The sequence below is a fragment of the Lactuca virosa genome, chromosome 1, assembly GCF_052849685.1.
Source record: "Lactuca virosa cultivar CGN04683 chromosome 1, Lactuca_virosa_CGN04683_v6, whole genome shotgun sequence".
In the NCBI taxonomy this organism is placed as follows: Eukaryota; Viridiplantae; Streptophyta; class Magnoliopsida; order Asterales; family Asteraceae; genus Lactuca; species Lactuca virosa.
The window spans coordinates 29,239,256-29,311,344 of record NC_136426.1 but is presented as its reverse complement, the minus strand read 5'-3'; the positions used below and the strand labels follow the sequence as shown (position 1 = coordinate 29,311,344).

Below are 72,089 nucleotides of genomic sequence, written 5' to 3'. Positions count from 1 at the left end.
CAAGAATTTCTCCAGAATTGCCAAACCCTTAACCACTCTGACTCAGAAAGGCGTACCCTTTTGTTGGAGTGAGAAGCAAGACATTGCGTTCCAAACGTTGAAGCGGGCCCTATGCAGTGCACCTATCTTGTCGCTGCCTGAAGGGACGGAGGACTTCGTTGTCTACTGTGATGCATCTAATCAGGGCCTAGGCTGTGTGCTCATGCAGCGAGGAAAGGTCATCGCCTACGCCTCGAGACAGCTGAAAACGCACGAGGTCAATTACACAACTCACGATTTAGAGTTGGGAGCAGTGGTCTTTGCGTTAAAGTTCTGGAGACATTATCTCTATGGAACCAAGTGCACTATCTTCACTTACCATAAAAGTTTGCAGCATATCTTCGACCAGAAGGAGCTAAACATGAGGCAATGGCGATGGGTTGAGCTACTCAGTGATTACGAGTGCGAAATCCGCTACCATCCCGACAAGGCCAATGTGGTGGCAGATGCCCTCAGCCGAAAAGAGTACTCAGGTCGTAAAGTGAAGGCACTGACCATGACTATCCATTCCCATTTATCCGCGCAAACCAAGGAGGCTCAGCTGGAAGCCTTAAAACCAGAGAACATGCCGGGTGAAGCCTTGAGAGGAATGGAAAAGAACCTAGAGATCAAGGGAGACGGAGTCTATTATTTCATGGACCGGATCTGGACCCCAAAGTTCAGTGGTTACAGAGAGGTTGTAATGAACGAAGCTCACAAGACTAGATACTCCATTCACCCAGGTTCGGACAAGATGTACCTCGATCTCAAGAAACTGTATTGGTGGCCGAACATGAAAGCAAAGATCGCTACCTTCGTGGGAAAGTGCCTGACTTGCGCCAAGGTGAAGGTCGAATATCAAAAGCCCTCAGGTCTACTCCATCAGCCAGAGATACCTGACTGGAAGTGGGAAAGGATAACGATGGATTTTATCACCAAGTTACCCAGATCTCCGAGTGGGAACGATGCCATCTGGGTAATTGTCGATCGGTTGACGAAGTCCGCCCACTTCCTGCCAATCAAAGAAAACTTCAAGATGGAGAGACTCACACGGATCTACATTCAAGAGATAGTTCGCCTTCATGGGGTACCTGTATCCATTATCTCCGACCGAGATATCAAGTTTACCTCGAGATTCTGGCAATCACTACAAAAGGCTCTTGGAACTAAATTGGATATGAGCACAGCTTATCATCCACATACTGATGGACAGAGTGAGAGAACAATTCAGACCTTGGAAGATATGTTGAGAGCCTGCGTCATCGACTTCGGCGCGTCATGGGACACTCATCTTCCTTTGGTCGAATTTTCCTACAACAATAGCTACCATACCAGCATCAAGGCTGCGTCGTTTGAAGCCCTCTATGGCCGCAAGTGCAGATCCCCTTTGTGCTGGGCTGAAGTGGGTGACACGCAGCTAGTCAAGGGTCAAGTCCCCAACAGCACTCTCACTTGTCCTGAGATTATCCGAGAGACGACTGAAAAGATCGTGCAAATCCGAGAATGACTGAAAGCCTCACGAGATAGACAAAAGAGCTACGCCGATAAACGACGAAAACCATTGGAATTCCAGGTCGGTGATCGCGTCCTTTTGAAGGTCTCACCATGGAAAGGCATGATACGTTTCGGAAAACGTGGAAAGATAAACCCAAGGTACATTGGGCCATTCGAGATCCTTGCTAGGATCGGTCCCGTAGCATACAAACTCCAGTTACCCCGAGAACTCAGCAACGTCCATCCTGTTTTCCACGTATCGAACCTAAAGAAGTGTCTGTCCGACGAGACACTTGTGATCCCTCTCGACGAGATCGATCTGGACGAAAGGCTACGTTTTGTGGAAGAACCTGTTGAAATCATGGACCGTGAAGTCAAACGTACCAAGCAAAGTCGCATACCGATAGTGAAGGTCCGCTGCAATGCCAAGCGGGGTCCTGAATTCACTTGGGAGCGCGAGGATTCAATGAAGCAGAAGTATCCTCATCTCTTTCCAAGTTCATGATTGTACTCTATTCTTGAATTTCGGGACGAAATTCCCTCTAACGGGGGGATGATGTGACAACCCGAAACTTCTATCTTGTACCTTAGTCAAATTCTATCAATGTTAAACTCGTTTCAGCTATCTTTAGCATTGTTTTGAGCCTGTTTGGATGATCTAAAGTCTTGTACAACCAAAGTTTGAATTAGGGATGGGTTGGATTTAGGGTTGCAAATAGGCCAAACACTCCATCAAAAGGAGTGTGTGGCCACACACATGAGTGTGTGGCCGCACACCCGAGTGTATGGCCACACACATGAGTGTGTGGCCGCACACCCGAGTGTATGGCCGCACACATCAATGTGTGGCCGCACACCTGAGTGTATGGCCGCACACACGAGTGTGTGGCCACACACCCATCCTCCAGCCGCACACTCATCCCTATTTATATAGGGTGACCCCTTCACTCATTCCTTTCATTTGGCTGCACTCTACTTTCTCTCTCTACTTTCTCTCTCTAAAAACTTCATCCAAGAACGCTCTCGAGGCCTCAAAAACGTGAGTTTTCCATCACCTAGCTTATCATACATGAAGGACCCATTGATCTAAGCCCTTAACCATCAAAGTTCATCATGTTCTTCATCACATGAAGGTGTACGGCCGCACACCTTCATAAGATGGCCGTACACACCTTAAAGCTCTCCAAAGTGAAGAGTTTGGCCTTCATTCACTAGTAGGACTTGGTATTAGCACTAGAACATCTAAAAATCGACATTTCGGGCACAAATAAGGAGTGTACGGCCGTACACTCCTGTGTACGGCCGCACACACCCTCTGTACGGCTGCACACTCCTGTGTGCAACCGCACACACAGCCTGACCGCACACCCTGGCCGCACACACACCCTAATGACCAAACACCTCCTTTGTTTGATCACATAAGGTCCTGACAAGCATTCCAAGTCTTTAGGGTGGTTTCCCCTCATGTTTTGTCATGGAATACCTAAATCTAATACATATATGTGCTATTATATGTTACTAGGATCCACTTGAGTGCGAAACCTCAATTGACACTCAACACTCGTAACCGATCATCCGCTCGAATCATCCGTCAAACAGTGAGTTCATACCCCTACATTTTCTGTGTTTTTTTAATGTTTTCAGGGGGGGAATACAAGCCAAACGCTAAGTATTTTGTTAAGTTTTAAACTTATTAATGCAGTCCAACGATTTCCACGTTTAATAACATATTCAGATATTTTATCTCTTTTTGTAATATGTTGAACATAAGGGAAACTTCTATTTTGGAAATCCAACTTCATAGCTTTCAGAAAGGTTTTTACAAAGAATTTTCCATATCAACTCTAATAAACTATAATGGGTATGGTTTGGGATAACCCTCTAGGTAGTCTCCACTTAATCAGATTTCATAAATGAATATATATAAACTATGGCAGATTTAGTTTATGTTATATGTTTTTCTCAGAAGTATAAAGTACATTTATTCAAGGATAATTACTGTTTTACACTGATTTCTCGCTAGTAAACTAGATTATACATAATTGTGAGGCGCTACTTCAATACTGTACCCTTAGGTGTATAGTGATAAATCCTTTTAGTATAACCAGAGTCTCCTGGAGGGAGAGCGTGAGATTTGTGAATAGATCTATTCGGGACTGACAATCCCACACCTGAACTTCTAGCTACAGTTAGGCGGGCACGCCTGGGGTGAACAAATGTCATTTAGCTTAACGCCTGAATAACGTTATAAAGGTCTCTCGGTCATATCAAGTATGGTTATACAACTCGCAAATAAGTATAAACTAACTTTGTTTACGGACTCTACCCTTCATGAGTTTTATTTTGAGTAATAAAACTACTTATATATACAGATAGTATTCAGGGATTTCTAAACTGGCATCTCTACCTCTAGGACGGATAACATGATTTCTAAAACCGATGGTTTATCTTTTACTAATAGATACTCTTTCAACACTACCTTTCATAAGAATATATAGGATTTTCTTGAGGAACACTTTTCAAAAGAATCAAAGAACATTTTTCTCTAAAAACTAAATGCTTATGAACTCACCAGCTTTATGCTGATATTTTTCAAACTGCTTGTATTCTCAGGGAATTAGTAGACAGGTACTTCCAGGAATTCGGTGAAGCCAGAGCAATAAGAGTCATGTTTTCTATCTTATACATACTTTTGATGTATTTAAAACAAGTTTCAAACTGATGTAAACACTTTTCATATTTGTATTCAATGTTTGGTTGTGTTTACTATGCTTGCTATATAAATGTTGTGATACTACGCATGACGTCCTCCACCTCAGAACGTTTCCGCCATCACGGTTTTGGGGTGTGACAATCAGAAAACACGATACAAAAGTACTTTCCCTTCTTCTTAGATTGGAGAAACTTTTATCTTTCTGCCTTCATTGATTCTACTTATTCGTTCTGCCATTTATTGAAACTTTTCAATGATTCAGAATTATACTTAATCTTGTAAGTATAACCACATTTACTAGACTTTTAGTAAATCGTGACGAATAATGTTATTATTATTTATGGTGGACTTGACTAGTGCACAACATTGTATACTAGTTCCTTTAGTCCTTCACTTGACTCACATACTTATGTGAACAAAGAATTACTCTTAATTACCTAAGTACCAAGATTTCCATACATCACACAATACAAGTCGTATGATTCCAAGTTTCTATCCAATTGAAACTTGGGCGATGGGAATCTTTCCTTACTTAGAAAATTATGACATTAGCATTAATAACATAACTAAGAATCACATCTATTTCAACAATGCTAATACACAAACATCAATTTTTCATAGATTTCATTGCAAAGATAAATAAATAAGACAAAATCAAAATTTATTTTATTGCGGAAAAATTTATCCTTCCAACGCAACTCAATTGAAAAACTATGCTATTACATTTCATAGCAATCTATCCTAACTCTAAAGTAGTAGCTCAAAAAATCCAATCTTCGAATCCATGCGATCGAAATCCATTTCTTCACGATCAGATTCAGCACGCTTCTTCCTTTAAGCTTCCTTTCTTTTCTTCGATTCTACAAAACATCAATAATGTAATCTTCTCAATAATGTATCAAGAATCAAAAATAGTAACTTATAGAGTTAGTTAATGGATTTTACCTGAAGTAGAGCCATACGTCTTGACTCTCCCATCTCTTAGATCTTTCAGGTAAACAGGGCAGCTTCGTCTCCAATGCCCCTTCTCTTGGCAATAAAAGCAAATTGACTCTTTTGGAACAGCACACAGAACTACCTCAGACTTTGCCTTTCTCTTATGATCGAACTTTTCGACCATGGCATGCCTTTCGTTGCCATTGCCTATGTCCATGGAGGTTTGGAAGGCAGATCCACCAATCAACTTTGCTTCTCCAGTGCGCCAAATCATTGCTGATTCAGCAACAACAAGCAAATAGGTGAGATCTATGAGGGTCACGTCGTGGTCTATCATATAGTACTCTCTTACGCACTCACTATATGAGTCAGGAAGCGATTGAAGAACCCAGTCAACAGCTAGCTTCTCACAGACAACGACTCCCAACATTCTTAACCTATCAATGTGTGACTTCATGTCTAAGACGTGTGCACACACTGACTTTCCTTCTTCATGTTTACTTGCCAAAAGGGCTTGAGTGAGCTTGAACTTTTCAAGACTTTGAACTTGTGGGTTAGAGAGAATAATAAGAGGAGGTGGAGGAAGTGAAGCATGATCTCTTGTTCCTCGATCGAATCGTGGAATATCATCTTCATGTGGAAAGCTTGTTCCAAGGGATTTGAGAAGACCATAGTTAGAATCAGACGTCTACAAAACGGGAGAAAATTCAAGTTAGTTGATTGATTGAGTCCTTAATAAATCACCCAAATGAGATATTAAGGCTAGGACCCAACACAATACTCTACAACTTGGGAGAGGGATACCGTAACCCAAATTGCAGAACATTTGAAGGTAAGTGAATGACGATTCACTAATTTTCCACCATGAAAAACGAAAAAAGAGATTAAGTTTTAAATGTATTGAAAACTCCTAGATCCTTTGAGATTCTTTGAACTTTTCAATGGCATGTTTAAATCTCAATATGCCCCTCGATTTGTGACTGGGATGCCGAGGATCACAAAACAGGGTGTGAATAACCATGCAAACTTACATGGTTCCCCCAATGTTACAGTCACCTATTCGATGTGCCGGTTAACCACACACACTCCACCGAACTATGAGAAACATCGAGTCACCCTTCGCTACCTTTGCTTAGAACCCATTTAGTGTGCCGGTTAACCACACACGCTCCACTAACGTCTTAGCAAGGGTACAAAGTGTAATTTAATGGAATTGTATCAAATTCACTTTTGCCTAAAGTAACTAAGATTGAGAATTTTGTAAAAACATTTAGTTACTTTATAATTCATTATACTTTTAATGGAAAGGGTTTGCCCTATCCTACCCGTTCGGCTAACGACCCTCCACTAGTCAAGAGTGTGGTGGGTAAGAGTGGATACCCAATGACGGTCATTTTACATGCCACTTCCTTAAACACCCCTTATAGACCAGCTTCGTGAATGAGGCCTACTAACGGTAAGACTGACATTTAAGTCATACATATATAATATTAGACTTTTAATTTTATATATAGTATAAGGGTGTATTTTACACTTTTAAAATACTATGTGGTCTAATTTAACAAATTACACTTTTAATTTAATTAAATGTAAAACATATCACTATGGATTTATTAACTCTCTTTTAATTATACACTTAATTAATTTAATAAAACCATAAGGGTGCAATTTGAACCTTTTCAAAAATTAGGGTTTTAGAATTTAACATTTTTAAATTAAACTTTTAATTAAAATTTAAATTCCAAGACTTGAGGGCAAGTTTTGAAACCTTTCAAAACTATCTAGATCAAAATACAAATAAGGCAATTAAATAATTAATTGGTGATTATCTAGTTTTGACCTAATCCAATTTCATGCAAGATAATTGACCAAATAATTCAAATAATTTAACATTTATCAAACAAGGTAACAATTATCTAATTAGATGACCAAAATCTTTTATTTTGACAAAGATAATCATAAGGAATCAACAAAATTCGTATTTTATTAATTTGAAACAATTATGGCAATTATCCTAACTCAAAATAGGCAAAAAATTCGAAAATCCGTCTGTCTGACAGCCAGACTCGCCGAGTCACCATATGGACTCGTCGAGTTCATCCTACTCGACGAGTCTACATTGGGACTCGACGAGTTTGTCAGGCAGATGGCCAAATACTCGACTTTGCAATCAAGAATGAAACACTAAGCATCAATACAATAGAAACCAAATAAGGCTCTGATACCACTGATGGGTTTTATACACAAGAACATCCTATGTGCTCATACAAACCCTAATGCTTGGATCTAGGTTTCTCTATTGTACATGCAATTCATCCAAGACTCAAGAACCCTAATCTAGCATATAAATTTCAAAATTAACATATAAGAATAGATCTAGATGATTACCTCTTGCAGAATGGCTTGAATCTCTTCAATCTTCTTTCCTTGGAGCTTAGAGTCACAAATGTCACTCCTCTAATTGTTTACAAACACCAAGAGCAAGAGGATGACTTATGAGAAGGATGAGGAGCACCAAAAACGTCCTAGGGTTCTTCCAAAAGAGTTATTTACGTTTTGGGGGCCAAAGGGGTCTTTATATAGTGAGGCTATTAGGGTTTTCAACTAGGAAACCCTAATTTGACTGCTTAGGCCCTAAGCAGCCCATGGACTCCCTTTAGAACACCCCTTGGACGAATTCCTTATGGGCTTCCCATAAAATTCGTCCAACCTATGTTCCAAGGTGATCCATAGCCCAATTGAAATTATCTTATAATTACAATTCCAGTCCCCTAAGTTTAATTAATGTCTTTTAACTACAAAACTAATTCTTAATTAATTCTTGAGTAATATTAATTAAACAATATGATTTCTACTTTAATATATTAGTCATATAATATATTAATAAATCATAATTAATCCTCTTTCTCCATAAATCATCCTATCAAGTTGCTTTGGTGAAGGCAACCCAAAAGGACCATGCACAACCGGGTCAAGTACATACCAAATATAGTTACGGGCTTAGACACTAATCCAACAAAGACTACTTTCCATTTTAGTAGAAAATATTGGATTTTCTAGGAGGTATACAAACATTTACATCAAAGCACTTAAAAACATTTCTTCAAACTAATGCAAACATTTGACACTAAAATACTTATGAACTCACCAGCTTAAATGTTGATCTACTCTTTCAAAATAACTTGTATTCTCAGGTCACCAGTAGACAGGTACAGATGACCAAGTTTTGAGAAGACGGAGCATGTTCAAGACTCGTCTTTTATTTTGATTCATATTTTGGGGTCTTTCAAACTTTACACAGAACACACTTGTATTAAAATTATATTATTAATGAAATGGATGATGTTGTTGCTTGTTTTACTATTGTGCATTGTTATGATACTGTACATGACGTCCTCCGCCCCCGAACATTTCCGCCGTTCTGGTTTGGGGGTGTGACAGATTGGTATCAGAGCTTTGTTTATAGTGAATTAAGTATATCAACCCATAAAATATATACAACTATAAACACAACGAGATTAAAACACTCTGACCAAGATTTTATATTTTTAAAATAATAAAATATTTTACTAAAGTATACATGCATGCATTCATACTAGGATCAGTGTCATACTAGAACAGAACAAAAGTATTGCGGTTGTTGAACAACACAAGTAGGCTTGGGGACATATAATCAGATCTGGGAGTGATATATCCTGATCAACTATATCTTTCCGAGAAGTGATTAGCATGTGCCTAGGAATGGTTGTGGTGTTGCAGCAAGTCTAAAAACTTACCAACGCTACTACAATGAAAACTTTAGAACATAACATAAACTTAAAATACTATAGGAGTATTTTGCTATACTATAATTACTTGTGTGAAAACTAAAAGTTCTTTACTAGTATGTCAATAGTTGTTGAGTGGATACGTTAAGGCTATATGTGAGTAAGGTGTCATAGACTGAGAATCTGTGATCTTTGCTTTACTTCTTGTTCCTTGTTTGGTTGTGGACTTAGAGTTAGGGTCACTTATTCGAAGGTCTATTCTATCTTGGTTATATATGATTGGTATGCACTACGCAAAGATTGGAGTAACTGTAAGGATCATCCTATAATTATCTTAAGTAGTACGTCTATAATATGTTTCTTACACCCCTTTTCTCGCTTAGATAACATGGCTGGATTTCATCTCTCTGGCAATCCGTACTTTCCCGATCAAGGGCATGGTGGATGGCTTGATGTAGAGCCTGAAGAAGAGAACCCGGTGGTCCCAGCAGAAGAAGACCCCGAGGAGAATTCGGATGAAGAGAACGAGGATGATCATGAAGACTCCGACTCGGACCCCGAGATCTATAATCCACCCCAAGTTGCTCAGAATCCTAACCCTCGTCCGGCTTATCAAGGCCCGACGCCTCTGTGGGCGGTGAACTTAGGCAGGTGGAGCCACGAGCAGGGATAAACACCTCCCTATAACGGATACCAGAGTTACTATAACTTGAATGAGGGAGGCTCAGCAGACAGAGTCATTCCTATCTTGGTGTGACGTGTTGCTCGCAATACTGGGCAGGGAAGAGCAAACTTCGACCAAGTCATGGAGGTCCGCGCAAACTCCGGAGTCAACACAGTTCGTCTACGTCATCTGACCAATGACCAGAACTTGGAAAGGACTTGTACTGATGCCCTGCTGGTAGAGCTTAATGCCTACCAATCTGAAGTTAGGGATCTTCGTCAGAACCAAGTGGTTCTGCAAAGGCGTGTTTGGGAAACGGAACAGCAACTGGCTGAATCCAGGGCAGAGTCAAGTACCAACCATAACAACCCTCCTCGCGAGTAGAGCCTACTTTACTCTCTCTTTTGGATATAGCTTAGGTCTATGTATAGACTCTAGTATTAATTTCCTGCTTATGTTAAGACCTTGAACTTTCAGTCTGATAGGTCAATGTTAGTCAAAATTTTCTCAATTCTGGTGTGATGTAAGACCTACTCCCAGGTCATTTTTCCCGAACTTATTACATCTTTAAATACCAGTGATATTGACAGACATCTAATCTCATGGGAAATCATTATCCAAATGCTTACTAGAAAATAGTGTATTGTAACTGTGATTGTATGAAAATCCTTGTATAAGTGTCTGGATACCACTAGTTGTAGTGTAAAGTAGTGTATCATCGTAGTGTTTGTATGAAAATCTTGTATGAATGCATGAGCACCCCCAGTTGTAGTGTAAAGTAATGTATCATAGAGTGATGTGATTATATTAATTAAAATAAAATCACTGAAGTAGTGTTAATCCCGTAAACATATGTGTTAGTTATATTGTTGTGAGTTTCATATAACCATGCTTGATGTGACCTAGTGACCTCTACGACGTTCTTCAGGCTTCTGAAAGTTATGACATTTGTCACCCCAGGTTTGCTGGCCTAATTGTAGCTAGCAGTTCAGGTGTGGGATTGTCAGTCCTGTATAGATCTATACATAAATTTCACGCTATCCCTCCAGGAGACTCTGGTTATACTGTATAGGATTTAGTTCTGTATCCTGGTGGATACTATTGAAGTAGTGCCACACAACCCTGTATTAACTAGTTTACGTGTAGTGTTGTAGTGTTGTTGTGTTCTCTTGTATTAAAAACTGTATGCATTGTCCTGTATTAATGTACCTTGTAGTGTAAAATAATTATACTGAAATAATTATTTTAATAGTGTATACTTGTATCAATGTATTAGAGTAGTGTTCCCAAACTATACCTATTATAGTTTTGATTGTATGTTCTTGTTCTGTGTATTATACTTAGCAAAATAGTGTAGTGAATCTCAAACTATACTGATTATAGTTTAACTGAAATGTTCTATAGTGTAATGTAAACATTTGCAATTTATTTGTATAAAAGCAATTTACCCTTATGCTCGACATATTACAAAAGGGTTAAAAATATAGGAAATACTTTTAAGAAATGTAGCGAATACTCGGTTTGAAACAGTTGCAAAGGTTTTAGAACTATTTAAAGTGTTTGAATAAACTCAAAAGTCCTTGTGTTTTACTTGTATTCCCCACTAAAATATTAAAAACATTGAAAATGTAGGGGTATGAACTCACCTCGAATGTGCGTTTGTGTTTGAATTAGCGAGTTTGCAGAAACGATCCTCGGGTAAGCGCACGCGCTAATAACGTTATCCTAAAAATAATTATAGCTGACCTCGTATTTAAATTAATAACATATTAATTTAAATAATGTGTGAAATAATAAATTAATTATGTAAGAAAGACTTACAAATTAATTGGAATTATTTGAAGTGTTGCAAGGTGATTTCGGTGGGAAAATAGGGTTTTCGGTGTGATGGTGTTAGTGGTGTGTGTTCTTGGTGTTCTTGGGGAAATTATGAAGATATGAAGACATATGAAGATTTGAAGATGGGTTTGATGAATTTGGTTGAAGGTTTGAAGATTGGTTGAAGATTTGGGTGGAAACACTTGAAGATTGAGAGGGTTTTCGGATGACTTTTGAGAGAAAATGGGTGTCTGTTCGGTAAGAAATGTGGGAAATGAATTGAGAAATCGGTTATAAACATATACATATATATATATATATATATATATATATATATATATATATATATATATATATATATAGGTGGGGTGTTCGGTCCTTATTGGGCCCTTAAACCCATGAATTTGGCCCTACATGACCGAATTCTCCTTGAATTCGGTCCTAAAGTGGGACACCAATGTTGATTTTGGTTTCTAGTCAAAATGGATAAGGAACTCGATCATGGTATTGTTTCAAAGATGGGAATTCGGTTTTGGCACTTCATTCCTTAAGGAATTCGGTTTTGGCTTTAGAATTAGATTCCAAAAACCGAATTCTCTCTCTCTCTCTCTCTCTCTCTATATATATATATATATATATATATATATATATATATATATATATATATATATATATATATATTGTGACTTCTTTTAAGTTTTAGGCTTATATATGTTTTCCAAATACATGATTTTTCTCCATATTTTACACTAAGCATTAAGTTCTAGAGTGAAGAATTGCAACACTTATTTAAACCAGTGTAAGATTTGATTGAACTGGTGTGAATTTCATTGACTTCTATTGACTCGGAACAACGGGTTGTAACATTGTGTTTGAGGAAGCCAAGGGTATAATCGTAATCTGATGATTTGGTCTTTTATGGGTTTCAGGTTTTATTCGGAAGGTTTTAAGGGTTGGGTGTATTGTTAGGAGCGTAGGTCTTCTCGCCACCTTTTCGTGGAAATAAAGTTCGTTGAAAACGGACTCAAAATGAAGAAGTTATGGCCAAACTAAGCTTAGGGTTGTAGGGCTTACATGAGTACGCGGGGCGTACTCATAGAGAACGTGGGGTGTAGAAGGCTGCATGATCGCGGGTGGTAAGTAAGTACGCCGTGCGTACAAAGAGGTACGCGGGGCGTACTCCATTTAGACCAAAACCCTAATTTTAGGGCTAGGCAATATATAAGGAACATAATGCCTTGAAGACCAGCCACCATTTCACCCTAAAGAAGCTACTACGAAACCCTAATCCTCCCTTGAGTTATCTTGGAGCTTAGAAGGCCATTAGAAGAGTATTTTGGTGCTTTGGAAGAAGGTGTTCTTTCTTAAAGACTTATTGGAGAAGATAGATCTTTTAGATCCAGAACTACACCAGCTTTTAGCTCTCATTTGAGGTATAAAGTCTCAAACTTGGTGGTTATTTCCTTAGATCTCTTATGTCGAAGTTTTGGAACTTTTTGGTCCCAAGGATGAAGCTTTACGTAACATCCATAAAAATCAAGCCAATTTAAAACTTTTTAAAGTACTCAAAAACCATAGTTATTACAAATTGTTTTCAAAATAGTTTCATATCAGAGTATCCCAGAAATCAGAATCATAAGATGTGAGGAGGTGCACGATCACGCCTTCTCCTTCCCGCGATCATCTGAAGTACCTGAAACTAAATCAACAACTGTAAGCCCGAAGCTTAGTGAGTTCCCCCAAAATACTAATGCCATACAAACCATAACAATATCATACAAACAACATGCATATATAGAGTCTACAGTACGACTGGTCCGCCCTCACCGGGCCTTCAGTCTACCTGGTCCACTCTCAGAGTCTTCAGTATGACTGGACCACCCTCACTGGGCCTTCAGTCTATCTGTACCACTCTCAGAACCTTCAGCGTGTCTGGTCCGCCATTTCGGGCCTTCAGCCTGTCTGGACCGTTCTCCAGGCCTTCGGCCTCACTAGTACGCCCTACCGGGTCTACAGTCTATCCGGGCCGCCCTGGGTATGTTGGCCTAGAGCACAAAGTAGGACCGCCTCAACCCACCCCCAATCATAAAATAAACACATAAATATCATATGCTAGCTAGCATGTACAGACAGTCATACAGATCTAACAGATCACTAATTATTGCATTATCCTATATACCAGGATATCGATCTAACCGATCACCAAACATAGCATCATCCTATCTACCAGGATACCGATCTAACAGATCATAATAGCATAACAACATCCTATCTACCAGGATACCGATCTAACAGATCATAAATGCATACAAGCATACTATCACCAGGATAACAATCCAAAAAGGGTTGGCCTTGGTGCCTTAGACCCTGTTGATATAGTGAGAAGAACCCACCTCACAATGTCGAACTGAACTGAAGAGATCAAGCTCTCGAATCACAGCTCCAAAATCAAACACCTATAACCACCATAGAACCAATTCCATTAAGATCCAAATTACCAGAATACCCTTAAGTCAAACTTGGTTAACCATGGTCCAAGTCAACTGTCAACAGTCAAAGTCAACAGTCCATGTTGACCCAACTCGACGAGTGCATCTAGCAACTCGTCGAGTTCCTTAAGAACTTCAGAAAACCTGGAAAAACACTAACTAACTCGTCGAGTTATCTCATCAACTCGGCGAGTCCACTCATAATCTAGAAAGCGGGAAAAACCTGACTCAACTCATCGAGTTGGCTATGCAACTCGTCGAGTTCTTACTGTCTTAACGTGTTCAGCCCTTTCCAGTCGACTCCAAGGCCCCAAATTGCAGATCTATCCTCTTAGGACAGAGATACCACGTAAAGTTGCTAACTTTATGTACATGCAAGGCTTTAAAGGGATTGAAACACAAAAACTAAGCTTAATAGGAGGTTTAGGGCATGGAAGAGGGCCAAGACTAGATAAATTCGACCACTTTATGTTCATGGAGGCTTAGAGGTGTCTAGATCTGAACCACCACCTCTGGACAAGCTCAAATCCGAGAATGACCTCATTTTGCACTAGAAATGACCATATTCTTGCATAAGGGAAGATCTAAGAAATGGAAAGCCAAGGTAAAGAATTTTTACCTCCAAATGGTTGCTAACACAGAGTAGATGTTGGATCTACGGCTTCTCCCTTTGCTCTAACCTCTTCAAGCTTCAAAACCTTTCCGAAAGATCAGAAAAATGGCCTTCTTAGCTCACACACACAAGGAAGTAGTAAAGAACGGTTAGGGTTTCCTTTTCTGGGTAATGATGTGATAAGGGAGGCCAAAGGATGTGGGTTAAGTCCTTTAAATAGGGTGCAAACCCTAAAAAATAGGGTTTTCCCATTTAGTTCCTACTCGTCGAGTTGGGGTCCTCTAACTCGTCGAGTAGGTCCCATAAATCACGCGGCCTGATCGGTTTCAACACAAAGAGTTGGGGCCTCCAACTCGTCGAGTAGGTCTTAAATAATGAATAAAAAATATTGTAATTCATACCTGGGAGTCGGGATGTTACAATTCTCCCCCATTTGAACTAGACTTCGTCCTTGAAGTCTGCAGCGGTGAACAACTCCGAATAATACTCTCGCATCTCGGCCTCCGGCTCCCAATTCCACTCGGATCCTTTCCTACGCTGCCATTGTACCTTTGCCAAAGGTATTTCCTTGTTCCTTAGAACCTTCACCTTTCTCTCCAATATAGTTATGGGCCTCTCGACATAGTTCACACGCTCGTCCATTTGAATGTCATCTAACGAGACGACCACATCCTCGTCCAATATGCACTTCCGCAACTATGAAACGTGGAAAGTGTTGTGAATCTAACTGAGCTCCTCCGGAAGATCCAGTCTATACGTCACCTTGCCAACCCTGGAAATAATCCTGAATGGCCCGATGTATCGGGGACCCAACTTCCCGTCTTCCTGAATCGTATCACACCCTTCCAGGGTGAGACCTTCAGTTGTACCATGTCACCGACCTGAAACTCCAATTCAGATCGGCGCCGGTCGGCGTAACTCTTCTGCCGACTCTGAGCGGTCTGCAACTGCTGCCTGATCTGCTGAATCATCTTGGTAGTCTGCAGAACTACCTCTGTTGGACCCATCACGCTGTGACCAACCTTACCCCAACAGACTGGGGTACAACATCTCTGTCTATACAACAGCTCATACGGTGGAGCACCAATGCTAGAGTGAAAGCTTTTGTTCTAGGAGAACTCTGCAAGGGATAGGTAGGAGTCCCAGCTCCCACTGAAGTCAATAACGCAGGCCCGTAACATATCCTCGAGGGTCTAAATGGTCCGCTCTCTCTAGCCGTCTGTCTGCGGATGATAACTTGTATTGAAATGCAGTCGCGTGCCCAGTTCCTCGTGGAACTTTTGCCACAAACGGGAAGTTAACCGAACATCACAGTCTGAAACGATAGAGACTGGAACCTCATGGCAAGCAACAATCTCACGGATATATACATTGGCCAACTTCTCGGCCGATGAACTCTCCCGAATGGCCAGGAAATAGGCACTCTCGGTCAGTCGATCCACGAAGACCCATATAGCATCATATCCCTTCGTCGTCCTCGGCAGCTTGGTGATAAAGTCCATCGTGATCTGCTCCCACTTCAACATGGGAACCTCGAGAGGTTGCAGCTTTCCATGTGGCCTCTGGTGCTCGGCCTTGACCATCCTGCAGGTCAAGCACCTCTCGACGTACCAAGCGACCTCCCACTTCATGCACGACTACCAATAGCTCAAACTCAGATCTTGGTACATCTTGGTGGCCCCCAGATGAATAGAGAAACGAGAATTATGAGCATCCTAACCAAAACTCACACTTCGAGAACTTGGCATAGAGCCGTTCTCGCCTCTAAACTCCCAATAGCTCCCGAAGATGCTCCTCATGCTGCTCTCTGGTCTTGGAATACACCAAGATGTCATCTATAAACACAAAGACTGAGCGATCGAGCATCGGTCTGCATACCCGATTCATCAGGTCCATAAATATAGTTGGCGCGTTGGTGAGCCCAAACGACATCACCACGAACTCGTAATATCCATAACGAGCATGGAACGCGGTATTCTCCACGTCCTCCTCCCGTACCCTGACCTGATGGTACCCGAACCTCAAATCTATTTTGGAAAACCAAGATGCTCCCTGGAGCTAATCAAAGAGATCATCGATCAGTTGTAGTGGATAACGGTTCTTCACCGTCAATCTGTTCAACTCCCGGTAGTTAATGCACATCCGGTGTGAACCATCCTTCTTCCTGACAAAGAGAATCGGCGCTCCCCACGAAGAACTGCTCAGACGAATAAATTGTTTGCCTAGCAGCTCCTGCAGCTGAGATGACAGCTCCTACATCTCAGGTGGTTCCAATCGGTACGACGCCTTGGCGATAGGGGCCGCACCTGGAACTAGGTCGATCCTGAACTCGACCTGCCTCTCCGGAGGCACTCCGGGTAACTCCTCCGGAAACACATCAGTGAACTCCCTGATGACAGGAACCTCTGAAACCAAGACCTGATCCCTGACCCGCTTATCTACCACATACGCTAAATAACCTGCACACTTGTGTTGAATATACTGCCGAGCCCTGGTGGCCGAACAAAATCCTGAGCCCAACCTTGTGCCCTCGCCGAAGATAACCAGTTCTCCCCCACTTTGGGTTCAAACTACCACCCGCTGACCCTCACAATTGATCATGGCACCGAATCGACTCGGCCAGTCCATACCAGCTACCACACACACTTCCCCCAAGGGAATCGGAATCAAATCAATCGGGAAGGATACCCCGAAGATCTCCAGAACGCTACCCTGATAGACTGAAGAAGCAGAAATCCCGTGTTTGTTGGCGATGGAGACTCGCAATGGACACTCTAGCTCTCCTAAGGGCAAGGCAAACTCCCTACTAAAAGTTTGCGATACAAAAGACCGACTCGCCCCAGAGTCAAACAATACTAGAGCAGGTAAAGAGTTCGCTAAAAATGTACCTAACATAGGTACAACACATATAAGCATAAAAATAAATATAATCAACAAGATGAGGGATAGAAACATACCAACAACCACATCTGGTGCTGCCCTGGCCTCCTTGGCTGTGAGTTGGAAAGCACGTCCCTGAGCCGTCGGTGCCCTGCTCTACTCTGACTCCCATCAGTAATCCTCAGTGTAGCCGGCGCTGGAGCCTGCGTCGGCCTGATAGCGAGCAATGGACAGTTGGTCTTTACGTGACCAACCTGATTGCAGTGGTAGTAAATCCTCATACCGGCAATACCTCGCAAAGTTCCCTCATTGCCACACTTGCAGCACCCACTATCTGATCGACAAACTCCCGAATGACCCTTCCTGCAATTTCGACAAGTGCGGCCACACTGGCCTCCAGACCTAGAATCGGCGGTCTTAGACCACTTCGGCGCCGACTGTGACTGTGCCGGGGCCTACCGCTGCTCTGTCAACTGCAGCTCAATCTCAAGCTCACGCCGCCTAGCGGCCTCCTGTAACTCCAGTAGTGTATCACAACTCTAGGTAGCAACAAACTGTCTGATGTCAGTCTTGAGCATGCTCAGATAACGTGGCATCTGAGCTTGCTCGGAAGCAAGCTCCCGCTCCCGCTCCATCCGCGTAATCTAGCGAGAGCGGAACATCTCCCTGAACTGATCCAATGTCACTGCAGCTCTCTGCTCATCAGTATACGACCCTGTAATCAATCTCCACCAGTCCTTTACCCCGGACCTCAGCAGGTTCAGAGCATATCTGACCTTCTTGTCAGTAGGACATGAGCATGTGAAAAATCATCCCTCAATGTCAGATAGCCACCTCATGGCTATGATCGGGTCCTGAGTCCCATCGAAAGTCGGGGGCTTCATGTTATCGAAGTCGCGGTACTGGAAACCCCGACTAGCCCCACTGCCTGCAGCTGCTACGGCTACGGAAGCTGCAGCGGCAGCCATCTCCGCAATGGCCTCATAGCGCTCATCAAAGTATTAGACCATAGCGGTCTTAATAGACCCAAACATCTTCGGCAACTGAGCCCAGAACAACGTAGCAACCTCATCATGCAGGATCTCCCGAATCTTGGCGTCCAACTCATTTAACCGATAGTCTCGGGATCTGCTGGTACACCCTGACTGTCATCCCCTGATCCCGATCTGGATCCGGTCACAAATCGCCTCGTAACCACCATACTGAAAATATACCAGGAAGATATCAGAAACTCCATATAGCAACGGGGAACCAACTCCCAATAAAGCCCTAGGGGTTGTGACGTCCTTGCTACGCGTATGGATCCTGCGCTTTCAGTAGTACGGGCCCATACTACCTTGCACACCTACCCATATTTGTATCAAGTATCATCACAACGCCCTAACCATGTACATAAGCATAGGCGATCGCTCAATCCTCACTCCTAGAGGAAAGCTAAATATCTCATAACTAGCTGACTGACGCCGCCTAACTCATCCATGAAACTTCACCAACCCTGCAACACTTGTGTAGGCTAGTCATACATAACGTTGTACCCTATAGAATTTCAAATACCTAATCCTACCCTAAGCCCTTCATCAAACAAGAACAGGAAATAAGGCCAAACCAAACATTATCATGCTATAAGATCTTAGCTATATACGACCATGATGCATACACTAAGCAACTACAGTAATGATGTCAATTTCATATAAGGAAAACCCTAGGCTATCAGGCATCATATAATCAGGAAATTCTATCATGCAATTCCTCAAGATCCATAGCCTATCACTAGCATGTTGTTCTAACATATCACAATATCAGATAACCATTAGGTATTTTGGGGTCTACATACTGGCTCCGACTGATCGTACACTTTGCATCATCCTTTAATATTTTGAAAACCATTTGAAAATCATTTTGAAAATCTTTTCCTTAGTTTGAGATTGGATTCACACGAGTGTTCCTCCAATTCACTTAAACCAAGGCTCTGATACCAACTTGTAACATCCATAAAAATCAGGCCAATTTAAAACTTTTTAAAGCACTCAAAATCCAATAGTGAGTTCCCCCAAAATACCAACGCCATACAAACCATAACAATATCATACAAACAACATGCATATATAGAGTCTACAGTACGTCTGGACCGCCCTCACCGGGCCTTCAGTCTACCTGGTCCACTCTCAGAGTCTTCAGTATGACTGGACCGCCCTCACTGGGCCTTCAGTCTATCTGGACCACTCTCAGAACCTTCAGCGTGTCTGGTCCGCCATTTCGGGCCTTCAGCCTGTCTGGACCGTTCTCCAGGCCTTCGGCCTCACTAGTATGCCCTACTGGGTATGCAGTCTATCCGGGCCGCCCTGGGTATGTTGGCCTAGAGCACAAAGTAGGACCGCCTCAACCCACCCCCAATCATAAAATAAACACATAAATATTATATGCTAGCTAGCATGTACAGACAGTCATACAGATCTAACAGATCACTAATTATAGTATTATCCTATATACCAGGATACCGATCTAACCGATCACCAAACATAGCATCATCCTATCTACCAGGATACCGATCTAACAGATCATAATAGCATAACAACATCCTATCTACCAGGATACCGATCTAACAGATCATAACCACATACAAGCATACTATAACCAGGATAACAATCCAAAAAGGGTTGGCCTTGGTGCCTTAGACCCTGTTGATATAGTGAGAAGAACCCACCTCACAATGTCGAACTGAACTGAAGATATCAAGCTCTCGAATCACAGCTCCAAAATCAAACACCTATAACCACCATAGAACCAATTCCATTAAGATCCAAATTACCAGAATACCCTTAAGTCAAACTTGGTTAACCATGGTCCAAGTCAACTGTCAACAGTCAAAGTCAACAGTCCATGTTGACCCAACTCGACGAGTGCATCTAGAACTCATCGAGTTCCTTAAGAACTTCAGAAAACCTGGAAAAACACTAACTAACTCGTCGAGTTATCTCATCAACTCGGCGAGTCCACTCAGAATCTAGAAAGCGGGAAAAACCCGACTCAACTCATCGAGTTGGCTATGCAACTCGTCGAGTTCTTACTGTCTTAACGTGTTCAACCCTTTCCAGTCAACTCCAAGGCCCCAACTTGCAGACCTAGCCCCTTAGGACAGAGATACTACGTAAAGTTGCTAACTTTTCGTGCATGCAAGGCTTCAAAGGGATTAAAACACTAAAACTAAGCTTAATAGGAGGTTTAGGGCATGGAGGAGGGCCAAGACTAGATAAAGTCGACCACTTTATATTCATGGAGGCCTAGAGGTGTCCAGATCTGAACCACCGTCTCTAGACAAGCTCAAATCCGAGAATGACCTCATTTTGCACTATAAATGACCATATTCTTTCATAAGGGAAGATCTAAAAAATGGAAAGCCAAGGTAAAGACTTCTTACAACCAAATGGTTGCTAACACAGAGTAGATGTTGTATCTACTACTTCTCCCTTTGTTCTAACCTCTTCAAGCTTCAAAACCTTTCCAAAAGATCACAAAAATGGCCTTCTAAGCTCTCACACACAAGGAACTAGTAAAGAATCGATAGGGTTTCCTTTTCTGGGTAATGAGGTGATAAGAGAGGCCAAAGGATGCGGCTTAAGTCCTTTAAATAGGGTGTAAGCCCTAAAAATTAGGGTTTTCCCATTCAGCTCCTACTCGTCGAGTTGGGGTCCTCCAACTCGTCGAGTAGGTCCCATAAATCACGCGGCCTGATCGGTTTCTACACGACGATTTGGGGCCTACAACTCGTCGGGTAGGTCTTAAATAATGAATAAAAATTATTGGAATTCATACATGGGAGTCGGGATGTTACACTTTATGGTTCAAGTCCGATTTCTAGGCTTAGGGTTGCCACCCTTGGTGCTATTTGAGTCCCTGAGGCGGAAAGTTGCCATCTTGAAGGTCTTAATGGGTGTTCATGCAAGAGTTAATGCCATCTTCATGGAAGTAGAATGTCATTTTTATACTTTGGGCTTGTTTGGGAAATGCAAAGTCACTAAGTCAGTGACTTTATGGATTAAGACGTTAAGTAGAGCTCAGATCTGTGATTTGGTCCCTTAGTTTGAAGCATTAAGTGTTGAATAGCAAAAAAGCTTAACAGGGGATTACGCTGGGCGTACAACCTGGAATGCGCATCGTACAAGTCATAAGCTTAGTACACGCTGCGTACATCTGAGTACGCCCTGCGTACTCAATCAGAGTGGGCTTCGTACATTTGGGCCTCGGTTTGGGCCATTCATTGGACTTTGCTACTTTGGGCCTTAGTGGGCCATCGAGAATTGAACTTTTGGACTAAAGAAGCATTATTGGCCCTTGTTTTGAAGCCCATATGAAGGGATTGGGCCCAATTGTAAATTGGGCCATATATTGGGCCTTGTAGGAGTGTTTATCTTTTGGGACAAGAGTTGAGTAGAGTTCATATTGGAACAAGAGTATGTGAGGGGTAGAATGGTCTTTTACCGCAATGAGGACTTATGGTTAAGGTATGAGAATCCCAAACTTAACTAGTTTATATGATGATTAATAACTCGGGGAGTCGAGAGATCAGCAGTTCGGGGATCTGCCAGTCAGCAGCCGGAGGATTATCCATGAGTTTCTGCATTCAGCTTTGCGAGGTGAGTTTCCCTTTGTATGAACGGGTCTAAGGCACCAATGTCGACCCGTATATGTGTTCATTTATAATTATATGTTTATGTATGCTAGTATGTTCCGGACCAAGGTCCGATGTCGGGTAGTGCCCGATGTAGGTTTATATGTTTCCGGATTTCGATCAGATGTCGAGTCGTGCCCGAGGAATGTTTTGTATGCGTGATGTCTTCGTGATTCTTGCATGTGTCTGTTTTGTATGTTTCTGGACTTCGGTCCGATGCCAGGGAAAGCCGGAGGAATGTTTATATGCTTCCAGATTTCGGTCTGATGTCGGACAGGGCCCGAGGAATGTTTATATGTATGTTTCCAGACCACGGTACGATGGCGGGCGGTGCCCGAGAAAGGTATGCATGTTTAGTTATACTTTTTGTCTTTGTGATACTTGTATGTGCCTGGTAGGGAGGTAAGTGTAGGCGGGGTCCCATATCTCATCACTAGCTGAGCGTGGACGGGGTTCCATAACTCATCATTAGTAGAGTAGGGGCGGGGCCCATGATAGGCGAGGCCTTAGGACTGGAGTATATAGAACTGTGTACAATTCTTTATGTGCTAGTATGATTATATGATATTGTTTGTATGTGTATAGCGGACGAGGCCCAGAGACAGGCGGGGCCTAGAAGAAACAGATCTGTATACCGAGCGGGGCTCGATGCCAGGCGGTGCCTGATGCCGGACACAGTCCGATGCCGGGCGGGGCCTGATGTAGGGGCGGGGGCCCAGTGTATGTGATTATGTGTATGGTATGTGGTAGGTTGGGGAACTCATTAATCTTCGTGCTTATGGTTTTCAGTTTTGGTTTCAGGTACTTCCAGTTGAAAATAGAAGAGCTCGGGATGACTGCATTGCACACACCATGATGTTTTAGCCTGGGATGTTTACGCTGATGTTTGATTTGGAAACTCTGATAATAATGTTTTGAAATACTCTGACTTATGTTTTGATGGAATGATTTGATAACTATGGTTTATTTAATGGTTTAAAACGAAATTTTTGGTTATGATTTTTGGGATGTTACAAATGGTACCAGAGCCTTGGTTTGAGGGATTCGAGCACACTCTCGGGTGTTTATGAACTTAAACTGAGGACTTGGTATGAAAAAATTCAAAAAGAAAAGTAAACCATTTTTATAAAAAGGATTTTGGAAAGAGAAAAGGGTGTGGTGCATGCAATCAGCCGAGCTTAAGTAAGTTCTCCCAAATTACCCAGACATGTTTGTTATGCTATGATATGATTATGAGAACTGCATGCTAGATTAGGGCTAAGGATCTAGGGAGGATGCCTTGTATGTGTTCTATATGTGTATGAGAACTGCATGTTAGATTAGGGCTAAGGATCTAGGAAGGATGCATGTATGCCTGCTGTATGAGCTTATTGAACTTTATGCTATTATTGATTAGTCAGTAATATGATAGCCTGATTGGAATATGATTGGTTTGGTTTACTCAATGCTCGAATGTTGCTTGCTTTGTGCTTCTAGGAGTTCTAGTTATCTTTAACTAACGAGTAAATGAATACGTTAAGTTACATATTGCAAGGACTAAATAATTTAAGAAGGTTAGGTTTAGCTCTATTTCGCAGCTCTTGTCTGAGTCCAACCGTTATAGGGTAGGAACTCTCACTCGAAGAATTATCTGGTCTTAGTGATATCTAATGGTATTCGCGAGCTAGTTAGGGAGAGATAGCAGAGACTTCTTATGAAGCTGATGGCAGAGAGTGGGTCGAAGATTACCCTAGGGTAAGCCTAGGATGAGATTAGTGTTGGGAGTAATAGTAGTAGTGAAAGGGACTTGGTGGAGTCGAGGCAATTCTTGAGGAAAGTACGGATAGATGTGGAAGGTAGTATGGGCTACTAAAAGAAGAGGATCCGTACTCGAATCAAGGAGGTCTGAGGTAAAACCAGAGAACTTGTAGTGTGTATGATCCCTCGATTTATGATGAGTATTCTGATGATTGTTATGGTATGAGCATGGTGACGATACGTGATAGGCCAGTTGGCAGTTCTGGTGCCAGCAAGGGATCTGGCTCGGGCTCGGGAGTCGGGCAGCTGGATGATCAGATGAGGGAGTTTATTTCAGCTGAGATTACGCGCAGAATCATTGACCAGACTCACGTGGTCTTCGGTACAGTCAAGGAGGGCATTATGAAGACTCTTGATGAGAGGCTGAGCATATTACATACTGAGATAGCGACCATGATGGGGACGCGTACGTTGATGTTTTGAGAGTTCAGAGCTTGTGGATCTCCAAATTATCATGGGGCTAGGGACCCGATTGCTAGCAGAATATGGTTGGCAGATGTCACCAACGCTTTTCGTACCAACCGTTGTCCTGAGAGGGACAAGGTTCGACTTGCTTCCTGCCTCCTGAAAGACAAGGCACATGATTGATGAGAAGAGTTTGGTAGTGATTTGGGTGATGATACGGTTGATGTTATGCCATGGGATGACTTTTCGACCAGATTCCAGGCAGAGTTTGCCCAGGCGATTGAGGCGCAGCCGTTAGCGCAAGAGTTCTGGATCTCCGCCAGATTACTAAGACCGTAGCAGGGATCACTGCCAAGTTTCGGGAGAGGGATTATTTGGTACCGCAGTATGCTGCAGATGAGGAAATGAAGAAGGTAAGGTATCATGACATACTGTGGAATGATATCCGGGAGATCGTGAGTATCTCGGGGTGCGAGACCCAGAATGATATGACTTCTAGAGCTCGAGAACGGGATATTGACTTGGAGCACATTGCGAAGAGGGAACCAGATTAGTTGCATATAGTGGAGGGTCCCGGGAAGAGACCCAAGATTTCAGATCAGCTTTTGAGAGGCCAGCAGGGTCGGACTCAGTGCAACACTTGCGGGAAACTACACGATGGAGTTTCCGTTCCAAGGGCTTGGGTAAGTGTACCCCTGGGTTTATGTCCCTACTTGTGTTTGGGTTATATCTTCAAGTGATGTCATATGCCATTTGCATGTCGAGAATTATTAGCGGGTAGTGAAAGGTCATTTCCTAAATTGCGGGTTGGGAGTGTACAATGTCATCTTGGTTTATGGTTGAGATCGGATCAGGGTTGTTATATGGAAGGTCTGCGGTCAGGGTTCCGCAGGATGGTTATCCAGCATCGTCAGGATTCGGTGGTCTTAGTAACTGTTATTGATTGGCTGATGGAAGCGCCAAGGGAAGTGGCTGGTTGCTGAGGCATTGGTTGGAGAATCTGTCTTATGGTCTTCAAGATTCGAGTGTGGTATAATTTCAAGCATCAGGGGATATCGGTTTTCACTGGGATTTGGCAAGTGTTCATCTGGTTCCTAGAAGTTGTGTGATCTTTTGGGATTGGCTAGTAATGGAGCACTAGTTGATAAGAGTTGGTTGTCATCAGATCGATCGTTGGAAAGTGAGAATGATTGGGAATTTTCCAATTTTCATGTATTGTGAAGATTAGTCGAATCTAAGTGGGGGAGAATCGTCCAGGGATTCAGAAGCAGGAGCAGTTTTGAAACCGGGATAAGTTTCGCATCCTTGTCAGGAAGGAAGACAACCAAAGAGGCTGTTTGGGTTGAGGAGTGTGCGAGTTGGGAGTTTGCGAAATTTCCCAACGTTGGGTTCGCGTCTTCTTGGTGTTTGATAGCCGGTTTTGGGAAATTAAGTTGGGGAAATTCCCGTCAGGACGCGAGTTCAGTCAGAATGATAGACCATGTGTGTGCTCGATGATGGATGTGCGGGTTAGTAATCAGCGGATGAGACAGTTTGGGTAGTGTTGTAAGAGTGCGGGATAGCCGTAGCATACACTAGAGGTTAGATAGCGAGGGAAAGTATGGTGCGATTGCGGGGCATCCGTAACATCCTTCATGTGGTCAGATAGTGTGAGGAAGTCTTGATAGACTACGGAATAAGCCGTAGAATTCACAGGTTCATTCAGATAAGTTAGGCTCGGGTAGGTCAGTTCGAAGGATCGTGGAAAGGCCACAACGTGATCGGAATCAGGAAATGATAGGTTGATGGGATTCGAGGTGGAGTTGGACCTATGTAGTCCTATTCAGCGGAGTGCGGGCGGAGGCCCGTATCTCCTAGTTAGTGAAGTGTGGGCGGGGGCCCATATCTCTTAGTTAGCAGAGTATGGGTGGGGGCCTGTATCTCCTAGTCAGCAGAGTGTGGGTGGGGGCCCGTATCTCCTAGTCAGCAAAGTGTGGGCGGGGGCCCGTATCTCCTAGTTAGCTGAGTGTGGGCGAGGCCCGTATCTCCTAGTTATAGAGCCATAAATGGCAATGTGGATAAGGTAGTTTTCGATAGCTGAAGTTTTCTTCGGAAGTCGCTGGGAGCGACAGAGAGGGTATTCTTGGGTTCAACAACCGATTGGGAATCTGCCATTCCAGATAGCTGACATATAAGTTAGGACCTGGGAGGTCTTGGCTCATTCGAGCAGCGGATGAGAGGCAGCACGATGTTCGGATAAAAGTAGTGAGGTGAGGATTCTTGTGTGTGGAGTAGCTTGCGGATCGAAAGTATTAAGACACTTATAGTTGGATTAAATAATCTCAGAGTAATTGATTTAACCCTGTTTCGCAGCTCTCGTCCGAGTCTAACCGTTTCAGGGATGAATCTTCTACTCGAAGGATTATCTGAGCCTTCTGTCAAGTATAATTGTCCTACAGATGGTTATGTGTGGACAGTCTGTCAGGGAGACAGACCAATATGGGATTCAGACTATGGAGAGTCAGAAGTGGTTTGCGGAAGCTCGAAGTTTGTTTCCTTCAGCATAGAAGTTCGGTTTGGTTTTCGGATGTCTCGAGGAGATTGTTTTACGTGCAGAAGCATCGGTTACATTCCTCATATCATTATTTTTGATACGGGTGTTAGGAAGGAGCGATTTCGAGGACGAAATCTAATTTAAGTAGGGGAGAGTTGTAACACCCGGTTTTGAAAGTGTTCGATTGTGTCTGCGGAGGCCAAGGGTATAATCGTAATCTGATGATTCAGTATTTTATGGGTTTTGGGTTTTATTAGGAAGGTTTTAAGGGTTGGGTGTGTTGTTAGGAGCGTAGGGCTTCTCGCCACCTTTTCGTGGATATAAAGTTCGTTGAAAACGGACTCAGAATGAAGAATTTATCGCCAAAATAAGATTAGGGTTTTAAGGGTTACATGAGTACGCAAGGCATAATCATAGAGAACACAGGGCGTAGAAGGCTGCATGATCGCAGGAGGTAAGTTAGTACGCCGGGCGTACAAAGAGGTACGTGGGGCGTACTCCATTTAGACAAAAACTCTAATTTTAGGGCTAGGAACTATATAAGGAACATAATTCCTTGAAGACCAGCCTCCATTTCACCCTAAAGAAGCTACTACGAAACCCTAATCCTCCTTTGAGTGATCTTGGATCTTGGAAGGCCATTAGAAGAGTATTTTGGTGCTTTTGAAGAAGGTGTTCATTCTTGAAGACTTATTGGAGAAGATAGAGCTTTTAGATCCAGGACTACACCAGCTTTTAGCTCTCATTTGAGGTATAAAGTCTCAAACTTGGTGGTTATTTCCTTATATCTCTTATTTTGAAGTTTTGGACCTTTTTGGTCCCAATGATGAAGCTTTATGGTTCAAGTCTGATTTCTAGGCTTAGGGTTGCCACCCTTGGTGCTATTTGAGTCCCTGAGGCATAAAGTTGCCATCTTGAAGGTCTTAATGGGTTCATGCAAGAGTTAAGACCATCTTCATGGAACTAGAATGTCATTTTTGGAGTTTGGGCTTTTTTGGGAAATGCAAAGTCACCAATTCAGTGACTTTATGGATTAAGACGTTAAGTAGAGCTCAGATCTGTGATTTGGTCCCTTAGTTTGAAGCATTAAGTGCTTAATAGCAAAAAGAGCTTAACATGGGAGTACGTTGGGCATAAAACTTTGAACGTGTAGCGTACAAGTCACAAGCCTAGTACGCGCTGCGTACATCTGAGTACGACCTGCATACTCAGTCAAAGTGGGCTTCGCACATTTGGGCCATTCATTGGACTTTGCTACTTTGGGCCTTAGTGGGCCATCGAGAATTGAACTTTTGGACTAGAGAAGCATTATTGGGCCTTAGGTTGAGGCCCATGTGAAGGGATTGGGGCCAATTGGAATTTGGGCCACATATTGGGCCTTGTAGGAACGTTTATCTTTTGGGCCAAGAGTTGAGTAGAGTTCATATTGGAACAAGAGTATGTGAGGGGTAGAATGGTCTTTTACTGCAGTGAGGACTTATGGTTAAGGTATGAGAATCCTGAACTCAACTAATTTGTATGATGATTAATAGCTCAGGGAGTCGAGAGATCAGCAGTTCGGGGATTTGCCAGTCAGTAGCCGGAGGATTATCCGTGAGATTCTGCATTCAGCTTTGTGAGGTGAGTTTCCCTTTGTATGAACGGGTTTAAGGCACCAATTTCGGCCCGTATATGTATGCATGTATGATTATATGTTTATGTATGCTAGTATGTTCCAGACCAAGGTCCGATGCCGGGCAGTGCCCGATGTAGGTTTATATGTTTCCGGATTTCGATCAGATGTCGAGTAGTGCCCGAGGAATGTGTTGTATGCTTGATGTCTTCGTGATTCTTGCATGTGTCTGTTTTATATGTTTCAGGACTTCGGTCCGATGTCGGGGAAAGCTGGAGGAATGTTTATATGTATGTTTCCGGACCACGGTCTGATGCGGGCGTTGCCCGAGGAAGGTATGCATGTTTAGTTATACTTGTTGTCTTTATGATATTTGTATGTGCCTGGTAGGGAGGTGAGTGTGGGCGGGGTCCCGCATCTCATCACTAGCTGAGTGTGGACGGGGTTCCATAACTCATCATTAGCAGAGTAGGGGCGGGGCCCATGATAGGCGAGACCTTAGGACTGGAGTATATAGAACTGTGTATGATTCTTTATGTGATAGTATGATTATATGATAATTTTTGTATGTGTATAGCAGGCGAGGCCCAGAGACAGGCGTGGCCTCGAAGAAACAAATCTGTATACCAAGCGGGGCTGGATGGTCGATGTCAGCCGGGGCCTGATGCCGGACACAGTCTGATGCCAGGCGGGGCCCGATGTAGGGGCGGGGGCCCAGTGTATGTGATTATGTGTATGGTATGTGGTAGGTTGGGTAACTCACTAAGCTTCGTGCATACGGTTTTCAGTTTTGGTTTCAGGTACTTCCAGTTGCAAAGAGAAGAGCTCTGGATGACTGCATTGCACACACCATGATGTTTTAGCCTGGGATGTTTACTCTGATGTTTGATTTGGAAACTCTGATAATAATATTTTGAAATACTCTGACTTATGTTTTGATGGAATGATTTGATAACTATGGTTTATTTAATGGTTTAAAACGAAATTTTTGGTCATGATTTTTGGGATTTTACAATTTTTATATATCGAATTTCCTATGTTGAATCATTTCAACATGATATTTATATATGTTTATGACTAAGTTCTATTAAACTATGCAATGTAAACTTTTAGATTCGAAACGAAGTATGAGTGCCCTCTCCCTTAAGTCTATCATAGAGAAACAATTCACAAACTTTACAATTTGCAAATTGAAAACTTTTTCCCTACGAATAGTATTGTCAACGTGCAATACTAACATGACAATATGCTCCCACTATCATAACAATTATGCTCCCACTCGCTTTGACATGTACCCAGAAATCAACTGGACTTCTATAAATCAATACTCTTGACTTTCTTACTAAAGTGCATATTTCGGATACGTGATGCTTCGATAAGTATCCAACTAGACTTCTTAAGCTTATACACTTTCATCAGATAGCATATGTGTGTGTTCAAACCTTTTCAGAACTTATAGCTAAATGTCTTGAAAGTTCAAACAATTTCCTGCCATTTCTCACAATTCGAACTATGCAAAGGGATGTCGTAATCATATTGCGAATTTGATAATGCAATTAACACAACCACTAACCATAATGATGTTTATCAGATATTTAAAATCTACTAGCGAAAGTGTTTCCTCAAAATTATTCCCATAAATTAGAGCGAAACCTTTTGCCACCTAGATTTTATGGTGTATACGTTTCTATCCATGTGAATCAATCATTTCCAACATACAATCATAATATAATGTTTATGACTAAAACAAATTCAAATTTAGCTATCCTTTCATTGAATCAATCATTTCCAACATACAAACATAATATAATGTTTATGACTAAAACAAATTCAAATTTAGCTATCCTTTCATGGAATGAACCTCGTTATTCTAAGTTTCTTGGCCTCTGGTAGCACAAGCGCCTACCAGTGCTTCCTTGTTGTTAAGCAGCTCACCCATATTGATCAATGTACTTTCGTTGACCAACGTGCTTTTCTTTTTGCAGTCAAATTATAGTCGGGCTCACATCTGAGATTGATCTCCATAACCGGATGATACACACTTTTAGTGTGTAATGATCATTCATATTATCTAAGTCGTTAATGAAAGTGATGTTTCTCTCTGCCGTTGTCACTGTAACAAAACATAAAAGAAGAAAATATTATGTTAGCAGAATGTATAATGTTAAGTATTTAGCAAATCGATATGTTCCCATATAAATAAATGAAGAGAATGTTCATGGTTTTGAATAGCGATACGACGTGTGTTCAACTGTTGAAATTGATCACGTGGCAATAACACACAATGTAAGACCACAACAGTGAGTAAAAAATACCCATTTTTGTAACAACTAACAACAAAGAAGGGACCGAATTGCCTTTTTAAAATTGATTATATGTGAGTAGATTAGACTAAAGTTCATTTTCATATAAATACTTTTCATTGTACAGTTAAGAAATACAATACTAATCACATTTTTGAAGTTTCAGGGACAATAATCGATTTGGAAGAAGGGGACAGATCATAAGTATTCAGAACATAAGTAAAAAACATACAGTTGTCTCGACTAATAAGGTTTGCTCCTTCTTGGTCTTGTTTCCTGATGTGGAATATGAAATAATTATGGTGTAAACTAATGATTAAAGATGTTGAATTATATATAGAACTGAATACGATTAAAAGGAGCAAGTAAATCAACTGAATAACAATTTAAATTTAAATTTAATTTAGAATATATCATACCTTACCGATTCCTTATATGTAGGGATTTGATATTAGTGATAACAGCCGTTTCATAAGTTATTCGATGAAATAGAAGAATGAATATGGTAATAAATAAAGTCTTTCCTAACATGAATTGGGTATGTTTTTCAAATTACATATCACATTAATTATCACATTAAATAAAGATATCAGCTACAAATATCATATGAAGTGAACATGTAATCGATTTGTGTTTTGTGATATTAAAGAGGAGTGTAATATGTCCCTATCCACATACACTACGATGTGGACGCCAATTCATGTTTACAAAAAAATCAAGTATAAGGGTTTGTTTTACAAAAAAAGAATAATGACTAAACGTACAAGTAACGAAAACTATTAAGTCATTTTCCCTTATATTTACAAGGGCGAGATCTTGACATGCAAAATTAAAAATATTTCTATATTTTACTCTTACCATCCTCCTATCCATATTAAATGGTAATAAGTGGATTAAAATATTATCAATTTTATTAAATGTGTCATTAAATGTGACACGTGTCAACATTTGATATGGTAGGGGAATAAGTAGGAATAAAATGTAGGATGATATTTAATTTCTCTCTTGATATAGGTATACGAGAATAGAAATTAAAATGTTTTCTACTTTTTATGCCTATAAATGTTCCTACCCAATAAAATTATGACAAGTGTCATCATTCCATATTTTTCTAACTAACTCATTAAGACTATATTAGGAATATATCAAATAAAATTAAATTGAATGGTGATTTGTCATAATTTTAATGGGTAGAAATAATTGTAGGAATAAAAGGTAGGAGGTAATTTAATTTCTCGAGAATAGAAAATCGTGTAAATTTTACGATTTCTGGACTGAAACTAATTTTTTTTTTTTTGCTAAAATTGGCAGTTTTTTCGTAATTAATCGAAAAGAAAAAGATAATTTTGATAGGATTTAGAAACGATATTATCTAATCATCTACTTCTCTTTATAAGCCTTATCTCTCTCTCTTGGAAGATCGTTAACAATTTGTAGAAACTACGACTTTGAAAGTTATCGAAGAAATCTCAGAGAATCAACAATGGTGTACAAATCCCTCGACTCTATTGACTCATCGGACATAGTAGAGCTGGGTATCCCATCGGAAACTGCCACGCAACTTCATCAGGAGCTCACTCAAATCATCCAGAGTTACGGCCCTGCTACTCCTCAGACATGGAATCAAATCTCCACCCGACTTCTCAATCCGGACCTTCCTTACTCTTTTCATCAGATGATGTATTATGGATGCTACAAAGATTTCGGACCCGATCCTCCCGCCTGGTTACCTGACCCGTAAGCTCCGACTCCCCCTTTGAAAATTGTTGCAATTAGTGTTCATCGAAGCTAGTTTTTGGGAGAACAAATTTACTTCAAATTCCTCGCTCGCGAAAACATTCAAACGAATAATTTCAAGTGAAAAAATCATGTGTATTCTATGAATTTGTCCGTTCAAAAAGTTGATGATCAACAATAAACTTCATAACAAGCAGTACAGATATCAATTTTGCATTTGGTAGTTGACATTGATTGTTTCTCTATACTTACATTGTTCGATTTTTTCCTGGCATGATTAGGGAGGAGGCGTTATTAACGAACATAGGTAGTTTATTAGAGAGAAGAGGGAAGGAGTTCCTGGGTCCCAATTATAAAGACCCCATTTCGAGTTACTCTACTTTTCATGAATTTTCAGCCTCAAATCTTGAGGTACATCTCGCCCTTTTCAAACCATTAAAACTTTCATTCCGATGGATCATAATCATCCTTATGCCAGGTGTTTTGGAAAACGATACTGGTTGAAATGAACATATCATTTTCTGTGCCTCCAAAAGCAATATTAGTCGATGATCCATCTGAAGAAACCCAGTTATTGCATCCAGGAGGTCGATGGCTTCATGGAGCTTATGTAAATCCTGCTGGAAATTGTTTAAGTTTGAGTAGCAAAAGGATTTCAAGTGATATAGCAGTGATATGGCGTGATGAAGGTGATGATGAAACGCCAGTGAACACAATGACATTTGAGAAATTGCGTTCAGAGGTTTGGTAAGCTAAATTGCTTATATCAACACCTTTTTCTGACATGCATTTTTACCCTAATTCTTGTGATTTTTTTTTATTTTTTTTTGGGATTATGATTAGGTTAGTCGCATATGCTCTTGGAACTCTGGGATTGGAAAAAGGATCTGCAATTGCGATTGATATGCCTATGGATGTCAATTCTGTAGTGATATATCTGGCAATTGTTCTTGCAGGCCATGTGGTTGTATCTATTGCAGATAGTTTTGCTCCAACCGAAATTTCTACAAGACTTGTACTATCAAAAGCAAAAGCAATTTTTACACAGGTACTTGCAAAAGTTTCAATTCCAATGATGTGGATGGGCCCCTTGTGGTGACATGTCAGCCACTTAGCGGGCCACTGTGTACCAGATTTACATCTTTTGGGGTGGGGGAGTGTGGGCCAGCTCATCTGTTGCTGTTGCTTTTACAATATCCATATCTCTCATCACTAAATTTTGTTCCTCAGGATTTAATCATTCGTGGGGACAGAAGCATTCCTTTATACAGGTGTTGTATTCAATTCCCACATTGAAAATGACCTTCATACCCTTATTATTATTATTATTTTTTTCAAATAACATGATTCTCACATAAATTCTGCAGTCGAGTTGTTGATGCTCAATCACCAATGGCAATTGTCATTCCTACAAGAGGCTCAGGATTTAGTATGAAATTGCGTGATGGTGATATTTCTTGGCATGATTTTCTAGAACAAGTTAAAAGTTACAAGTATGTTTGCTTCTGTGTGTATAGCTTTACCATATTAATATATTATGTATTAACTCCTGTATGGGTAAAGTGGTTGAATGGGTAATGATTGTATACATAAGGTCTGTTTCTTTTTCTAGACCGAATAAACCGTCTGAACAAGACTAAATGACCATTTTGCCCTTACATTCCAAAAAACCAAATTTCACAAATATTCAGATCAAGTAAAAAGCTAACAACCATGTATAGCTGTCCATATTAAGTGCTTAACCCATTAAGCCCATTAAGTAACAAAGAAAACAACACTCTAAACGTTTATAACCTGTTTCTGTTTCTGAATTCAGTCAATTCACAAATCAAAATATACAGGAATGTCGAGTTTGTTGCTGTTGAACGACCAGTTGAAGAATTTTCAAATATCCTCTTTTCTTCAGGAACTACAGGTAGAAAACATTAAAGATAATGTCTCCAAATTTAATCTAAGCATTTTTATTATCAAACTTAAGTCAATTTACACAGGGGAACCAAAGGCAATTCCATGGACTCTTGCAACACCTTTCAAGGCTGGTGCAGATGGTTGGTGCCACATGGACATCCGCAAGGGTGATGTGGTGGCATGGCCCACAAATCTTGGGTGGATGATGGGTCCATGGCTAGTTTATGCTTCCTTATTAAATGGGGCCTCACTTGCTTTATATAATGGAGCTCCACTTGGTTCTGGGTTTGCCAAGTTTGTTCAGGTTGTTTCATAACTTGTACGTATTTTTTGCCTTTTAAATCCATGTTATATCTTTTTTACTTATTGGGGACAGAACTTAACATCTTCCAAATTTACCCTCATTTGCTCAAACTTTTCAGGATGCAAAAGTAACAATGTTGGGAGTGATCCCAAGTATTGTAAGGGCATGGAGAACAAACAATTGTACAGCTGGCTTCGACTGGTCAACCATCCGGTGAGTTTTGGATGACGGGGAGGGTATTTTCGTCTTTTGCATAGATGAGAGATGAAGAAATTGTAATTTTTTTTGTGTTTTTATCTTCTAAGATGAGCTTATTTTCAACTTTGTTAGTTGCTTTGGGTCAACGGGAGAGGCGTCTAGTGTGGATGAATACCTTTGGTTGATGGGAAGAGCTAAATACAAACCAGTCATTGAGTATTGTGGGGGAACTGAGATTGGTGGTGGTTTTATCACCGGATCATTACTGCAGCCCCAATGTCTGTCTGCTTTCAGCACACCAAGTTTGGGATGTAATCTCTTTATTCTTGACCAAAATGGTATCCCCATGGTAAGCACAATCGTTTGTGTTTGTTACGCAGGACATGACATATTGTACTGCATTTGACATGCATCAGATTCAGATTCAGACTGATGTCAACGGGACAAAAATTGCAATTTGTTGTCCCATCAAAGCCAAAAAAAAAAAAAAAAATAGCTTTTATGGTGAATCATGGGTTAATATGGATTGGGTGTAAATCTATTTGATGTTTATAGCCACCAAATGTGCCTGGAGTTGGTGAACTGGCTCTTAATCCCTTAATGTTTGGAGCATCAAGCACACTGCTAAATGCTAACCACTACGATGTTTATTTCAAAGGCATGCCTTCTTGGAATGGGAAGGTAAGTGAAAGGTCATGTTACTTATACAATAAATAAATTAGGGTTTGAAGTCATGTTTTATTAAATGTTTGTTATAATAGGTTCTACGAAGACACGGGGATGTATTTGAGCTCACATCTAGAGGATACTATCGTGCTCATGGTCGTGCAGATGATACCATGAATCTTGGTGGCATCAAGGCATGATTTTCATATTCATATCTCTTGTACACAATTCTTTTTTCTTCTAGAAAGTTCCAAAGAATTCGTTTCATTGATATCAAGATTTACCTATTTTGCCTTAAAATCAAATCTTGTCTCTTTTGTCCATTCACATAGGACAATGATAAAACATAACAGGTTGTACTGTGTTTGGACTTGGACTGGGACTGGGAGTGAGAGTGAGAGTGAGAGTGAGAGTGAGAGTGAGACTGAGTGGGAGTGGGAGTGGGAGTGGGAGGGAGAGCGAGAGCGAGAGCGAGACCGAGACCGAGACCGAGACCGAGACCTGAATGCCCTTTTCATACTATCTTGGAAACCGTTTTAAAAAGGAGTATGGTTAGTTTTACAGGTAAGTTCAGTTGAAATTGAACGGATATGCAACTCGGTTGATGATGGAATCCTCGAGACAGCCGCTATTGGGGTTACGCCAGCTGGTGGTGGGCCCGAGCGGTTGGTGATTGTGGTTGTTTTCAAAAATGACGATGGTTCCACAACCGACTTACAAAAGTTGAGGGTGTCATTGAATTCAGCTTTACAGAAGAATCTGAACCCTTTGTTTAAGGTATCATCATTTTGGAAATATTTTGTGGAAATGTTATAAATTCTCTAATTTTGAGTTTTGGGTTTTTGTTTAGGTTTCTGATGTGGTGCCATTTGCATCGCTTCCTAGGACTGCATCAAACAAGGTAATGAGAAGGGTTTTGAGACAGCAGTTGACTCAAACTGGTCAAAAGGGCAAATTGTAATTTGGGATGTTGTTCACTATGTTATGTACTTATGTTCAAACTTTTTAATAAAAGAGTATACTTGTTTATTCAAATGTGGCAGCCATGTTTAGTTGTGAAATCAAATGCAAAAGTCAGCAAAAAATAGACCAACAACTTGTTGCTCAGGTCATAAATTGTTATGAACTGTAGAAAAAGGTAAATTTCTTGTTATTATGGTTATGACAGTGTAAGTAATTTGTTATTAGAGATGGATTTTAAAAGAGAGACAAATATAGTCATCTTTCTTATAGTTTTTTTTTTTTTTTTTCCAAAAAGTACACAAAGTGAATTTCATAGTACTTTTTTTTAAATGCACCGTTTTAAGCATTTCACAATGGAAATCGATGGTTATACGGGAATTTTGTTAACTTTGGGTTAATTATTGTAAAAAGCTAAACGATTTGGGCTATCTTTGACAGTAATAGTGTTGGCAAAAGTTTGGACTTTGGAGTACTTTTGGTGGTAATTAAAAAAATAATAATAAAAAAATCAAAAGACTAAATGGGCATGAGATGATAGGTCAAGGGATAAAGTGAAACATGAAAATTGACGTGGTAGGGCTTCTTTGTCAAAAACTGATCGGTAGATGCCCGGTCAATCGGTCATAGCTGAAATATAAAGTTTTTATTTGTACAAAAATATTTGTTAAACATAGTTACATAAAATCAAAAGCTAAAACCTTCAAAAAAAACTCAAATCTCTTAGACCGGAGGGTGTGGAAGGGAAGCTTCCCTTACTTTTGGTGGGCCATACCCATTTTTCCCTCACTTTTCTTTCCCTCACCTAAAAGCCAAGGAATGGGTGGGAAGCCTTTCCCTCACTTTTTTTTTTCTTTTATATTAAATAAAATAATTTTTTTTTATTTATATTTTTTAAATTAATATCAAACATAAAATTTAATTAAAAATAAAAAGCATTTCATTAATTAAAATAAAAATTACATTAACCCTAATATTTAAATAAGTAGAAAAATAAAAAAAACCGCAAAAAAAAAAAAATCAAACAACCTACAACATAGAATTTTATTTAAACCAAAATACGTCACTCGGAATCATCGTCTTCGTCATCGTCTTGATCGTCTGCATCATTCTCCCCAACGCCACTCTCGTCGTCAGAATCTTCACTATCGACGAACATATCAGAATCCTCGTCTGATTCGTCAAACAAATCATCGTGAGATAACTCGTAAGGGGGCTGAATATGAGCCCTATAAATGTGCTCCACCAAATCAGCACGAAGGGCCTGATGAATGTCGCGATTGTGTACTTCTCTTCTATTCATCCTATACTCTTATGTACCAACGGCTACTCCTTCGACATTTGGCAAAACTTCATTTTCGTTGTATCGGCATATCGCTCTTCCTTCGTCTTCAAGAATCATATTATGCAATATGATACATGCATACATTACGTGTTGTAACCTTTTCACCTCATATGACCTTGCCCCGACCGTTAGTACTTGCCAACGTCTCTTAAGTATACTAAATGCTCGCTCCACATCCTTCCTAGCTGACTCTTGCGCCTCTTTAAACTTTTTCATTTTTGGGTCGTTAGGACATGTAAACGATTTCACAAAAACAGACAAGGGAGGATATATACCGTCAGTAAGATAGTATCCACGCTTATATGCTACCCCATTTGCTTGAAAATGTACATCGTGTGACTTTCCAAGGTAGATATCGTTGAATACCGGCGAGTCTAGCACATTGATGTCATTGTTTGCACCAGCTGGACCAAAGAATGCATGCCATATCCAAAGATCATGTGATGCGATAGCCTCTAGAATGATCGTCGGCTCTTTGTGGTCGTCTCTCATGTACTGACCACGCCATGCGTTGGGGCATAATGACCAACTCCAATGCATGCAATCGATACTACCTAACATTCCAGGGAATCCATGCTTGCCTTCATGCACCGTATACAATTGGTGGATATCGTTGATAGTTGGTTTGCGCAAATATCGTTGCCCATAAACCAAACAGATCGCTTTGCAGAACTTGTACACACACTCCCGCACGGTACGCTCTGACATCCTAAAATACTCGTCTCATTTGTCTGCGCCCATACCGTATGCTAGCTGACGAATTGAAGCCGTGCATTTTTGAATGGGAGAGAAACCTTTTTTTCCCCTTGCATCCATTTTCCATTGGAAATATGGAAAACGGCCTTCCAAATCGCCAACAATACGTAAGAATAGTTCCTTCCTCATCCGGAACCGACGTCGAAACTTTACAGCGTAGATGGCGTCATCTGCAAAATAATCTTCTATAAGGCGATCGTGTCCGGCTTCGTGATTTCTACGTAACGACGACTTTCTTAGGTTAGGTCTTGCACGTGATGTTTCGCCTAATCGGTTTTGATAGTATGCAACCGTTTTCGCCATGACGGAACCGATAAACTTAACCTCCTCTACAGCCGTCGAATCGGATGATGAAGATGATGACATTTTGAATAATATTTTTTAGAGAGAAATATAGGTTATGGGTTAAAAAAAATGATAGAATGTTTGAATATTTATAGGTTAAGAAAAGGGAAACAAAAAAGAATATATATATATATATATATATATATATATATATATATATATATATATATATATATATATATATATATAGCCGTTTGGAATAAAAAAAGAAAAAAAAAAGAAAAAAAAAATCGCACAGCCAATGGTTAGAAGAGAGAGAGGGACTCTCTCCCCCCACTCTCTTCCCGCTACTCCTTTCCCGCACCCACGGTGCGGTGTGTCTTCATGCGGGAACCGATCCCGCGGTTTCCCCGCGGTCCACTCCGTCCGGCCTTAATAGCTACTTGAGTTGGCTTTTGAATTAAGAACTTCTAATTTAAAACAATAGTTTAAAGCTCAAATTACCGTACGAACCATTTTGAAACTTTTTTTTAATCCATTTTTTTTAAAGCCTCTCAGAAGCTCGCTGTTAAACATGGAGTTACAGTCTTCGTAGGAAAATAATTAATGGACAGTTTATACCTTTTTTTTCTTTGGTTATTTGGAATTAATATATTTATTTTGATAATAGAAGATAAAAGGGTATAAACTGTCCCTTAATTATTTTTTTGGTTTAATTGGTCCACAAAGAATAGCTTTCAAAAAGGAATTATATTACAACCAAAAATAATTAAATTAAAATACACTATAGATTTAAATGGGGGTATAGTTTGTCGTTACATTATTAAATTCAGTGGAAGTGGATGTATCAAAATGTTCCGCTGAAGAATCAGCAGCCTACCACCTCCTTAAACCCTAAAATCAAAAGTTGCGAAAATAAACCCTACTTCTGCTGCTTTAGTTTTGCCCCCTTGATTTCACGATTCATACAGAAGAGATGGGAGGAAGTGATAGTGAAGTAGAGAAATCAGCACACAAGGAGAAGGAAAAGAAGAAGCTTCAGGCCTTAGCTCCAATTGCTAAACCCCTTGCTGGCAAAAAACTCTCCAAACGCACCCTCAAACTCGTCCGCAAAGGTACAATCAATCAAATCTCGCACACTTTTCTCCATTGATTTTTCATATTTAATCTCAACGAACATGGTGAAACTTAGCTTTATATGTTCATGTTTTTATGTTATTTAGCTGCCGAACACAAATGCTTGAAAAGAGGAGTCAAGGAGGTCGTGAAGAGCATCAGACGCGGTAATAAAGGGTAAGTTAGCGAGATTTGTTTATGCAAATTGATTGTATGAAATTAGATCCCATCTATGTTGATGAGTTATAGATCGTTTGTTGTTATTTAATCTACAAATATACATGTTAACAACAAGGTGAATCCATGGATGAATGCAGTGTGTGTGTAATTGCTGGAAACATAACTCCAATCGATGTGATAACTCATGTTCCAATACTATGTGAAGAAGCAGAGATACCATATGTTTATGTTACATCAAAAGAAGTGAGTTTTACATCCCCTTGGTTTTTATCTAGACTCGGCCATGGACATTGACATGAGAAAAATCGTATGGTGGTTGCAGGATCTAGCAAATGCAGGTGCTACAAAGAGGCCAACATGCTGTGTTTTGGTGCTCCCAAAGCCAACAAAGGGAGAACTTGGAGAGGAAATCCAACAAAAACTGAAAACTGAATATGATGAAGTTGCTACAGAAATTACTTCACTTGCTGCATCTATGTTTTGAGAATACAATTGTTTGTATCTTTCTTTATTTATGCACTTGAATTTATCAGTATTAGTATCAGTTATCTTGCTATTTTAAATATTCATGACCAAAACCAAGCACAAAAATCTGTTTTTGTAGCCAAAAAGACTTCAACTTATGCTATTTTTTCTAAAACAGTTCATTATGCAAGTACAACGAGTCATCATAGAATTAGAAGGGTGTTATTATAGGAACAACAAATGTGAAATTATTTAACCAAAGTTTTACATGTCTTTCATCATTTTTAGTTGAACTCAATAAACAGAATATCATTCGAGGAGAAATTGGCTTGGATTCAGTTAGTCTAATGATCCATTTTTTTTTGTAATTTATCTCAAATCCGAAGTATATACTAATATATTTTTAATTTAATCAACAATTTTTTTACCATATCCTGCTAATAATATTTATTATTATTGTAATCACGTTCTCATAAGTTCACATGTTACATATTATTTACGAATATTCACACAAGGATAAAAGAAGATGACTCAATTTTTGGGCATTTGCAATACTAACCATCATTCATGCAGCATGTGAGCATTGGTTTTAACAAGTATAATATGAGTACTAGTTGTAAGACTTATGTATTACATGAGCTAATTTAAAAAAAATTAAGTATAAAGGTCGAGAACTTCAAATTTATAAGAAAATAAGAAAAATAATGAATTATTAAAATTGAAATGTTTTATCTTTTAAATTTAAATAAGTAAATCAAAAAAACTAATGAGCTTTAATTTGGAAATTTTAAAATTAGAAGATAAGTCTATTAATGAATTTGATATCCATTTATTAAAATGTTCTCAGATCGATATATGATGCTAAACAGAGACCGAGATAGAGATAGAGGGTTGCCCTTTTGTTGCCTCTTCGAGACAAAAGCAATCTTATGAATGGTGCTAATTCCCATGGTCCTTCTAGTCTCGTTTGGTTTCGAGAGCCTCCCCCTCCTCGTCCCTTACTCGTAATTATTATATTAAAATATTATATGAAATTTAATAAAATAAGAATACCCATAAAATGACATATGGAAAAAAAAAATCAAAATGACCACAAAATGACATTTGGCAAATTGAATAAGAGTGTGATATGTGACAAAAAAATCTTCATTTATTAAAGTAAATTTTTTTTTCTTATTTGCACAAGGCGCCTTTTAAAAACTCTACCAATGTTTGAAATGACTATTTCGAAATGTCAAATATCAAAGTTTTCAACAAAATGTTACATTTTACACTCTTTTTGTATCGTTATTGTTTTGATTTTTTGAACTTTTTGTTAAATTTCAATAAAAAAACAAACATCTTGAAATTTCCAATTTCAAACATATTCTTGAAATTTTAGAATGAGTTTTTTTCCCGGTCGGAATCCGGAATTTGAGTCTGAAATGACACTAAAATGGATTTTTTGTCAAAAAAAAATATAATAATAAAATTATGTGTTAAGTAAAATTGGTCTGAAATGCTAACATTATTGGTCATTTTGATAACACTAAATTACATCCGACCTAATTTGTCAACTTGATCTTTATTTATTTTAACATAATTAGAATAAATTAAAATATAAATATATTAATAATCTTTAAAATATATAAAACCAAATATAAATTAAAAAAAAAAAATCTTACAAAAACATCGCCAAATCAATATAAATAAATAAACTATGTCATGTTGGATGTCATAATAGACGATTGGACACCATGAAAACTACGGTATTGATTTATTTGTTTGAAATTCACTCCTACAATATAATAAAAACCCAAGAAAAAGTTTATTTACCCAACGAATACATTGAAAAGATTAATAACTTAAAATAATAATAATTATTATTCATTGTCATTTTATGACATTAACAATTACATATCAATATATGCTAAATGATGTCAGTGTACTGCCATAGAACCCCCATCGACGCACCCTGGCAAGAGAGATTAAATTGAAGTACACAACAAATAGATGATATGCCAGGGTTTACATGTCCAAACTCCATACAGACCTCAAATGTATATGGAATAATGTTTTTTGTATTGATAATTGATATATATCATATATGTTCGTATAACTGTTGGGGCAACATTCACCCGATTCTTTACACTGTTAGATGATACATAAGATTTTTGATCTTAGCTTTATGTTTCATGTTTATTTAGTTATTTTATGAATGGAAATTTTCAAGAAGGGTTTACTTTTGGGAATACAAAGTCCTGCACAATAAGAAACCCAATCCACCAATTGTCAATGTCATCACAAAGGGTAATCCAACCGACTCAAATCCGGTCAATCTGCTACTGCCCTTTTCTGCCCGGTCAGCCTGACCCTTTTCGGTAATGTACTCACGTAACAAGTTACTTAAGTTGTCAAGCTGATGCATCACCTGTCGTTGTCCCCTCGCTATCATTAACACCTTTTCAACAAAAAAGAATCATGTCACATCTGAAACTCAAATGAAAGGTAGTTAAAAAAGTATGAATTGTGCACCTCCTCCATGAGAGGTGGGTCCCGAGCCAACTGGTTAGAAGATGCAGAATTGGGCAGCATTTGACCGTTTCCTAAACCGGCCATGAACAGTGAAGTTGCTGACCCGTTGCAGGGTTCAGTCTGTCCGGCTATATTTTGATGACTCGGTACTCTTTTTTCAGAAAATTTTGAAGTTAGTTCTTCAATACGAGATGTAAAATCGTCCATTCTTTCATTCAGAGTAGAAATTTGTTCCGATAAGTGCGTAATCACACCCTAAAAACAACCAAAACAACTGCTAAATAACTCGCAACTTTTAAAAAAAAATGGATTTGAAAATTTACTTGATTTGCAACTGGTGCTGGTGAATCTGGTGTCCTCCCATCAAATCTCCTACTATTAATAGAAAGTTTTGTTAGCTTCGAGAAATTCCTTTCGCGTGTAGAAAGTGAATGCGCACCACCCCTATGGTTGCACAAAAATCAAACTCAAAACAATTGTACTGTGTTTGGTGTGCATAGTGTTTGGTGTACATTGGACTGAGACCGGTACTGGTACTGATATGAACGTGACAAAATTTGTAATTTTTTAAAACAGTAATGAGAAGTACCGATTAAGGTATTTGGATCTCCTATCAGCAGAGGCGCGAGATAAAGCTTCTTTAGGGCTTGAAACCAAATCATCATCTATGCTAAGCTTTGTTTTCAAATCATCTGGCAATGCCTGTAGATTTGACTACATTAAGACTGTAACTATAAATGCACACTCCATACAAATATCAGGCCCAATCACACATTGGGCCTGATAGATTCTTGTATGTAGTATGTATATATGTGACTGATATGTATGTATCAGATACATATCAGCCACAAAGTTGTGCATAATGTGCTTGATAATGTCAATATTATCAGACACATTATGTAAAAGTTTGGTATGAAACAACATACCATGACGTCATTTACAGCTTTTTCTAGCTGTATTTGTTCAATGTATGTGCGAGGAACATATGTACCATCTAAATCTAGTTGCTCCGCAATATATTTGACGTACAAACGATCTCTTCCTTGCACCTTAGCCAATCAAAGCAAAGGAACATGAAAAAATAAAAATAAAAATAAAAACTTTTTGCCAAATTAACAAGATGGTGTTGAAATAAGATACCTGAACATAGGTGCGATTAAGTTGCTCTAACCAATCGGTTTTCACGCAGACCTTTTCATCAAAGAAAACATGGCTACTTCTTTTGAGAATGGCAGCAATTGTGTATCCTAATGCCATTAATCCACCAAGAAGACGCACACTCACTTCAAAGGTGATTCTAGGTGATATAATGAATGGACTATCAGACACCCATTCCTAAAATAAATCCAAATAACAATTTAATTTATCCATACAACTGATGCTTTGATAAAAAAAATCAAGATTTTGTAAAAGATACATACGGACCTCAAACATTAGATTGTACTTTCCATCCCTGTTTCTCATCCTGAGATATGATTGACAAGCTTCAGGATCTTCACCAGGTGGAAGAAGATAAATGTCATAAGTTTCTTCTTTTCTTTCTTGATGATCTGGAGAAAGAACTGATTTCATTTGCTCTGGTGTCACTGTCTTTTTAGACTATGTAATTAAACAAAAACCAGTCATTAAAATGAGCATTGTATGTAAAGTCCCTTTTCAACAGTCAAATGAAGTGTTAACCTTCAAAATATAGCTGGGATTCTGAAATCCGGAGAAAGGATTGAACTTGTTGATAATTTTTATATGTGCAGTTTGTAGATCAGGCTCAATGAAAGCTTTGTACATAGGATATACCTGAGTGCAAGGATAGCTTGAATCATATAGAGAACAAAACTCGAAAAGATATATGATTAGTCGATCATAAAGATAATCAAACTGAAATATACGGTTTCAGAGATTTGATGAATGATTTCTTCAGGTTCTTGACCAACACGTTGGATGTCCCTTAAAACCCTCTTGACAAGATCAAAGTGTACTCCACCAGTTACAGAGACACGAAGATCTAGCAATGGTCGTAGCTTTTCACTCAGTGCATAAATCCCTTCTATAATGACTATCCGAGAAGAAGGAGCTTCGACTTTTCTGTAGCCAATTCGTGAACTGGACTTAAAATCGTAAATGGGAACATCAACAGCGTTCCCTTCCTTCAACCCACGGATATTATCAAGTAATGTGTCATAATCCGTCAGCCTTGGATCTGAAGCAAAGAAAACGGCAATCAGATAACTGCCATGGAAGTCGGAGAAGCTTAAGGAGACAACGAGAATGAAAGAAATTAAGAGTAATTACCATCAAAATTGCCATCAACAATACGAGTTGCATCATTGTAATTGTCCATTGTTATGACGGCGATGCTGGGCATGAAGTTGAGGACTTTATCTGTGAATACAGTCTTCCCAGCCCCAGATGGACCTGCTACTCCGACTAATAGAATGCCTTCATTTTTCTGAACTAATAATTGGCATGCTCGGATCACTACGAAGAAACCCTTCTCGAATGATAAAGGATCTTGGATTGGGGCAATCTCGTATCGAGATGAATCCTTCTTTTTAACCAACTGAACTTGATCTCTTAGCAGACCAGATCGTCTTCTAGGCGATTCAACAGTAGAAGAATTCTCCTGGGACATCTTTTTTCACCTTTATGCTGCAAAAAATGAAACCAAAATAAGTAGGAATAAACGGAAATAGATTTTTCCCCCAAATTCAATGAATCAAACAATCAATTAGATGGAAAGGATAGTTGGCAATTAATTTAGACTCATAAGCAATTCAAGTAACCTGAAATAGATTTTTCCCTAATTAACCAATTAAGATTTCATGTACAGGATAACAAACATAAAAAAACTCTCGAAAGATCCCTGCACTTTTTCTGGGTATGGTTAGAAAGGTGTCAATAGGTCCTAGAAAGTTGAATTAAAAATGGGGGCGAGTGATCTAGAAGGGGTTGTGAAAGTACCGAAAGACGTTGATGGGGTAGGAGTGTAGGGTTGAAGATAACCAGGTGGTGAGATTGAGAATGAGAATGAGAATGAGACCTTTGCTGGTTGACGATGAAAGTATGAGTCAATTTACAGAGGGACGATGATGATGAAGGGACGCGAGATCGTTGGTTGCTAAATAAGACGTCTGGCGGTTGATATTTCAAGTGGATGACCGGAACATTTACCCATAAATTGGGATAATTTTTTTTCTTATTTATGGGAAAATAGCATCCTTTCAATATATTGATAAATATTTTAATTTATATTTAAGTGGATTTTTTAATTTTAACTCGAACTAAAAAAGAGTAAAAAATTCGATTAAAAACCTAATTTTATTCGAAAATACAAACTTAAATTTTAATTTATTAAAAATATAAAATTATTTTATGTAGTGTTTTTTATATGACTTGGGAGTTTTATTTTTTTATTTTTATATTATTTTATATATCTTTCAAATATACTACTCTTGACTCTATCATACATAACTATGTACTCGTGCAATATCTCCAAACACCAATTGAAAATAATTTATATCAGATCTTTCTTGCACAAAACATGTCATTTTTCCTCATATCTTGCACAAAACATGTCATTTTTCTTTTTAAGCTTATCATGATTAAGCATGATTTAAATGCATAATTAAATATTGTCTAATAAGTTATTAAAACCTTGTTGCTAAACAGATTATGAAGTTTTAACTTTTTTAAATCAAGATGTTGTAGACTTTTAGTCCTTTTTTAAAAATAATTGAAAACTTAATATTCGAGAACATGATTCCTAGAAAGTACAAAAAGATAACCACAAACTATCTGTGATAAACTCGAAAGCAAACATGAGAACAAATTTTTAAGAAATATATCATGGAATTGATACTAAATCCAATATTCCTTTTCTCCAAATGTATATGGAAAGGTGTAATCTTAATATTTACTACCAAAAAAAAAATAGTGTTTCAACTTTCAACTTATAACAATATCACTAGGTTACAACCGTAGAAATGGTTAAATTTATTTTTAAAATAAATAGATTAAAGTTTTTGTAAAATTTTTGTATTGATTATTTAAAATTAATATATATATATATATATATATATATATATATATATATACACACGTTCATGTATTTGAAGACATTTAATATAATTATGATTTATAAAACATAATATAAATTTGAATAGAATTTAAAGAAAAAAACCAATCAATAATATAAATGACATTGATATATGAAAAATTAAATATAACAGAATAAAAATAAATAAATAAATAACACAATAATTAGAAATTAAAAACTACGAATCGTTTATAAATTCCTAAAAACTTCCTTCTACACAACATTCAAAGTTTTGTTTATAAGTCTACCATCCTTATCCAAAATTAACAATTTCAATCATTCTCTACGTTGAACTCTAGATAGGACAACATACAACTGTCCATGTGAAAAAACCGGATCTTTGAGATACAGTCCAACCTTTGATATTGACTGCCCCTGACTTTTATTAATTGTCATTGCAAAACATACAACTAATGGAAATTGTCTTCTTTGAAATTTGAAGGGGATTTTTTTTCAGAAGGACTTAAAGACATTCTTGGAATAAAAGTTTGGTTTCCAATATTACTTTCAAATATGATAATTGCCTCAATAACACGTTTGCCCAAAGATTTGACTTCTAGTCTAGTGTCGTTACATATGTCATTTTACTGATCAATGTTTCTTAATGACATAACTGGAACATCGACTTTTAAAATTAACTTGTGATTTGGCAAACCTGATATTTTAAGACCATTTAAAACACCTGGGGAGTATAAATTGACATCAAACTGATCATGAACAAACTCGGATTGGCAGAGACCATCTGAACTTAAACATTCTACTTCGTCTCCTGGAAACAATGATAACAAACGATCGTTTATTTGTTGGACAACTTCATTTTTTGGAGCAAGTATTGCTCTTTCTTGAAAATAACCTGTAAGGTTGACTTCGTTTCGTGAGATGCGATGTATGTATCATCAACATTAAACGATGCAGAATTTCCCCCGCTTTAGAAATGTAAATATTTGTATTAGTTTCATTCAAATTTTGTTTCATTGACATTTACAATTAATTAATGATTTATATAAAAGTATGAATCATAAAAATTAAGAGTATAAACAGATAAAAGAAATTATATAACCACCTCAACAACTAATTTTTTTTTCCAAATCATTGATGATGTTATTATCAAGCGTATATGTAAGTATCCCAAATTGATTGTAGTTATTAGTTATTGGTGACATTAAATTCATTAACATCAACTTTGAATGCCATCTTTTTATGCTCCAAACATTTAAGGTCATAAGGATACAATTATGGACTATAAAAAATGATATATAACATTGTTATGGTTAAAAACACATTAATATAAACGAAATCCAATAAATAATGGTAAGTAATAAAATAGATATTATAATTATTTTATATCTGTTTAATTTGATTTAGGAGACAACTTGCACTTTTTTTTTAACCAATTTATAAGCATCTCTATCAAACAAAGTTAGTTTAATTGTTCCAGAATCATCTTAGACACAAATAGGTATCTTATACCTATAAAAAATACAAACATAAATAAATATTAAATATATGTTTAATAATATTTTAAGTTTATTTTAATTGCAATTTTGTTAAAAGTAAACAACCTCGGAACATAATATATTTTCTTGTTTTTACACTTATCATTAGAGCATTCATAAACCACACTTGCGTCACTACTTTTTGGACCATTAAACGCATTCATTTTATTGACTTTCCTTCCAAAGTTGGTACACGCATTGTAATACCATTAAATATCTTGTCGAATCCCATAAATGGATCCAACAATGATGAATTTCCCGACCTTAAAAATACAATAAGATCATTAAAATTATAATACTTGTCCATGAGAACAGAAATGCTATTAAGATGACTCAATTGTTGAGATACCTCTTGTGGTTCGTGCAAATCGACAACGTTTTTAAGCTAGTGATTAATCAAAAAGTCATCATATTCAGAATATGACTGAGAGGTTTGAACATGCGAGTGTGATCAAAATGGCTGTTAACGGAAGGTAATCCTAAAAAAACAAAATAAAAGACTTAAAAGACTAATTAATATAAAAGGTTAAAATAAGGTTGGTTTGTATAAAAAACATACCGTCATAAACATTAATTTTTGCAAATTGCAATAGAAAAATCACACGACCAATATTTTTATGATTTTGAACATAAGAAATCAATTGGTATCCAATATCTCCAAACAATGTTACATTAACCTATATACCTCTGCAAAGTACACACACATATATATATATATATATATATATATATATATATATATATATATATATATATATATATATAATGGTTAAATGATTATATAATACAGAAATAACACATACACAATTAAACGTAATGAATATAATATACGAAAAGTTATGGTTACTCTAAGTTTTGGATCTTTAAGGGTAGCCTATGTTTGGATTTGTTGACATCACGGGAATCCAATGATCCTAACGAAACAACTTCACCAATAACATCTAGAAGAATATAATACAATATGTCAAAATGATGTAAACTTAAAGTAGATAATTATAAAATCAAAATAGATTGTATATTAATAATTGAAAGAAGGAAAAAAATATCAATTCAGTCATTAGATGTAGTTGTTGCAGAGATGATTGTTTCATACGAAACACAAGAAAATCCGTATGTTGATTTGGATTGAAAGTCTAGACACTCCTTAACATATATTCTTCCATGCAAGTTTAATTTCTCCTTTACATCACATATTTTAAAATTGTATATGTTAGGGGGATAGTGGCGGATCTGATGAAAACAGTAAAATCTTCTGTCAGTTTTGATTGAAACCTTTCAAAATCTCTTGGATAGACACTTGCTCGGATTTTGGTACCCTATTCACATAGGATAAGAATATTATATAATGTTAAACAGTTGTATTTTAATAAACAGAAATTGATTAACAATGTAAAACAATATTGTAATAGTTGATTTTACCATCTTATCCATCAATATCATCTTAAGTGACTTTACTATAGTCGGGCTTACATCTGAGATTGATCTCCATAACCGGATGATACACACTTTTAGTGTGTAATCATCCTTCATATTATCCAAGTCGTTAATGAAAGTGATGTCTCTCTCTGCCATTGTCAAGGTAACAAAACATAAAAGAAGAAAATATTATGTTAGAAGAATGTATAATGTTAAGTATTTAGCAAATCGATATGTTCTCATATAAATAAATGAAGACAATGTTAATGGTTTTGAATAAAAATACAATGTGTGTTCAACTGTTGAAATTGATCACGCGGCAATAACACACAATGTAAGACCACATCAGTGAATAAATAATATCCATTTTTGTAACAACTAACAACAAAGAAGGGATCAAATTCCCCTTTTAAAATTGATTATATGTGAGTAGATTAGACTAAAGCTCATTTTTCATATAAATACTTTTCATAGTATAGTTAAGAAATACAATAATAATCACGTTTTCGAAGTTTTAGGGACAATAATCAATTTGGAAGATGGAGGCAGATCATAAGTATTCAGAACATAAGTAAAAGGGATTAAGTACATGCAGTTGTCTCGACTAATCAGGTTTGCTCCTTCTTGGACTTGTTTTCCTGCTGTGGAATATGAAATAATGGTGGTGTAAACTAATGATTAAAGATGTTGAATTATATATAGAACTGAATATGATGAAAAGGAGCAAGTAAATCAACTGAATAGCAATTTAAATATAAATTTAATTTAGGATATATCATAGCTTATCGATTCCTTATTTGCAGGGATTCGATATGAGTGATAACAGCTGTTTCATAAGTTATTGGATGAAATAGAAGAATGAATATGGTAAGAAATAAAATTTTTCCTAACATGAATCAGGTATGTTTTCAAATTACATATCACATTAATCACATTAAATAAGGATATCAGTTACATATATCATATGACATTATCATGTAATCGATTGGTGAGGAGGGACAAAAAGGGTATTTTACATTGGATGAATCTTGATTTTTGAAGGGATATGTGGCAGAGAGGACTCTTTTATTAGAGAGGGAGGTTTTATAAATATATATATATATATATATATATATATATATGATTATTTAGTAGATAATTATAATACTAATTAAAAAAAATACAAACTTACATGTAACAACTAACAATTTTAATAGAGGATGCCTCATTTTAACATGATTGATAGTAAATTGATACTAAGTTCATTATTCATTCGTTTATCTTGCATCATGAGCAACTCTTTGTGCATGATGTGCATTCTTTTTTTTGTTGTTCCTCCTCCATCAAGCATAGTTTCCTGCTCGATATTGTTTTCTGTCAGCGGCTTCATGTTTGGTACAACTGCTGATGTCATTTTCTTCCCATTCCGTTGAGGTTTTTGTGACTCTTGAAAGTTGAACTCATCTCCATTTACATTGATGTTCCCATGAAATTAAGGATCTGAAAAGGTTGTGTATGCGTTTTATCCAGGATGTCTTGCGTTCGTCGTTTTTTATGATTGAATATCATCCTTGCCATGACTTCCATTTCAAGTGCTCTTTCACAAGATCCTAAGCCGACAAGTGACCATTATATATCAGGTTTATAATATTTACTTCTGATTGACCGCTCGTCGGGCATTGGTCTTGTTGTATATAATGTAGCATCCAAAATTTTCACATTGTAAAATGTTATGGTTATAAAATCATTTCGAGGGTTAATCCGTATTTGACAAAAATTCGGTCCCACAAAAGCATTTACAAATAAAACATTGGGTGTTATCATTTAGCATCATACAAATCATAGCAAACAAATACGAATTACATCAATACCATTATTAAGGAACTTAACAAGTTCCACTCCACCTATCATGACATATTATCAAGCTTTTATCAAGATCACTCTATCCTTGCGTATAACCTGAGATACATGGCATAAAAGATATATGTAAGACAATAATGTATTGTAGATGTGCGAATTTGTGACCCAAAACATTTATCACATTTTTATTAAAAACATTTCATTATGCAAAACATATTTTAAATAGACATTTTCCACATTCCATTCCCTTCTAGCATTAAGGCAAATTCTGGTATTAAACCATTGTCATTTTTATACTTAGGGCCGAGTAATACCCCCAAGGTGAAACGAACATAATCAATTCACCCTAGTATTTATCCATTAGGTAGTCTATCTCGCAAAGGGGTAGCACCACCCCGATAGATCCCTCTATATCCCGTTACGAGGATATTTAGCTTGAGTAATACATTTCTATCAATATGTAACATCTGTTTTCCAGGTAATGCTTTTTCTAAGTTAATATATTTAAAAAATAATTTTGAGGATTTTGGGTAGGCCATGACGTGGTGGATGAGGCACCACGACGTGACATCATATGATTAAGGAATATGAAGCCGCGTAGTTCCTACGACATGACAAGGCCTTTGCCACGACGTGGATGCTATTTTGGTGTAAAACCCTAGATCTCTGGGTTTATGCCCAATTTAAAGGCACCAACTCCTAGGGTTGCCTCATTTGGCATCATCCACCCTCTGAGATCATACCTCATCCAAATCCTAGCCTCCATATGTGTGCTTTGAGTGTGTGAAGCCACTTTTGTGAAAGTTGAAGGAATAATAAGTTCATTTTGGTGCTTGTGTGCTTTATTCTAGCTTAGATCTTGCATCTTCATCACATTTCTGGTCTTCTGGAGATATAAAGTCTTCACCTTGCTCATTAGATCTCTAGATATACTTATAGGTCATTTTATGAGCTTTTTGGTCCATATATCCTTGTTCTTGGAGTTTGAGTGAACTCCAAAACCTTTGTGTGCCTTATTTGACTTTTGGACCATGGTGGTGGTTAGAAAGGGGACTTTCATGACTTAGTTTAGTGTCCATCCAATGGGTGAAACCATTAAGATCTTAGGATTTGAGATCTTGGCTTATTGGGATATCTTAATAGATATATTTGGAAACTTTGTCCATCAAGACATTGGGAAGGTTTAAATATGAGATTTGTAGCTCATGGGGTTAAGGGTTAAGAGCTTCATCTATTAAGTTGTGAGAGACCAGTTCCCACGACGTGGTAGCCTGTTTACCACGATGTGGTGGTTGGTGTCTTCACGACTGTTTTGTAGTGTAGCTTCCACGACGTGGCCTATGCGTGGCCACGACTTGGAGGTCAGCTATGGATGACTTTGACCGTTGACTTTTGGTCAACTTGAGGGTTTTATGGTGTAGACTGAGAGGGTACTTCTATATTGATAATTAGGTGATTCATAGTACCATTCTTCACTGTCTGATAGCTATTGTGTTAGTCGACTATTTGCAAGGTGAGTTTTCTCACTATATTACTTGTGTCATAGTAGTGTGCATGCTAGACTAGCGGAGTCTGATTTTCTGATTGATGTTATGTGTATTTATTGAGTTGCTCATAACTCCAGGACTGTTGATAGTTCGTAGGGTTACTGATAACCAATATGGATGTTGTGAGCCAATATGACTGTTGATAGTCCTCAGGACTACTGATAGTCCCACCGTTGCTGATAACCCATGGATGTTTATTATGTTGTGTTGTATGTGATATTTTGGGGAACTCACTATGCTTCGTGCTTACAGTTGTGGATTTAAATGTGTTTCAAGTACTTTAGATGATCGTGGGAAGGCGAAGGCTTGACTGTACACACTCATCAACAACTTTTTTGATTCCACATTATTATGATACTCTGGTTTTTGGGATGACTATATCTTGATACCTATGGTTTTTCTTGACTTGGTTTTATGGAAACAATGTTTTTACCTAATTTAAAAATGAAAATTTTGATTGTGAAAATGGGATGTTACACCATATTTTCCATGCTTTGCACATTCCATATGTTAGTATCAAAATACTCAATTCAAAAGTAAAGCAACTATATTTCAAAACATTTAAAAAAATGTTATCAAATCATTTGTTCATCAAATCCATTCTTTGCTTTCAAAAAAAATTATTGCGTTCAAGACATTCTTTCAAAACATTCATTTCAAAAGTATTAAACACTTTCATTTCAAAATATTTAATATATCAAAGCATTGGTATTTCATTATCATAAAATCATTTTGTCATGTACCCTAAAGTGGGAAAACACCAACACGTACTCACATAAGTCACCAATGTAGATTGTTACTCATTTCCAGCTAAATTCCACAAGAAAGTTGTAACGCCCGTAGATCCGGGCTAGTCAATTTAGAGACAATGAACATCAAAAAATGAGTTTTTGATATAAGATTATTTAAAAGGATTAATCTTAACCAATTGGTAGTATATGTTACAAGGGTTCCGTACATATAAAGAACGCCGAAATCCGAGTTATAATGAAGAAGTTATGACCTGTCGAAGTTTTACGGCAAAACCGGCATGGCACCGGGAGACGTAAATAGTGAATTTACGATAGAGGAGTTTTTAGCCTTAGTAATCTAAAAAAAGTTGTAGTATACGTTAAACCGACAACATACAAAAAAAAAAAGAACGCCCAAATCTGACTTCGTATGAGGAAGTTATGAATTTTCTAAGATTTGGCATAGCAGTGCACGACCCGAAACTCGAATTTTAGATCGAGCGGTTTTTGGCCAACGCGACCTAAATGAGAATTGAATATCTCATTAATAGGAACTCAATGACAAAAATACAGACGAAAACGGAGTCCGTATGTAGAAATTATGAATTTTACGCGGACATTTAACAGTGTAGTCACCTTCTACTGTTAAATTTAAGATCGGTCGAGAATTAGCCGACGGAGTCAAAAGGAAAGTTGTAGATCTTATTTTTACCTATGCGTGGATATAAAGAACGTCAAAAACGGACCTGGTATGCGAAAGCTACGGATTTTAGAAGTCGGAAGTGTGCTGTGCGAAAATGGGTGATGTGGCACAATCTTGGCCATTGCTTTCTCCCCAAGTCTTGCCACCAGATGGTGACATGTGGCACCAAGTTCAACCATATTTCACCCTATAAATAGAACCTCTCACACCCTCATTTTCTTCACACCTTTTCCATTCTTTCTTCTCTCTACACTCTCTCTAAACCTCCCAAAAAAAACTCCCCTAGCGCTAGAAGAAAGCCCCGGAGCGCTCGACGGCTCCGAGAAGAAGAGCTTTCGACTCAGAAGTCCTGCCCCTGCAGAGCCCGACTTCTAGCCAAATCCCCTCGTAGGTAAGATACGCCTACCTAATTTTTAATATAGCTTTTATTTAAATATAGTAACGTTATTAGGACCTTATAATAATTATTTGAGCTATTATTATGTGTTATATAAGTGTCGTTATAATATCTTTTTAACCACTCGCGGTATGGGGAATCCAGTTTGAAGGGCCGCCTGGGTTGTTGGATTTCAAAAGTGCTATATGCCAAAATGATCCTTCCCTTCGGTGTTATATGTCTGGCCCCTGTCTGTACATAGTGGTTGGAAAATATTGTTTAAACGCTTATATAATAATAATAATAAGATTAATAATTAGTCACGGTAAATATTAGACTAAAATCTAGTGGTAATATACTAGGTTTCGTCGAAGGAAATTATTTTAAAGTAAACGAAGCACTGTCCGAGTACCGAGTCACCACCTTATCAAGTGAGTGCATAGTTACTTTCATCTTACACATAGATATGAAGTATTTTATATAAATTACGTGCTATGTGTGCATATAACATATATACTTGCTATCTATGCTGGATGAATGATTTGATACATGTTTTAAATAATTTAAACTGAATATGTATTTTATATCTACGAATATGTTGGGTAAAACATGGGTAGATGAATGATGAGAGATGAAAGATGATATGAGTGAACATTGGCAGCTATAGACTTAGTGCCTAATAAATAACATCGGCAACTATGGACTTAGTGCCTATTGGATAAACGTCGGTAGCTATGGACTTAGTACCTGATAGATAAATGTTGGTAGCTATGGACTTAGTACCTGATAGATAAACATGGGTAGCTATGGACTTAGTACCTGTTAGATGAACACTGGTAGCTATGGATTTAGTACCCGATGAATGAACTTTAGCAGCTATGGATTTAGTGCTTTACGAATGAGCATTGGCAGCTATGGACTTAGTGCCTGTCTTATAAACCCTGGAAGCAAGGGAATTCGGAATGAATGAATGCAGGATAGATGACTCTTAGGGTAGACCCTTAAGAGTGAGGAAGATAATGGGGATGGGTAATTGGGTTGATTGTTTGATGTTTAAACATAATAATTATATTATTGTGGGTTGAAACCCCTATGTACTCACCAGGTTTCCCAACCTGACCCACTCAAGCTTATTTGAATCACAGGTGCCGATACGAAGTTACATTACACTGAGAGATTAAAGAGGTGTAGATCACTAGTGTAAATGAATGTAAGTTCTGTTTATGCTTATGTTTCTGTATTGACAATGACATCCCAAATGTTTTAAAATGAATAAAAATACATTTCTTCATAAATGCTTTGATAACGTATTTATCATGTTTTACTGGGAACAAATTCCGCAACATTTTTATCAAAAGAAGTACTCTGATTTTTATAAAGCATAAACAAAATCGGTCTTTTCTAGCCGTGAAAATGGGGATGTCACAAAAGTCACTCCTTAGACACCACCTATACAATGTAGGTAAAGGTCAAAAAACTGACCAAAATACCCTTTGAGGGTCATAAAAGTTATAAAATCTTCAAAACATCATTTTTTCCAACCATTCTTAACTAATACAAATGAATTAGGTCAAATGGATGAGCTAAAATCAAGTTAGGAAAAAATAAGTGGAAATTTCTCAAAATGAAACACGGCCCACGCTTTGCCAAGGTTAGTGAAACACTACCCGCGCTTTCATGGTTGGACACTTTTTATTTTTGTTTTTTTATCAAAATGACACTCTACTTTGCATAGTTCTTGAAGGTCCTTTCCAATTCACTTTGTACCATTTATATAGGTTCTCACACATGATTAGGAGACGTTTCATCATCCAAAAACACTCCACTTAATTCATTAAGTGCTCATTGAAACCTCTAAGAACATATTGATCCTCACGTTTTACAAGAAGAGTAAACTAGTCTATTTTGCAATTGAGCATTCCAAGACTCACAAAGCTTGTTCCTAACTTACTGAAAAATCATATGAATGTTGTTAAGTGCATAAGAACACAACCAATCACATTTTAAGTGCTTAATTTAACTATGAAATCCGTAACTCCATTCCATGTTCCCAAATTGCCCTTATGGCCAATAGTTCTATATATAAACCTAAAAATCAAGCAACACATTATGTTTTTGAACCCAAATAATTCTGTAACGCCTAGTCCCTACTTGTGGAAGAAGAAGAAGATAGAGGGCTCAAGAGGGGAAGAGTATATCCAGAAACTACACTCCATTTGCTACATTTTATGGTAATCAAGTTTCTATCTTGACTATTGGTTCATTAGATCTCTTTATGTCCTCTTTATGTGGGTTTTTGGTCCAAGACTGATAGCTTTTGGAAAGTGATCGACCCAAGTGGGTATTCTTCCAGATCTAAGACCTAGAGGGGTTGTTATGACATAAAGGTGCAAACTTTATGCCATTGGAGCCCCCATGCAAGCCATAGAGTGTCATATTGGCCTTTTTAGTCCCAAAAGGCCATGCATGTGGGGAAAGGTGAGAACTTTACGTGTCCAAGTAGTTTTAGGGGTTTAGATTTGAGGTTGTAAGCTTTATTTTGGTGTATGGAGGGCTTAAGGACCAAGTTCTAGGTCCCAAGGAATTAGGGTTTGAGCTAAACCCTTTAAAAAGTGGTATTGATGGGTAAAATCATAAACTTTACCCTTAAAAGGACATTTTCAGGGTTTATGTGAAGTAAGAAGCTTGGATCTGAAGTGTAGAGGCTTAATCCATTAAGATAGCCCAAATAGAAAGGGGAACTCGGCGAGTCCAGTAAGGGACTCGACGAGTTGAAGTCGGGTTGTCCCGATGGTATGTCAGGTAGAACTCGACGAGTCTATGAAGGGACTCGACGAGTTGACTCGGATGACCACGAGTCTGAGTAGTACAGGAACTCGCCGAGTTAGGAGGTAACTCAACGATTTGAGTTGACTGGGAGTTGACCGTGACTTCGACTTTGAACAGGATGTTGACTTTGACCAGGGGTAAAATGGTCATTTTACCTAAAGAAGGATTATCAGGTTTTTGATTAAGTGTTATTGTGAAATTGATAGTCGGGGAGTCGTTGGAGCAGCTATCAGAGATTCCTCACACGAGATTTCACAGCTAGCATTCGAGGTGAGTTTCCTCCAGTAGGAACGGGTCTAAGGCACCAAGGCCGACCCGTTTAGTTAGTAGTAGTTCCGGACTACGGTCCGATGCGGGCGGGGCCCGATGTAGGTTTATATGCTTTTCTGGATTTCGATCCGATGTTGGGGCGGTCCCGAGGAATGCTTGTTGCTTGATGTCTTTGTGATTCTTACATGTGTTTATATTGTATGTTTCCGGACTTTGGTCCGATGTCGGGGCGGTCTTGAGGAATGATAGTATGTTACCGGATTACAGTCTGATGTCGGGCGGGGCCCGAGGAATGTTTAAGTGTTAATGTTACATGCTTAAGTTTATGTGTATTACTGATTATGCTCATATGTATTCCGAGATGCGCTCGATGTCGGTCGGGGCCCAATGCCGAATAGGGTTCGATGTCGGACGGGGCCGATGCTGGGAAACCCGATGCCGAGCTTGACTCGATATAGCAGGGGCGGGGCCCAAGACATGTTTATGTGTTATGTGTATGGTATGTGGTAGTTGGGGAGACTCACTAAGCTTCATGCTTACAGTTTTCATTTTTAGTTTCAGGTACTTCCGCTAGTAAGGGGAAAAGCTTGGGATGACTGCATGGCACATACCACTGTTTTTAGCCTGGGAGGATTTACTCTGATTTATGATACATGGTTTTGATACATTGATGGATATTATGATATTTTTGAGATACATGATTATGATTTTTATGTGATTGATAATATTGATGGTTTTATTTACTGATTTAAAACGAAATTTTTGGTCTATAGTTTTGGAATGTTTCAAGTTGGTATCAGAGCCTTGGTTTGAGGGATTCGGGCACACTCTCGGGTGTGTCTGAACTCAAACTAAGGACTTGGTATGAAAATTTTCAAAAGAAAATCATTTTTACAAAAAGAATTTTGAAAATAGAAAGGAACTTTGAAAAGAGAAAAACGGTGTGGTGCATGAAATCAGCCGAGCTCAAGTAAGTACTCCCAAATTACCCATACAAGTTTATGCTATGATATGTTTATGAGAACTACATGCTAGATTAGGGCTAAGGATCTAGGAAGGATGCCTTATGTGCCTACTATATGTGTATCGGCTTTATGAGAATTGCATGCTAGTTTAGGACTAAGGATCTAGGAAGGATGCATTATGTGCATGTTATATGTATCTCAGCTTTATGAACCGCATGCTAGTACAAATTAGTCAGTGATGGCCTGAATGAGATATGCTTGATTATGTTTACTCGATGCTCGAATGATGCTTGCTTTGTGCTTTTAGGAGTTCTAGTTATCTTTTACTAACTAGTAAATGAATATGTTAAGTTACATATTGCAAGGACTAAATAATTTCAGAAGGTTAGGTCTAGCTCTATTGCGCAGCTCTTGTTTGAGTCCAACCGTTGTAGGGTAGGATCTCTCATTCGAAGAATTATCTAGTCTTAGTGATATGTACTAGTATTCACGAGCTAGTTAGAGGGAGATAGCATGGACTTCTTATGCAGTTGATGTTGGATTAGGTGTCTAAGCCATAACTATATTTGGTATGTACTTGACCCGGTTGTAGCATGGTCCTTTTTGGTTGCCTTCACCAGAGCAACTTGACTGGATGAATAATGGAGAAAGAGGTTATTATGGTTTATTAATATATTATATGAATAATATGTTAAAAGAGAAATCATATTATTTAATTAACATTGGTCAAGAATTAATTTAGAATTAATTTTGTGGTCAAAAGAGGTTAATTGAATTAAGGGGACTTAACTTGTAATTATAAGATAATTGCATTTTGGGCCGAGGAACCCTTGGAAAGGGGTTGGACGAAATCTTATTGGAGCCCATAGGATTTCGTCTAAGGGGCTTGATTCTGGAAGATTCTTGTGGGCTGCTTAGAGCCTAAGCAACCGGATAAGGTCTTTAACTGAAACCCGAATTCCTCAGCTATATAAGGAACCCCCTGGCTCCTCAATTCAGCTACCACTTGAACCCTAGAGATTCCAAGAGCCGATTTTAGCCTTCCCCTCTCTCCAAGATCATCCAATTGCTTTTGGTGTTTGTGATTCATTAGAGGCATCGCATTTGAGGTGCTAGGTTTCTCAAAAGCTCAAGATCTTCAAGCAACAATCAAAGGTAACTTTCTAACTTGTTTATTAGATGTTAATTTTGTTTTGTTGTATGCTAGATTAGGGTTTGCAATTCTTGGACAATTGTTTCATGTACAAATAGAAAAACTAGATCCAAGCATTAGGGTTTGCATGAACACCATAGGAATGTTGTTTTGCTCATAACCCAACAGCTGATGGCGGAGAGTGGGTTGGTGATTACCCTAGGGAAAGCTTAGGATGAGATTAGCTTGAGATCAGCAGTAGTATTAGAAGGGACTTGGTGGAGTCAAGGCAGTTCTTGAGGAAAGTACGGATAGATGTGGAAGGTAGTATGGGCCCGTACTACTGAAAGCAGAGGATCCATACTCGAATCAAGGAAGGCTGAGATGAACCCAGGAAACTTGTAGAATGTGATATCCCTCGAGTTATGATGAGTATACTGATGTTTTGTATGGTGTATTTTCAGTATGGTGACGCTACGCACTAGGCCAGTTGGCACTTCAGGTACTGGTGAAGGATCAGGCTCGGGCTCTGGAGTCGGGCAGCTGGATGAGCAGACGAGGGAGTTTATTTCGTCTGAGATCACAAGCAACATTTTAGATCAGACTCATGTGATCTTTGGTTCGGTCAAGGAGGGTATTTTGGAGCTTCTGGATGAGAAGCTGAGCACTTTCCGTACTGAGGTGGCGGCCATGATGGGGTCGCGCATACTGACTTTCTGGTAGTTTAGGGCTTGCGGAGCTCCCGACTATCATAGGGCTCGGGACCCCATTGCTAGCAGCAGATGGTTGGCTGATGTTGTCAACGCATTCCGTACGAGCAGATGTCCTGAGGGGGACAAGATCTGACTTGCATCCTGTCTTCTGAAGGACAGGGCACATGATTGGTGGGAGGAGGTCGGACGAGTCATTGGGGATGATACAGTTCTAGATGATATGACCTGGAGTGATTTCTCGGCCAGGTTCCGGGCCGAGTTTTCACCTGTGATTGAGGTGCAACAGCTAGCGAGGGAGTCCCAAGATCTTGAGCAGACGACAGAGACTGTGGCGGAGATCACCGCCAAGTTTAGGGAGAGGGACCTTCTTGTTCCGCAGTACGTGGTGGATGAGGAGATGAAGAAGGCCCGATATCATGAGATGTTGCGGAGTGATATCTGCCAGTTTGTGAGCCGCTCCAGCTGCAAGACACTGGAGGATATGAAAGCTAGGGCTCGAGAGAGGGAGTTGGATTTAGAGATGGAGAGGAAGAGGAAACCAGATGGGGTTCAGACGGAAAAATCGGGTAAGAAGCCCAAGTTATTAGATCACAGATCGAGGAGCCAGCAGGGCCGCAGCTGGTGTGGCAAATGCGGCAAGATACACGAGGGGGAGTGCAGGGCGGGGAGTTCGGTCTGCTTCAAGTTCGGCCGAACTGGGCACATGAGCAGGGATTGTACAGCTACCACCGCCACCACAGCAGCTACAGATCTGATTTGCTTTCAGTGCAATCAGAGGGGCCACAAGAAGGCCCAGTATCTAAGTCTGACAACAGTAGGACAGGTGGCGGCACCCGCTCCTGCCACGTTGAGGATTACAGAGGGTCGTCAGCGTCGGGCAGAGGCGCCTACGGTGAGGAGCAAGGCTTTCCAGCTTACTACATAGGAGGCACGTGCGACTCCCGATGTTGTGAAGGGTATGTATTCTCTCCTTATCTCTTTATTTGTTATGATTATTGCTTATGTTTATGTGTTTATTATAGGATCGTTCTTAGTGAACGATATATCATCCTTGGTACTGTTCGATTCGGGTGCAACCCGATCTTTTGTGTCGCTCGCGCTCAGTAAGCAATTCGTAGGAGCTCCAGGGGAGCTGGATTGTAGACTTGATGTGGAGATAGCAGATGATAGGATCGTTAAGGTTGCGAGGGTTCACAGAGGTTGTACACTATAGTTATTCGATGAGCAGTTTTCAGTTGATCTGGTCCCTATTCCCCTGCGAGGGAATAAGGTTATAGTGGGTATGGATTGGTTGAGCCCCAATGGGGCAGTGATCGACTGCGAGCAGCAGCTAGTGAGATTTCAGACTCCTAGTGGGGGAGGGTTAGTGATCCAGGGCGAGAGGCTACAGCACGGACCACTTTTATGTTCAGCAGCGAGGGCGAGGCGTTACCTTCAGCAGGGTTGCGCAGGTTATGTCGCTTATGTTATGGATACCTGGGATAAGGGTAAGGCGACAGTGGATGATGTACCGGTCTTGCGAGAGTACTCGGATGTATTCCCGAAGGATTTTCCTAGGATACCTTCGGAGAGGCAGGTTGAGTTCAGGATTGACTTAGTCCCTGGTGCGGCTCAGATAGCTAAGGCACCATATCGGCTGGCTCCTCCCGAGATGCAGGAGTTGTCTACGCAGCTGCAAGAGCTGCTAGACAAGAGATTTATCAGGCCGAGTAGTTCACCATGGAGAGCCCCGATCCTATTTGTGAAGAAGAAGGATGGGTCGCATCAGATGTGCATAGACTACCGGGAGCTGAATAAGGTAACGGTGAAGACCCGTTATCCCCTCCCGAAGATCGATGATTTGTTTGACCAGCTACAGGGTGCATCTTGGTTCTCCAAGATTGATCTGCGATCGGGTTATCACCAGATGCGAGTCAGAGAGGAGGATGTGCAGAAGACGACTTTTAGGACTCGTTATGGTCGTTATGAGTTTGTGGTGATGACGTTTGGGCTCACCAATGCTCCAGCCGCGTTCATGGATCTCATGAACCGAGTGTGCAGAACGATGCTGGATCGGTCTGTGTTCATTTTCATTGATGATATCTTGGTCTATTCCAAGACTCAGGGGCAGCATGAGGAGCACCTGAGGTATGTGCTGGAGACACTGAGGAGGGAGAGACTTTTTGCAAAGTTCTCCAAGTGTGAGTTCTGGTTGCGCGAGGTGCAGTTTCTTGGGAATCTTGTCAACCAGAAGGGTATTCTGGTCGATCCGACCAAGATAGAGGTCGTGATGCAGTGGGAGGTTCCGAGGTCTCCAACTGAGATTCAGAGTTTTCTTGGTCTAGCGGGTTATTACCGGAGATTCATCCAGGATTTCTCCAAGATCGTCGTTCCTTTGACCCGACTGACCAAGAAGTCGGTGACATTCCGCTGGGGGTCTGAGTAGCAGGCAGCCTTCGAGACTGTTAGACAGCGGTTATGCGAGGCACCGATTTTGACTCTACCCGAGGGAGTTGATGATTTCGTGGTTTATTGTGACGCTTCGATTACGGGCATGGGTGCAGTTTTGATGCAGCGGGGTCATGTGATAGCTTATGCTTTGAGGCAACTGAAGCCTCATGAGGCTAACTATCCGACGCATGATTTGGAGTTGGGGTCCATGGTTTTCGCCCTCTAGATTTGGCGGCATTACCTCTACGAAGTCCGTAGTACCATTTACACGGACCATAAGAGTTTGAGGTACCTCATGGATCAGCCGAATCTGAACATGAGGCGGCGTCCGTGGTTAGATGTGGTGAAGGATTATGACTGTGAGATCCTTTATCACCCGGGTAAGGCCAATATGGTGTCCGACGCCCTGATCCGCAAGGTGGTGACAGCTCCGATTAGAGATATATGTTTGAGGATGACAATGATTACTCCATTGCTGGAGCAGACTAGAGAAGCGCGGGTTGAGGGCCTGAAGGAAGAGCGCCAGAAGTGCGAGCGGATTGTAGGCCGGGTGCATCGTTTGATTATGACGGTCGGGGGTTGTTCACCCTGCATGGAAGGGTCTGGGTTCCATACTCGGGCAGAGTGCGACATGTCCTGATGGATGAGGCCCATAAGTCGAGGTTCTCCATCCATCCAGGGGCGACGAAGATGTACCGCGATCTTCGCCCTTATTACTGGTGGCCCTGCATGAAGCGGGACGTTGCTTGGTACGTGGAGCGGTACTTGACCTGCAGGAAGGTCAAGGCTGAGCACCAGAGACCACATGGAAAGATGCAGCCGCTATACATTCCCGTGTGGAAATGGGAGGATATCACTATGGATTTCATTACCATGCTTCGCAGGACCGCACATGAAGTAGATTCGATATGGGTCATCGTGGATCGGTTGACCAAGAGTGCTCATTTTATCCTGATCCAGGAGAGTATCTCGGCCGAGAAGTTAGCCGAGATATACGTGCGCGAGATAGTGGCACGACATGGAGTGCCTGTCTCGGTGGTGTTAGACCGAGATGTCCGTTTCACTTCCAGGTTTTGGAAGCGGTTTCACGATGAGATGGGTACTTGTCTCCACTTCAACACCACTTTCCACCCTTAGACAGACGGATAGAGCGAGAGGACGATACAAACTTTCGAGGACATGCTACGCACATGTGTTTTGGATTTTGGTGGCAGTTGGGATACGTATCTTCCGTTAGCGGAATTTTTGTATAACAAAAGTTACCACGCCAGCATAGACCGACCTACCTTTGAGATGCTCTACGAGAGGAAGTGTAGGACCCCAATCTATTGGGGCGAGGTCGGTCAGAGAGTCATGGGGAGTACTGAGGTAGTACTTAAGACTACAGAGCGGATCCAGCAGGTCCGGAGCAGGCTCCAGACTGCTCAGAGTCGGCAGAAAAGCTACGCTGACAAGAGGCGTTAAGATTTAGAGTTTCAGGTGGGCGATATGGTCCTTCTGAAGGTGTCACCTTGGAAAGGTGTCATCCGGTTCCGGAAACGGGGCAAGCTGGGCCCCAAATACATTGGTTCTTTCAGGTTGAAGACATCCTGAACTACATTGAGAGGCCGGTGGTGATTCTGGATCGCAAGATAAAAACCTTGAGGAACAAGGTTGTTCGGTTAGTGAAGGTGAAGTGGCAGCACCGCAAGGGTTCAGAGTGGACGTGGGAGCCCGAGGAGGAGATGAGGGAGCACTACCCATAGTTGTTTTCAGATGCAGTAGACTTCGAGGAAGAAGTCTAAGACAAGTGGGGGAGAATTGTAACGCCTGGTCCCTACTTGTGGAAGAAGAAGAAGATAGAGGGCTCAAGAGGGGAATAGTAGATCCTGAAACTACACTCCATTTGCTACATTTTCTGGTAATCAAGTTTCTATCTTGGCTATTGGTTCATTATATCTCTTTATGTCCTCTTTATGTGGGTTTTTGGTCCAAGATTGATAGCTTTTGGAAAGTGATCGACCCAAGTGGGTATTCTTCCAAATCTAAGACCTAGAGGGGCTGTTATGACATAAAGGTGTAACTTTATGCCATTGGATCCCCCATGCAAGCCATAGAGTGTCATATTGGCCTTTTTAGCCCCAAAAGGCCATGCATGTGGGGAAAGGTGGGAACTTTACATGTCTAAGTAGTGTTAGGGGTTTAGATCTGAGGTTGTAAGCTTTAGTTTGGTGTATGGAGCGCTTAAGGACCAAGTTCTAGGTCCCAAAGAATTAGGGTTTGAGCTAAACCCTTTAAGAAGTGGTATTAATGGGTAAAGTCAGAAACTTTACCCTTAAAAGGACATTTTCAGGGTTTATGTGAAGTATGTGTTGGGTTTTGAGCATTCTAACACTCTTATGGTGTACATGCAACCATATATACCTTGGATCTATGTTTTCTCTATTATACATGCAAATATCAATTTTCCAAGGTATCATCCTAACTAGCATATTATGGAGTATATACAATATGAAATATAGTTGAATGACATACATTTTGTTGTAGCTTGATTCCTTGTACCTTTAAAGAGCTTAGTGCCCCAAGTGTTGCACCTCAAATGGTTCACACAACACCACCAACAATTGGAATAACTTGAGAGAAGATCATTTACACTCAAAATTGGCTAGCTCTCATGTGTCTATCACTAGTCACTCCTTAGTGCCAATTTCATGAACTATGAGGCTTCTTATATAGTGTGCACATTAGGGTTACACCATGTAACTCATGACTTTCCATATTCTTCATGATCCATGGGTTTTAACCTCCATGGAGTATCCATGGGTCACCACATGGGTTTAGCCCAACATGAAGAACTATGAATCATAAGCCCACTTTATAAGAATGAATGATTTACCAAATCAATCCCCATTTATTTAATTAGTCTCTTTTGATCACAAAATTAATTCCAAACTAATTCTTGATCAATACTAATTAAATAATATTAATATATTAGAACACATAATATATTAATAAATCATAAATATCCTCTTCTCACAAAAGTCTATCCAAATTGTTCCGATGCCATGCAACCCAAATGGACCATGCTACTCTCGGGTCAAGTACATACCAATAATAGTTATGGGCTTAAACACCTAATCTAATAGTATGAAGCTTGGATCTGAAGTGTAGGGGCTTAATCCATTAAGATAGCCCACACAGACAGGGGAACTCGGCGAGTCCAGTAAGGGACTCGATGAGTTGAAGTCGGGTTGTCCCGATGGTATGTCAGGTAGAACTCGATGAGTCTATGAAGGGACTCGACGAGTTGACTCGGCTGACCACGAGTCTGAGTAGTACAGGAACTCGCCGAGTTAGGAGGTAACTCGACGAGTTGAGTTGACTAGGAGTTGACCGTGACTTCGACTATGACCAAGATGTTGACTTTGACCAGGGGTAATATGGTCATTTTACCCTAAGAAGGATTATCAGGTTTTTGACTAAGTGTTATTGTGAAATTAATAGTCGGGGAGTCGTTGTAACTGTTGGGTTTTGAGCATTCTAACACTCCTATGGTGTACATGCAACCCTATAAACCTTAGATCTATGTTTTCTCTATTATACATGCAAATATTAACTATTCCAAGGTTTCATCCTAACTAGCATATTATGAAGCACCTATACTACAAAGTTCTAGTTAGATGACATACCTTTTGATGTAGCTTGATGTCTTCAAGCTTTAAGAGCATAGCCCCAATAGTGTGGAAGCCTCAAATGGAATCAAAAATCACCAAAACACCTTGGAAGAACTTGAGAGAATATGTATGCACACTAAAATCGGCCCACTCTTATTTTCACACACTTGTGCCAATTTTGTGAGCCAAGGACCCCTTTATATATTATGGAGGATTAGGGTTACATCCATCTAAACCCTAATACCCATGACCTTTCATTTACATAGGATCCATGGGTTAAAAGCTACATGGACCATCCATGAAAGCTTAGCCCAACCTAAATGAACTTGGCCCATTCCATATATATAAGAGTCCATATTTAATTAGTTCTTTTTTATCACTTAATTAATTCTAAATTAATTCTTGATCAATACTAATTAAATAATATGATTCCATATTAATATATTAGAACTTATAATATATTAATATAAATCATAAATATACTATTCTCAAAAGACTATCCATATAAATTGTGCCGGTGAAGTGCAACCCAAATGGACCATGCCGGGTCGGGTCAAGTACATACCAAATATAGTTATGGACTTAGACATTAATCCAACAGTCTCCCACTTGGATAAGTCTAAAACTATTATTGAGTATGACTTCAAAACCTAACTAGCAATCATAGCTCTTAAAGCCGCTGTCGAACTATGACCTTGTCAATGACTTGTCCATTAGATAAGGGATCATATATTCCTCCATTCTAGATATCATATGGACTGAGACATGGATTATAATCATTCTCTCTGTCCATTTGTTGTTTCCCCATTTTCGATTTATGATGACTGACTGATTGAACAAATCAAATGAGTCCTGGCTTGGCCAAGCACTCATATGTGTCATCGCTAAATCATCGAGGGGCCCACAGATATCGCTTTTATCCCGAAGGTAAAAGGAATGGATAAACTTCGACTCATATGGCTTGTTCTACTACTTGTTGAATCATACACAAAGGCACGTTTTATAACATCGAGTTACCAAATGCGTTTTCGTGCAATCAATGTATAACCAACTCATAGTAACAACTCATATCTCTAGGTTTGAAGAATATAAGATATAATCGTCTCATGATCACTCGTGATAAAATCCATTAAGTGATTCAAATGAGCGCGGGTTGAATCCAATACTCAGAACTTATGAGCACTCATGAGTGTTGTAGCACCACTTTGTCCACCAACTTGGACCTCTACAAACCAACCCATGACAGTCTTGATTCATATCTACTTCCAACATATGACCGACTGTGGATGGTTTGAATAACTTAATCATTCAAGAAGAGCGACTTAGTTATTCTGGAAGTCAAAACATGCAAAGTGAAACACAAGAATAAATGAATCAAATATGGTATCAAACCCTATGAATATAAATAAACACTTTTATTTATCACCATACTGATTACTCATTATTCATTGTTTCGGTTTTATCAACTTTATACTTGAATTAAAAACACTAGTTGTCCCATGCTCCAAGCATGTACACTATGTTTTTCTTAAACAATAGCTTTGCCATACACCAAGTATGCACTCTATGTTTGTCTATGATCCTTACTTTGTGAAATAAACCAATTGAACATAATTTCAATGATTCTAATTTCACACTCCCAAATCCTTATTGAAAAATGTGAGAATTTCAAATTCCTATCATTTATCGAAATCTGTTTTGATTTTAAACTTATATGCACTGACCCTCCTGTAATGAATATGTACAAAGTCACAAAGACTTGTCAACAGTCATTATAAGGTATTCCAATGGAGATAAACTCCATGGAAACTAAGTCTCATATTCAAAGTACATTGCTTTGGACATGCTTCTTGCATTAAGTTTTCTAATCTTACATAGATAACTTCCACCTATGGAGACAACTCCATATTCTCATTTTGACTATCACTTCTGAATAAGAGATGCCTCTTTTCAGAATATGTCAATATGGTCCTTCCAAAATTAGCACTATACTTCCAACTGTCTCTGAGCAACCAATCTTTGGTAAACCTCAGATTGTCCTCGACAATTGCTTAATCATTTTAGTCATATCCAATTCTAGACCTTTTCCCTTCTTAATGCCTCTGGGCATTTGGAAAAATTTAGAAATGACAAATATTATAGCACATGCAATCGATCCTGTACCTAAAGCAAATGGTACACGATTCATGATGTCTCACATAAAGACATGATTCTAGACCAGTCTTTTGCTACAATATTTTTATTTGCCATGTTTTCAAAATTTGACTATGAAGAGGGATGCCGTAATCATAATCGAATTTTGAGAACGCAATATATAGAATTTCCTTAAGTTGAACCAATCCAACATGAAATTCATATATATATTCTTGACTAAAGATGATTAAGGTCTCAATCTAAGCCTTTAGAACTGAAATGAAGTATATCCTCTCCCTTAATTATAGCAAAACAACTTTTTCAATCCCTGCAGCCTCATGAATTGAAACTTTTGTTTTCTATAATTAACATTGCTAACTTGCAACACTAACAATAATTATCATGCTCCCACTAACATGATGATTATTAGCATAACACTTATGCTCCCACTAGCTTTGACATGTACTCAGAAATCAGCTGGACTTCTAGAAATCAATACTTTATTAACTTTCTTACCAAACTTCAGATTTCTGATACGAGATGCTTTGATAAAACTTTATCAAAATCATACACCTTTCCTTAGATAGCATGCATGTGTGTCTAAACAATTTCCGAACTATGAAAAGGGATGCTGTAATCATAGTCTCAATTGTTTAGACCTTTTGCCATCTGCTTCAAATCTACTTGGTGGAAGTGTTTCCTCACAATCATTTTCATGAATCGGAGAGAAACCTTATGACCCTTAGATTTTATGGTGTATGTGTTCTTATCCATGTGAATCGTCAAAACCATAGTCACAAGACAAGGATAATGACAAATCCAAACTCATATGGACTGAACTTATGCAATCTTAACTTCTTGCCACCTGGCAGTACAGGGCCTGCCATTGCTTCCAAGTTGTTATGCAACCAATTGAGAACTTTCAGAACTCCTATGCAAAGCCAACTTTAACTGGAATGGGCACAGAATATGTCAACACGATAGGTTATAAACCTCAAGTCGTGTGCTAGTGAAGAACCTCAGGTTTTATTCTTGATTATTTCTTGAAATTCTTTTTAGGATCTTTAAGACTCCCACTATCCTCTTGACATATAAGACTATCTTGCCAAATATTCAAGAGATAGTGCGGATTCTTTATCAAGACAAACACTTCACACAATTGGCCATAGTTGGTCTTTGTTTTATCCAAAACATCACAACTTACCAATTTCAAATGTACAAGAGTAGGACACTTTTACTCTTACATTTGACAAGTGTTTTAAACCTTTCTTTAAGATATGTCACTCAAGTTACAATCTTGGAGTATGACTCTAAGAATTGTTTTGGAACGAAGTATGACTCATCTTCCTGATCTAACCATTTCAAGAATTCATGACTCCTCTTCTTAGTCATAAGAATGCACTAAGATGACCTTTAGAGGACTAATTGTGATATGATTTCTAAATCATTAAGATGATCACAAACATGATACTAAAGTACTCTCCCATCTTTTCAGATTTGAGAAACTTTTATCTTTCTGCCTAATTTGATTCTTCCCATTCGTTCCGCCATACATTGAGACTTTTCCAATGTTTCAGAATTATACTTAAACTTGTAAGTATAACCATATTTACTAAACTTTAGTAAATCAAATAGTCTTAACGAGCTTTGTGGTGGACATGACCAGTGCACAAGAATGTGTACTCGATCCCTTTAGTCCTTCACTTGACTCACACATCCATGTGAACAAGTAATTAGTCTTGATTTTCCAATGCTTGAAAGTTCTCATTCATCATACTATTCAACTTGCATGATTCCAAGTTTCGGTCCAATTGAAACTTGGGCGATGAGGAACTTTCCTGATTTGGTAAATTTAGACACTACCACAAATGAAAGAATCAAATCCATTTTCCAATATTGCTGTCAGTGGAATCATATAAGCAACAATTTTCCACAAATGCCATTGTAAGGATACTTTAAATAAATAAAATTAAACAATTTTCTTTTATTTTAAAACTTTGCGGAAAAACTTATCCTTAAAATCCACATGGAAAATTGTTGTTATCTATTCCTTAGCAATATATCATAACTTCTTAAGCAACTGCTCAAAATTCTGATGCGATCGAAATCCACCTTCGCGATCAGAATCAACATATACTTCCTTTAAGATTTCTCTCTATTCTTTGATTCTTAAAACATCAACATATGACCCAGTCACATCATGTAATGAGGATCTCAGAATAGAACTTAACAGAGTTAGATAATGGGCTCTACCTGATGTAGAGTCAAACTTATTGACTTTAACATCCTTAGGTAAATTTGGCAGCTTTGCAATCAATGCCCCTTCCTTTGGCAAAATAAACATATGGACCCTTTGGTAATGGGACTATCTCAGACTTAGCCTTTCTCTTTACCATTTGGTTAACCGGGTTGACTATGGCCAATCCCTTTCCATTGGGAAGAGAATGCTTTTTCTGGATTTCCAGTGTCACCATTGTCACTGTCCATAAAGTTTTTGGGAAGTTGATCTTCTAATCAAATTTTCTTTACTATCGTTCCAAATCATTGCTGATTCAGCAGCAACAAGCAAATAGATATGATCATTAAGGTTCATGTCATAGTCTGTTTCATAGTAGTCC

General features: G+C 38.9%; 3 protein-coding genes and 1 long non-coding RNA gene across 7 annotated transcripts; 3 read left to right on the top strand and 1 right to left on the bottom strand.

The window, feature by feature from the left end:
- The first annotated feature begins 28,676 nt into the window (after positions 1-28,676).
- LOC145104218 (uncharacterized) lies at positions 28,677-29,330 on the top strand. The gene is made up of 3 exons (XR_013707033.1): positions 28,677-28,743; positions 28,986-29,127; positions 29,197-29,330. It is a non-coding gene; the product is annotated as an uncharacterized LOC145104218 (long non-coding RNA).
- Positions 29,331-32,099: 2,769 nt separating this feature from the next.
- On the top strand, positions 32,100-36,559 carry AAE17 (acyl-activating enzyme 17). Its single transcript, XM_079080850.1, has 14 exons — positions 32,100-32,448; positions 32,730-32,859; positions 32,927-33,195; positions 33,292-33,496; positions 33,679-33,719; positions 33,816-33,941; positions 34,290-34,363; positions 34,440-34,660; positions 34,779-34,873; positions 34,991-35,207; positions 35,414-35,539; positions 35,620-35,718; positions 36,089-36,301; positions 36,375-36,559. Exons 1-14 carry the CDS (start codon positions 32,195-32,197, stop codon positions 36,483-36,485), a joined length of 2,181 nt encoding a protein of 726 aa, XP_078936976.1. The 5' UTR covers positions 32,100-32,194; the 3' UTR covers positions 36,486-36,559.
- A 3,129-nt stretch (positions 36,560-39,688) lies between these two features.
- LOC145161232 (H/ACA ribonucleoprotein complex subunit 2-like protein) lies at positions 39,689-40,729 on the top strand. Its single transcript, XM_079080766.1, has 4 exons — positions 39,689-39,985; positions 40,094-40,163; positions 40,304-40,409; positions 40,489-40,729. Exons 1-4 carry the CDS (start codon positions 39,847-39,849, stop codon positions 40,648-40,650), a joined length of 477 nt encoding a protein of 158 aa, XP_078936892.1. The 5' UTR covers positions 39,689-39,846; the 3' UTR covers positions 40,651-40,729.
- Positions 40,730-42,454: 1,725 nt separating this feature from the next.
- Positions 42,455-46,299, bottom strand: LOC145161001 (inorganic pyrophosphatase TTM1-like). 4 transcript variants are annotated; one of them, XM_079080583.1, is made up of 11 exons: positions 46,183-46,299; positions 45,435-45,791; positions 45,032-45,342; positions 44,826-44,939; positions 44,571-44,744; positions 44,286-44,480; positions 44,072-44,194; positions 43,735-43,847; positions 43,469-43,589; positions 43,146-43,400; positions 42,455-43,071 (listed from the first exon to the last, which is right to left on the bottom strand). In XM_079080583.1, the coding sequence occupies exons 2-11, from the start codon at positions 45,772-45,774 to the stop codon at positions 42,850-42,852; spliced, it is 1,968 nt and encodes a 655-aa protein (XP_078936709.1). In that variant the 5' UTR covers positions 45,775-45,791; positions 46,183-46,299; the 3' UTR covers positions 42,455-42,849. The 4 variants fall into 4 exon arrangements, with proteins under 4 accessions (XP_078936709.1, XP_078936783.1, XP_078936573.1 ...); XM_079080657.1 differs by having other exon boundaries at positions 43,469-43,520; positions 46,104-46,284; XM_079080447.1 differs by having other exon boundaries at positions 46,104-46,283.
- Positions 46,300-72,089: the final 25,790 nt, after the last annotated feature.

Coding starts and splice junctions, on each gene's coding strand:
- AAE17 (XM_079080850.1), top strand. CDS start 32,195: ATGGTGTACAAATCCCTCGACTCTATTGACTCATCGGACATAGTAGAG. Junction 33,720..33,815: donor AGAAGCATTCCTTTATACAG/GTGTTGTATTCA, acceptor TAAATTCTGCAG/TCGAGTTGTTGATGCTCAAT. Junction 35,719..36,088: donor TGAATCTTGGTGGCATCAAG/GCATGATTTTCA, acceptor TTAGTTTTACAG/GTAAGTTCAGTTGAAATTGA.
- LOC145161232 (XM_079080766.1), top strand. CDS start 39,847: ATGGGAGGAAGTGATAGTGAAGTAGAGAAATCAGCACACAAGGAGAAG. Junction 39,986..40,093: donor CCTCAAACTCGTCCGCAAAG/GTACAATCAATC, acceptor TATGTTATTTAG/CTGCCGAACACAAATGCTTG. Junction 40,410..40,488: donor TTTATGTTACATCAAAAGAA/GTGAGTTTTACA, acceptor TGGTGGTTGCAG/GATCTAGCAAATGCAGGTGC.
- LOC145161001 (XM_079080583.1), bottom strand. CDS start 45,774: ATGTCCCAGGAGAATTCTTCTACTGTTGAATCGCCTAGAAGACGATCT. Junction 44,940..45,031: donor TTCATCAAATCTCTGAAACC/GTATATTTCAGT, acceptor CCTTGCACTCAG/GTATATCCTATGTACAAAGC. Junction 44,481..44,570: donor AGTACAATCTAATGTTTGAG/GTCCGTATGTAT, acceptor GATTTATTTTAG/GAATGGGTGTCTGATAGTCC.